Source organism: Lygodium microphyllum, chromosome 5, assembly GCF_053477565.2.
Source record: "Lygodium microphyllum isolate KBCC chromosome 5, Lygodium_microphyllum_v1.1.10, whole genome shotgun sequence".
Taxonomy (NCBI): domain Eukaryota; kingdom Viridiplantae; phylum Streptophyta; class Polypodiopsida; order Schizaeales; family Lygodiaceae; genus Lygodium; species Lygodium microphyllum.
The window spans coordinates 84167051-84239139 of record NC_141139.1 but is presented as its reverse complement, the minus strand read 5'-3'; positions in this window follow the sequence as shown (position 1 = coordinate 84239139).

The following is a 72089-nucleotide window of genomic DNA, read 5'->3' as shown; positions in this document are numbered from 1 at the left end:
CAATATGGCAGAGTATAAAGCCTTGATTATGGGACTGCATATTGCTAAACAAGGTGGTATTCATCAGTTGTTAGTAAAAGGGGATGCCCAGTTGATCCTGAATCAGCTAGATGGGACATACACAGTGCGGAATTCCATTCTCTGTATGTATCATCGAACTGCGATGACTCTACTTGAGGAGTTTGAGAGAGTGTCTTTTCAACTGATTCCACGTTACTGGAATCAATTTGCGGATTCACTAGCAAATCTTGCTTATGAAGAAAACCTCTTCTTTAACTGTGGTCCTAGTTTGGATATTGTGATCAATGATGAAACAGGACCCGGTCGCTTGTGGGGTATGTTATCAGAGCATGCAATATATGGCAAACGATGGTTGACATGGGTGATAGAAAGAGTAGCCGAGACCAATCTACCGTTATTATCCTGGACCCATAGGCTGATTAGAAAACATGTTATGCGTACGCCTCTTGCTATATATGCAGGAGGGATGGGTTATAACCTTATGCATTTAGTTTAGGGCTGGGAGCCCTGTGTTTTCCTCCTTGGGAATGAGCCTATTATTGTATATCTGGATTCCAGGGAAGGATGTGTAGATACTATTCTATTTGATCTAATTAGGCCAAGAGGGCCAGTTTTACGAGGTGTTATTGCTTTATTTCATTAGGCCAAGAGGGCCGATTAAGTTTTGTGGTGAAGTGCTTTATTTTGTTAGGCCAAGAGGGCCCATTTTCTGTTTAGTGCAGGTGTGGTTAATGGTTTCTTGTTTTAGTTATGTGCTAGACAGGTTCAGCAGAAGAGCTTGGAAGGAGCCTTTGGTTGCATGGAAGCTTCTCATGGCCCTATCCAGGTGATATCCCTCCTTTATAAGTATTGTATTTTATGCTATTTGTGTCTGTGTACTTGTTCAGGGGTTTTTCGTTTCTTGTTGGGGACCGGCGTCCAAGGCATGAAGTCCCAGGTTTAGGTTAGGTATGGCTGAAGGAGGTCTGAGTAGTCGTTGCCTCCTATGAAGACATTGTTAGGCATTGAAAGACCTGTTTTAGAAGGTAGTCCTGATGACCCTGTTCTGCTAGCCTGCTAGGCGGCCGTTCTAGGAGTTCTTGTTAGTTGTGAGGCCGTTAGAGAAGCCTGCTAGAAGAAAAATAATGATGATAGAAGGAAAAGAAACCTTGAATATCTTAAAAAAAATAAAAATATACATAGGTCTGTAAAAAGGGGTTCTAACCTCTCTCAAAATAAAGAGAAAAGAAAGGAAATTTTATAAGTAGTTGATCATCGCCTAGCGAAGGCCTGGTAGGTTCCTGGGGACGAGTCCGACCCAGGGCCGATGCCTTCTCTTCCTAGGGGTGGCATCTTGCTGGAAAAGAAGAAAGTAAGGAAGTTTGGAGCGAAAATAAAAGTGAGCGTCAGAAAAAGATTAACTCTCACCTTGCGAGGGCTTGGTAGGTTCTTGGGTACCGAGATAGGACTTGAGGCCGATGCCCTGTTCTCCTTGGGTCACTACGCTCAGCTCCCTCCTTTTTACATGCCCGAGTATGGAAACATAAAAACCCTAAAAGAAGAAATGTGCTGAAAGAAAATACTTCTTGATCAGGCTATAGGAGTCCTCGCCTAGTAGGAGCTCTTGGTTGTGTTGTCCTTAGTTAGGTAGGTAGTTCAGACTACCACTTAGGGCAACCTCTTTGATAGTTCTTTTTAGTTTGGCCATGTTGGAGCAGTCGGTTGGTGACTAGTTGTGGACCTTCTATCAGATTATGCTAGGCCTACTCCTTGTGGATGTCATGACTTGGTTTTGTCAGGGGGTAGGGTGAGCATTGTGCTGTGTTTAGTATGTATCTATTTTGTATCAACTTGATGCTTCCTTTGGTTGTTTTGTGCAGATCTATTGTGGGATTCGACGGGGGCTGAGTCGCCCTATCCTGTGGTCGCCAATGAGAGCGGAGTTTTGATACCAAGAAGTGCTTAAAAATAGCTAAAAATTAGGAATATCAAGGGAAAAATATTGAACGTCGAAGGCGGCGGTTCCAGCTAGGACGATTTTAAGCGTCAAGTGCTTAAAAGGCACCTGAGCAACCTACCTGATGGACATTGGGGCTTGATTCCCTCCTGTATGCTGATGCTATCGCCGCCCTTCACTCGCGCAATGATGGCCTGGATGAAGATTTCTGATTTTATTCTTTCTCTCTCCTCCCTCTCTCTCCCTTAAGGGGCTGTTCTTATGTGGAAGAAGACAATGAAGAATGGTGGAGGAAAGCTTGTCTAGATGAGACCGGATTGCTTCCGGTGTCGTAGATTTCATGTAAAGGCTGCAGAACACGAGGTTCAAGGTACATCAAGAAATAAAGACTATCAAGAAGATCTCGATAACACAATATTTGATGCCAAGTTCATTATATTGTTTGTCAAATATTTTACAAAAGAAGAGTCAAAAATAAATGACAAAGCATGTCAATCTGTCCTTTGTTTTTCAATAAGTGTATGAACTTGTTTTCAGGAGCACCAAATAAATCTCTCAGTTTCAAGACTTAATTATAAACAGCTTTACTGTTTCTGTCTAAGGGTACTTTAGGCCATTCATATCATTCAAAAATGAATGACTATTTGGATCTCTAAGTAGTTGAGATTACAAGGTTCCAAGTCAAGGCCATATCTCACAATGTAGGCATGCAATTTATTACCATCAGCAAGATTTGCCCACTTTCAGCTCTTTTCCTGTCAGTTCCCATATGACTTCTGTAAGGATATCTGAGTAATTAATCCAAGGAGCCTGGTTAGTGGCTTCAACATAGTCACAAAAGTCATCACCAGAATGAACGTCTAGATTAGGCGCATGCATTAAGGGAATATATACATTGGATGCGGATTATTAAAATGCATCACACAAACAATGAATCACACGTAGAAATTAACACAAATGCACAACAAAAGAAATGGAGGTGTATACGACTCGGATGCGCAGCAACACGACATCCACCCCCTCTAAACCTGCGCATCCTCCGGATGTGCCAACTATCCAGGATCATTCAAGTCCACAAACAGGTCAAGTCCATCTTCTGATTCTAGTAGACCTGTTTCTCCATCGGCTTCATCATCTATGTCTTCTGTCTCATCAGCTTGTCTTTCTCCTATCTGCTCTTCTTCTGTCAATGCTTCAAGTGCATATTCTTCATCTTCTCTTCTCTTGAAAATCTTGACTCGTTTTCCAGCAATAGGCACCCTCAATACTGTTCCATCTAATTCAGCCAGCTCATAGGTACCATTGTCAAAAACCTTTTTCACTTCATACGGTCCAAACCATCTTTGAACCATTTTTCTCATGCTACTATGCTGATTTTCTAGACTACTGTCATAGACTAGAACCCAATCTCCTTCTTTTATGGCTCTAGGCCTCAAGCGATGCCTTAAATCAAACTTGTCCTTATTTCTGAGACGGGCTGCTTTCAAACGGTCAACGGCTAGCTGCACATCTTCTGTCCTTCTCTCTAGTTGACGAATCCGAAGGGCTAACAGCTCTTCCCTTGATAAATTCTCATGCCACGGAAGAACACTCCAAGTGAGAGCACAAATTTCAGTAGGCATGACAGGTTTTTGCCCATACATCAACTCCGCAGGCATGTATCCAGTAGTCACACTATGTGTAGAGCGATCAGCCCACAATGCAAAAGGTAGTAATCTCGGCCAATCTCCAATCCGACCTCTACAAGCTTTTGCCAATGCTTTAACTATGGGCGGATGTCCTCTTTCACTTTTGCCATTTCCCTCTGGATTATAGGCAATAGTAAGAGCCAATTTAATCCCAAGCCGTGAGAAGAATTCTCTAGCTTCATCAGCATCTAGCTCTCCACGATCAGCTGTAATCTTGCCTATACATCCATACCTGCAAAATATTTCTTCCAACAAGAATTTACATACTGTAGTGGTGGTCTTCGTCCGCAACGGTCTCCCTTCAACATAGTTTGTAAGATCCTCCCTAGCCAAGACAAGATATCTCATCTGCCAAAGTCCCACTGGCAAAGTAACCAAGTCTACCACCCACTTGTAATGCATGCATAGTGGATAAGTCGGATGCAGCTCATCACGATGTCGCACTAAAGAGTAAAGCTGACAGTCCCTGCAAGTCTCCACAAAGTGAGAAACATCTTTATACATCCCTTTCCACCAGTATCTTTCTTTGATTTTCTCATAGGTAGCCCACACACCTCTATGTCCAGCCCATGAGCTCTCATGAAACTCTCGCATAATCTGTATTTGCATCGCTACATCAGAAACTACTCTCAAGGGCAAGCCTCCTCTCTTTCTTGGATGCTTCCAAAGAAAACCATCTTTCAAGAAATACCCATAAGCTTTCCTTCTGATTTTCTTGAATTCATCATCTGTCCAATCAGCTCTTCGAGTCAATGAACTTAGATATTGTCCAATTTGCAGCCATTCATCAACATAAAGTTCTTCAATAAAAGCTTCAACAGTAGATACATGACAATCATGAATAAGGACAGAAGCAGCAAACTCTGTCTCATCATCTTCTGCAAGCATTGACTCCTCATCCTCATATCTCGCTCTAGAAAGCATGTCAGCAACTGGGTTATCTTTCCCTGCTATGTGTCGAAATTCTGGATTCAATGATTTAATATAGGCAATCCACCGAAGCATCGCTATATCTGGAGTCGAGCAACTAGTAATCATGCCAAGCAAAGGTAAACAATCTGTTTCCACAACAACTGAAGCTCCAATAAAATATCCTTTGTCACACTTCAGTGCAGTGACTACTCCCCACAACTCTCTTTTGATCTGTGGATATCTCCTTTGTCGCTCATTAAGAACTTTAGCTCCAAAGTGGATAGCATACCTATTTCCATCAGCATCATCCTGTCCCACAGTCCAACCTATGCCAATAGGGCTAGTATCAACTGTCAACATAATCGGCCGTCCACACTGATAATCCGCCTTGCGAAGAGTAGGAGCTGATTGCAACAGCTTCTTGAGCTTACGCATGGCTTTTGAATGCTTCTCATCCCAATGAAATTTCTGCCCCTTTCGAAGCAGCTGATAGAGAACATCTGCAATATGAGCAAAATGAGGAATCCAAATCATGTAAAATACACAAGCTCCCACAAATCTCCGCACCTCTGAAGTAGTCGAGCAATACTCTGCAATCCTGTTTATGGCGTCCACCTTTGCAGGAGAAGGTTTTCTGCCATAATATCCAACCATATGCCCAACTATGATGACTTCATTAACAGCAAAGACAGATTTCAGCCCTAAAAGTGTCAAATTTACCTCCTCTAATCGTGTCAATATTTGCTCACAAGCAATCAAGTGGTCAACCACAAACTGTCTACATCCACGCAAATCAAGACTTTCATTATTTTCTTCTTCTGCACATCCCTTAATAGGCACATCATCTAGAAAAGGCATGGTATACTGCGGAATATAGTCTCGAAGAACTCTATGCATAGCATTCATCATATGAGCAACTGAGTTTGTAGCACCTTGAGGCAAGGTACACATCCTCACAAGACCAATAGGTGTTCGCATAGTAGTAATATCCCTGCTTTCCAAGGCAAGCTGAAACTGATCATAACCTGAATACAAGTCACCTAGTGAATAGATGGCTCGTCCTGCAAAAGCCTCAGCAAATTCATCCACAACTGGACCTGTTCCCACATTCCTGATTGTCACTTTGTTCACGGGCTGCATATCCTGAATAAATCTCAAAGTACCATTCTTCTTTGGTACAGTAAACCACCTGTTAGAATAGGGTGCAGAAGAGGGTTCCAAAATCCCCATTTTAATCTTCTCATTCAGCAACTCTATCAGCTTTGGCAAGTGTGCTTTGGGCACAGGTATAGGACGTATATTCCATGGTACATGAGGAACAGTGAAGATGACCATAGGTGCAACCAATTCGGGGCTAATGCAGCCAATTTCATGTGGAAAGAAAGCAAATGCCTTACCATGACGTCCAAGCATCTCTCTAAAACATTCTTTTTCCACTGGAAGCAAAAAATCATCATTTCCAATCTTCAATTCTGCAAGAGTTTCAGCTGTAAACTTATGTCCAATATTCGCAGGGTCTCTCAACATAGGCTGCTTCATAGCTTTTTCAATCTGTTCATCACTATCAGAAGGAAGCGGGCCTGCAACCGGCTTAACCTTCTTATCAACTGTTTTATATTTTGTGTCAACCTTGGCATCATTCAAGCACTCTTTCCTTTGCTGCAATTTCTGCAAATTTTCAGCATCTTTCAACTCTGTTGGCTGAAAAATTTCAGCTTTTAGCTCTTTGGACTGCATGGGTGCAGTCTGAAACTCTGTATGCAGAAATTTTTATGCATTCAACTCTATTGGCTGAAAATTTTCAGCTTTTAGCTCTTTGGACTGCATGGGTGCAGTCTGAAACTCTGTATGCAGAAATTTTTCTGCATTCAACTCTGTTGGCTGAATGAATTCAGCCCTCGGCTCTATGGACTGCATAGATGCATCCTGAAACTCTGTATGCAGAAATTTTTCTGCTTTCAACTCTGTTGGCTGAATGGATTCAGCCCTCTGCAATTCTATTAGCTGATCAAGATCAGCCATAAATTCAGTTTGCTGAGTTTTCTCAGCCTCTAACTCTGTTTGCAGCATAAAACCAGAAATTTCCTGAAACATATCCAAGGTTTGCAAAGGTATGAACTTTGAACCCTTGCATACATCAGTTTTCAGCATTGCTCTCATCTCAAACAATGTATCTGCATAAGACATCCCTTCATACATTCCATCCACATGCTCTTCTGCTTGCAAAATACCTGCATTCTTCAACTCTTTCTCCTTACGACCAATGTACTGCCTGGCAGCTCTAGGCAAATCTGAAATTTTCTGATAACTTACTGAACTATCTGAAGTAAATCCAACAAAGTTATTGGAGAAAGACTGGCTGCCAGGAGGCGAGATCTCCTCTTTTCTCCGCTCCGTACCACTGGTGTCTCGCAAGACAGCGGTACCTAATGAAAATCCAACTCCTTCGCAGGTAGTGGTGCCTCACGCAAGGAGTCCCTGTTTCTCGGATGATTTACCCCAACAGTCATAAACTGAACAGCTCACATACCATCTTTACTGCGTATCCGCGCATAAGCTGATCCGTCATCCATCACTTTTGTTTCCATTCTTGCTTTTGTAATGAAAGGCTGTCCAAGAATAATCGGATAGGAGCATGAATCCTGAACAAAGCAATGATAATCCTCTTCAACATTACCAATAGAAATTCTGATACTCGGACAAGCAGCATACATATCACCAGAAGTATTATTGGCGGCTCTCATGCGCCAGCCATGCTCTGCATCCATAGGCCACTTGCCACTCTCATAAACACCTCGAGCAATAAGATTAATTTCAGAACCATGATCAACTAAAGCAATCAAGGGAATTTGTTTCTCTCCAATCCTTACCACTGTCTCAGTGGTTTCTCTAGCCCAATGACTTCGTGAAAAATGGCTGCGAGGAATGAGAATAGGGGTCTCATCATCTTCATACTGCATAGGCTGCACTATTTTCTCCAATTGCGGATTAACAGAAGCATTCTCAACCATCACTGCATCATCATGCTCTTCTCCAAGAGCTCCATGCCACAATCCCTGTAAAGCAGGTCCTTCCATCGCATGTCGTTTCCTCCGCAAAAGATCCTGCATCTGATCCTGTATTTCTCTTCTAGCAATCCCAAGAGCCTCTCCAACAGTAAAAGTGGCTTCACTATTCAAAATTCTTTCATGAAAAATCTTACTCATATCCGTTTGCATATCAAGGTTTGACAAGAGCTTGAATCCTGGCTCTTTTCTTGGTTGCCTCTTTTCTTTTTGCTTATCTCCCATTGGTTGATCAGAACCTGTTTGAGTTGGAGAATTTGACATAGGTGGAGCTGTAACAGGTGGTGAAACAAAGTCACCCCCTCTAGTCTTTTTGGAGGAGCTAGGACCCTCCTCATCTCTTCTTCTCTTTTCTTCAACCATGGCATCTAATCCCTGCGTTTTAGCCATATAAGCAAAAATAGAATACCTGTCAACAGGAGAATCCCATCCTGTTTCTCCTCGGATGCTAGAGCCCACACAAGTCATAGTAGAAGTTTGAACTTTCCCTCTTCTCGCTATCTCCAAGGCAGAAAACCATAAAGCAGAGTCTCCATCAGATTTTTGCTCAAGCTGGACTCCAAAAGCTGAAGCATCTCCTCTAACACTCACATAAGCTGATCGCGCAGCCATATCATCAACAAGCTTCTTCATACCTCCCTTACCAAAGTTCGTGTCAAGAGGAGCGCCAGTCTCTGTCAGCCATATCTTCCCATCTTGTCCCCAGAACACTACATTCTTCTTACGTGCTTCCTGAAAAGCATCACAATCTCTGCAGTGTTGGTACTCTGTACTATCACACCAAATACACCGTCGCCCTTTTCTTTGACCAACTGGAAAAGCAGTCACTGGAGCAGGTGCTACAGCAGGTACTAACATAAGTTGCTCCTTTAACTTACCAACTTCAGCTTTGACTGCTTCAATCGTCAAATCCGCCAAGCCTTTAATAACATCATCTACAGATAAGGGCACTGGAGCAGGAGGAACTGGTGGATTCATAACTGGAGGAGTAGGCTTAGGCAAAGAAGCAGCAGGGGTAGAAGAAGAAGTCTCCAAGGATTTTTCAGGAACTGATCCTGTGTTTCGATGCAATCTGACTCTCCTGCGCTGCTTCTTGACAAGAGCATTCACAACATCAATGACATGTCTCCACTCAGTCTTTAAACCTGAATCACTAGCTTGATCTTCCAAAAGATCATCCAATTTTTCCTGTAAATCAGCATCTGCAGCTTGCAAAAATAACTCCACTTTCTGCATCTCCAAAGCTTGCTGTTCAGTCCCATCCAACTGATCATAACGGCTTTCAAACTCTCGCAGAAGAGCGGTAACAGAAAGTCCCTTATTAGGCATAGAGACCCATGCTAAAAAATTCCTGCGATTCATAAGACCTGTATCCTCCAGGAAATATTCATCTTTTAATGCCTTTTTAAATTCAGCCCAACCTGCATGTGCTTCTTGAATTTCTGCAATTCAACCTTCAAGAGCTCGCACCACGATCCGCAAGAAGTAGCGGCTCCAAACATCTTGAGAAACCCCAAAAAACTTCATCTTTTCTTCATACAAATGCATGTAAGTTGACACTTGCTGGCCATTAAACTGCTTCATCTCCTGTTGGACAGCTTTCAAAGCATCCATAGCATCACTGTCACGTTTTGCATGAGCTTGCTGCTGCATATACATGGTAAATGACTGAAACAGGTTCTTCATGACATTATCATCTGTCATCTCTTCTTGCGAGTCTCCCATCTTGCTGATGACGCAGCACTTTCACGTCGGGTTCACCAGAGATGTCGTAGATTTCATGTAAAGGCTGCAGAACACGGGGTTCAAGGTACAGCAAGAAATAAAGACTATCAAGAAGATCTCGATAACACAATATTTGATGCCAAGTTCATTATATTGTTTGTCAAATATTTTACAAAAGAAGAGTCAAAAATAAATGACAAAGCATGTCAATCTGTCCTCTGTTTTTCAATAAGTGTATGAACTTGTTTTCAGGAGCACCAAATAAATCTCTCAGTTTCAAGACTTAATCATAAACAGCTTTACTGTTTCTGTCTAAGGGTACTTTAGGCCATTCATATCATTCAAAAATGAATGACTGTTTGGATCTCTAAGTAGTTGAGATTACAAGGTTCCAAGTCAAGGCCATATCTCACAATGTAGGTATGCAATTTATTACCATCAGCAAGATCTGCCCACTTTCAGCTCTTTTCCTGTCAATTCCCATATGACTTCTGTAAGGATATCTGAGTAATTAATCCAAGGAGCCTGGTTAGTGGCTTCAACATAGTCACAAAAGTCATCACCAGAATGAACGTCTAGATTAGGCGCATGCATTAAGGGAATATATACATTGGATGCGGATTATTAAAATGCATCACACAAACAATGAATCACACGCAGAAATTAACACAAATGCACAACAAAAGAAATGGAGGTGTATACGACTCGGATGCGCAGCAACACGACACCGGATGGATGAAGACATGAAGAGTACTATTCTTGAAGGTGATAAGCATTAAATGCATGCTGGAAATCAGTCCCGTACTCAAGACCAAGAAATCGAGACCTGAAAATAAGCGGTAATGTTATTTTTACAAAGGAAAATGCTATTTTTATGCTATTTGCTTTATGAAACCTTGTTCATATGGGATGAAAGTTCATTATAATATTGTTTGCCACGATTTTCAACTATTTGCAACCTAAAAATCAGAAAATATAAGGCTACATGGCCGGAATTAGTGTCAAAATACATGAAAAACACGCGTTTTAAGGGTAAAATTGGGGTTTTTGCTATATAAATGAGAAATATGATATGTCACATCAACTAAATCTGAGTTTTTGCTGTCAATGAACCTAAGGGCAACATCCCACAATCCATTTTTATTTTTAGTCATTATTTATTAAAGAAAAATAGAGAAAAATGCCCAAAAAAGGGAAAAAAATGGATTTAAAATTAGGAAATGGACTGAGGAAAATTAGGGAAAATTATATCTATGTTTGTGCAATGTATAACGATGGCAAAGCATGAGGTTGGCCTCGGTTTTTCCCCGTTTCTATGTTTTGTGTGTATTTATCGTTCTTTTAAAAGGGAAAAATGCATAGAAACCCTATCTAACCGATCAATGATGCAAAATGCTAAGAGTTGGATAAAGAGGGGCTGAAACGCTGAAAGATAAAGAAAAGATTTGATTTATGTATTGTACTTGTCATATAGGAAAATTTTAAATAAAGAGGATGGTAGCATGAGCATATGGCTCGGTGCCTCCTTTCAACGCAGCACGCATTAGTAAAATTCATGGAAAGAATGTTTTATGCACTATGCACGATGTTGATCTTTCTTTTGTCTGAGTACATAGCCATACACGATTTGCATTAAGAATAATAATTAAAAGGTATCAGAAAAACCTCCTGGATGCATGGCACCTATCTTCCTTAGGTTGAGACCAACGATGAGCATGAGAGGATGTCCTAAGCTGTAGGTTAGTCATTGGGTCCTAAGGGAAAAATTGTAGTGAGGAATGGTACATCCTGGAACGTAAAATATTGGTACCTTGAGAGGAGTTTATGCTCATTTGTGTTATATGTTTAGCAGCGCATCAAAGGGCCAATCCCTACGATGTAGAAGAGCTGCAGTGGCGCTCCGACTATTAGCGGGTGGAGTGCCTCTATATGTGTGATCGTGGAATTGCCAATCTGTAAGGATTCTCCCTCTGAGGAGTTTAAGAGAAATGTTGGACTATAAACTATAAACGCATCAATTAAGCTTTAGGGCAGGTTGTCCTCTAGCATTTGATAGATGCTCCTGGTCCGCGAGGCCGTGAGGGTGTTTGTGTGTCATGAGCATGAGGTTCGCGGCTAGTGCTATAGCCAGTGCCGGCCCATTTCAGGTCCCATCATCAGGCCTGCCTAGCTGATTTGTTGACCCATAGATGCCCTCAAAATAAGAAAAAAGAAAAGGGAAAGGTAAAAGAGGAGACACCTCCTCTTGAGGAGCCGCCACGGGTGGAGAATGCCCATGCCCTCTACTTTAATGGGGCCTACAAGCGTATTAAAGACAGAGCAATAGCATGAATAGTGGTGTTCAATCCCAAAGGTGACAAGCTTTATGGAGAAGGTATCAGCTTGGAGGATGTCCATTCTAATAATGAGGTAGAATATCAAGCCTTGCTTTTAGGTTTGAGGTAGTGTCTCTCACATGGTGTCACTCGACTTAATGTTTTTGGGGATTCTATGCTAATTGTTAAGCAAATGAAAGGAATCTGGGCTTGTAAAAATAATAACTTAGTAGTGAAAATGAGAGAAGCTAAAAATCTCATGAGGAAGCTACAGAAAGCCCAAATCTATTTTGTGCCAAGACTCACAAATGGCGTTGAAGATGCTCTAGCAGCAGCTGAAACATTGAAAGAGGTAATGGTGGGCATCATTGCAGTAAATCTTCCCTTGTTTCAGGGTAAGTTTTAACTACAATATGTGCTTTATTTTCTTGAGCATGGTGAGGCACCTGCATATATGAGTAAAAGTTAGAAAAGGTGGCTGGCTACTAAGGCCACTAAATACTGCTTGATAAATGATGTGTTGTATTGTAAAGGAAAGGATGCAATGCTTAGAAGGATGCCAACAACAAAGGAGATTATGGATGTGATTAAGAGCTATCATGAGGGGGTTTAGGGTGGACATTTTGCTCAAGAAATAACCAGCAGAAAGATTCTCCAAGCTGGTTTTGTGTGGCCTAGTCTGCATTGAGATGTACAACATTGGTTGCGCACTTGTGATGATTGCCAAAAGGCCGGACCAAGGAAGCTAGTGCATGAGAAACAAAATCCCATAACTACATATGGCCTATTTGAGAAATGGGGGATTGATGCAATAGGGCCACCCCCATGAACTCAATCTGGCAAGGAATACATCATAATGAGTGTGGACTACATGAGGTGGGCAGAGGCTTTAGCAACTAGTAGGATCACAGCCCAAGAAGTGGAAAAATTTGTGTTTGAAAACATTTATTGTAGGTTTGGTACACCTTTGGAAATTATATCTGACCGGGGTCCTTGTTTTAGGGCCAATCTAGTAGGGGAGCTAATGGAAAGGCTAAAAATCAAGTGCAGGCATTCTACTCCCTACTACCCACAATGTAATGGTTTTGGTCGAAAAAGTGAATGGGCTGATTTGTAAGATAATTACCAAGAGAGTACACATGCACCCAAGCACTAGGATAAAAAATTAAGTGCAGCTCTTTGGGCCTATAGGACTTCATTCAGAACCTCACTTGGCTATACCCCATTTCACCTCCTCTATGGCTAAGAGGCTTTGCTTCCTATAGAGGTGGAACTGACCAGCTTACGTGTTCTAGTAGCCGGTCGAGAGAAGAATCAAGATGAGAAGATAGAGGAAAGGATCTTGGATCTAGATAGGCTGGAGTTAGATAGAGAAGTAGTAGTCCAACACTATTCCATGCAGGGTGAAGAGAGGAGAAAGACATTTAATAAGAAGCTTGCTAGCACAAACACATAAGGGAAGGATCACTTGTGTGACGCTATGATAACCGCTTTGATAACAGATTGGATGCTAAGCTTGTGTTCAAGTGGGAAGGGCCATTTATGGTCATAAGGAGATATCCAAATGGCAGCTATAAGCTAGGTGACATGGATGGGAGGGTTCACAAGACAAGGGTAAATGGATGGCAACTCAAGCCTTATTTTCAAAGAAATATGGACACTTTGGAGCAGTCATTCAACAAAGAGCCACCAATGAGGGGGTGCAGTCCTCCATGCTCTATTGAACCATCATTAGCAAGCTAGAGGCATGAATGCCTCTAGCATATAAGGGGAGGGCTAATGATCAGGGTTTTTTACAAATCAGATTTCTACCACAAAATTTGGCCAAAATCCCTATCAAGAGCCTTACCATATCACTTTGGGTTTACTCTTCAAGCACTAGGTATGCTACATTTCTTCTCGATTATGATAACTGTAGCAAATGGGGAAAACAAGTTCTTAGGAGGGATGTCAATGTAAAGGGTAAAAGGGATGGTTATCTTAGTGAAGATGGAAATTGATTACACCTAAGAGTTGAGTGAGTGTATAGTTTTTTCAAAGGACTAGCCTCCAACTACACGTGGGTTCCTCTTGCATCACTAAAATTTGGAATCTATCACCATCATTAGAGGACATCTCACCCTAGTACACAATTCAATATCCACATCATGGTGTCATTTGGATCTTAAACAAAAGCTTACAAGCATGGACCCCTTATGTCACATGCTTATATGTATTTATATATATATAATGAACTAAAGTTAAAGCAGCTTTTGGAAGCCATTTTTTATCATCTCAATAACTCCCAAGGAAACGCAAATTTTAAGAAAATTCTCGCATAGCTCGATCGGTTTTGACTTGGTCTACAAAGTTGTAGAATAAACTTTTTTCTATTAGAATATCAAGCTCCCATTACTCTCTTATCAGTATGTATGACCGACATTAGCTGTGTCTAGCTGTATGAGCAAGTGTGGGACATTAAATAAGTCAGTGGTTTTAGACCCAGTGTGAATGGTCCTATGGACCTTATTACTATTGTATACACTTATGTTATGTTAGTAGTCTATGAAATAATGGAAGATGATGAACGACCTGAAGGTTAGGTTGCTGCTCCATTACATTGTCTCTCTCCCTCTCTCTTCCAACATTTTCAAATTCTTCACCGATTTGAAGTTACGAAGGCGCAGACTGTTGGCTACATGCAATTTTCTTCTCTCTTTCACCACATCAACTTTCCATTCTATCCTTCTTGTAAATATATTATAATAATGTGCTTTGGGAACCCACCTCTTGTAATCTAGCTCCCTTTCTCTATTTTTTCTACCACCGCCCTTGGCTTCTTGCATGATGACCAAGGTGGGGACTTGTCCCATCCACTATTCTCCATATTTTCAAAGATGGCATACATCATCTAGGATTATGTTAATCAAGAAGATTAGATTAATCTAATCCCTCATGGAAGCTATATAAGGAGCCCATGGAGATGTAAAAAAGACAAGGACAATGACATGCACATGAGAGCACTCTAGAATACCCTCATGATGCTAGTCCATCTCTTTGAGATAAGCTATGAGTGAGTTCTTTTATTATGTAGCATAATGGCAAGCTTCCTCTACCTCTTCTCCTCTTGCCTCCCTCTCTTCTCATCTTCTCATTCCATGAGGTAGAATGATAAGCACAAGAGAGCACTCTAGAATACCCTCATGCTAGTCCATCTCTTTGAGGTAAGCTATGAGTGAGTTCTTTTATTATGTAGCATAATGGCAAGCTTCCTCTACCTCTTCTCCTCTTGTCTCCCTCTCTTCTCATCTTCTCATTCCATGAATACATAATGGCAAGCTTCCTCTATCTCTTCTCCTCTTGTCTCCCTCTCCTCTCCTCTCTCTCTCTCTCTCTCTCTCTCTCTCTCTCTCTCTCTCTCTCTCTCATTCTAATATGGTGTCTAGTACATATATTCTCTCTTGTGAAGTTGTGTCTTGGTTCTTTTGATTCTCTTTGAGAAAAGGGATGTCCTAGCCCATCCTCCCTTTGGCTTGGTGGTGCCCCTCTTTAGTTCTCTTAGTGAAGATTGGAGGTTGGATGGGTAAGAGGCAACCCATTTATCATTTCAGCCCTTAGTGGGCAAATTAGATTTTTCAAAAGAAGAGTAGGAAAAATACAACCTTTCGGTGGAAACACGGGCCTTTCACCAGTTTAAGCTCCGACATCTCTTCAACCTAGAAGATGTGGCCATTTAAGAACGGGTTGTGAGGAAGATCATCGAGCAGTGCAATTTACAGAAATACATGGAATAAGTGGTCTAAGGGGTAGACCACATCCATTGTGCAGAGTTCTTATGGACTCTTCAGGGGGAGCGCAGCACCGTAACCGTACGAGAGGAGGAAGAGACTCACCAAGTACAGAGTTTGCTAACCCAAGACCTGATAGAAAGGGCCCTGGGATTAGCCAACCAATAAGGTGGAACAAAGGCCAAAGAGAGATGTGTATGCCATGCTAGGAGTAGATAAGGTGAAGGTTCATACCAACAATGGCATTAGCTTTGGTGGATATCCTCGCAACCCTGAGATTCAACTCCAAGAAAAATGGTGCACACACTGTTCTCTAGTCAAAGGTACAACACCATCATGAGCTGCATTAATGTCCCTCTGCTAGAGAGCATCACAGCACAATCACTAGATGAGGTAAATCTCAATGGTTTTGTGAGAAAGACCATCAAGTCCTCGGCTTAGGCCCTAGCAATAGGAGGAGGGCCAGCAGGAGGAGAGTCCCCAAGTACTGCCAAAGCCAAAAGGAAAGCCTCATCTTCTAGGGCCTCAATCATCAAATTTGTTGGGTTCCTTACAACCATCATCAGAGAAGCCTTGGGGCAGCAAGGGTAGAGAGGAAGAGAAGAGGAAGGAGTTGGAGAGACACCACTAAGATCACCTCCTTAACAAGAGCAACAGACGCAAACAAGTGAAGAGATAGAGACCGATGATGAAGGGAAAGGAGAGCTATAGACTAGCTGACAGAGGCATGAGGAGCAAAGGAGGAAGGCTTTACAGGGAATGAAGAAGAAAGGAGAAAAAAATAAAATTTAGATTTGCAGAGGGCTCACAGGGAGTCCAAAAAGACCGAAGAAGAGAGAAAAAAGATAGTAGAAGAATAGGCAAAAAAGTTGAGAGAACAATCAATAAGGTCCGAGGAGGAGAGGAAAAGGAACCAGCTAAAGAAGAGACACAGCTGAAAAGAAAGGAGGATGAGGATATGGCTCTAGCTACACGCTGATCAATAGAGCAACATAGAGTAGGAGAGATGAGCTAAACACCACGAGCCTGCCAAGAGAGGAAAGGCCAAGCTCGAGCACCCATGTGCCCAAAATCACGCCTCCTCCTCCAAAAGAAGGCAAGGGTTGTTGAGAATAGAAAATGATGCTTGATGTGTATGTCCATAGAGGTTGGATGTGTACCTAGAAGAGGCACATATCCATAAGTGACTTTGTAAGCTCTAGAAAGAGATGTCCTAAGAATCCCATATGCACAGTAGTGAGGAGAGTGGAGCAACCCAACTTCTATAAAGCATTGTACTTGACTATCACTTTCATAATGATGAATGAAATATCATGGTGCTTTCCTCTTTTAGTTAGTGTCATTGTCATTGTCAATCCAATACCCAAGATTGTCTTTATGAGTCCAATCTTCCATCCTGGAACCTAATTCACTTGTGTAACAGTTGTCTGCTCATTGTCCATGTCAACATGAATTTAGTCTTCATCTTCCAACCTCCATAGCTCCTGCCATGCTCTAGATTCAACAATTTTATCATGGTATCAAAGCTCAGCTGAGCATGGTCAGCTCCTCACCCTGCTTCTCCAACTCCCTTTCACTTCTACCCAGCTTGGTATCAGCTCAAAACTTCATTTCCTACTCTAGCTTCACCTTCACCTTTAGTGGAGCTTTCATGGCTGCCATGGACAGTAGTACTTTGTCTGCTTGCAACACCTAGATCTCTCTCCACAGTCAATATCTCCACACAATTTCTTTTGGATATCTTCCCTCTGCTCAGGGCAAACCATCCTATCACATTACATTTTGACATTATTGATCATAGAGCTCAGCATTGTGTTTTTCCCTGGTCTTTTCCCGTTTTTATGCCACCTACAGTTTGTACATTGATTCTCTCCTTGCGTGGCATGATTCATTGTGCAAGCTTAGGGATTTGGAAGGCCTACACATGAGCTTCCTCCAGACAAAATTTCAGCCCAAATTCTTCACTATAGCTACTTAAATCAAGATAAAACCAATCGCCTGTCCTGAAACACTAAAAGGGAAGCCATAGCCAAGTTTTCTCAAGGTCATAGAACCTTTCATTTTCTTACTCCTGTTAGTCCATTGAAGACTCTATCACTTTGGTCTTACTGAACACTTAATTTCTAGCAAAACATCACACTAAATCAGCAAGCAAGTAGAAGATCAAGCATCAACATCTGACATTTAGCTCCAAGATATTTTTTAAAAAATACTCATGTAGTGTTGTTAAACACTAATCATCTTGTAACTCTTGACACATAGAAGTACAACTCTTTTGTTGGTTGATTTGCTGCTAGAAAAAAATGGCAAAGCTCAAACAAATAGCAAAGTTCAATGGAGAAGGCTTCCATGCTTGGAAGAAAAAGACCATGTACCACCTCATGAGGAAAGACCTCTAGATCTCTTTGAAGATGATGAAGGTGATGCAGATGGTAGGAAAGAAGATTCAAAAAGCGGCATCCTTGCAGTAGCTCCACCAAAAACCAAATAATGGAAGAAGTTGAATAACAAGGCACTAGGCATTATTACCTGGGGACTAAGTGATGATGTGCTACATCATATCTCTAGCATCAGAGATGCTAGAGCTACTTGGGAGGAACTTAACAGGATCTTTGGTACTCAAGCAAATAAATCAAAGGTAAAATTACTCATGCAATTTTATAAACTAGATATAATAGATAGTGCTTCCATGACCATACACATTAACAAGTTCAAGAGCCTAAAAACCAAGCTTACAACTCTTAAAAAGAATATTGATGAAGATGAAGTAATAGCTATACTGCTTGCAAGTGTAAATAAGGATCCATATGAGAATCTTGTATCCACCCTAAGTAATGCTCCAAGTCTCTCACTCAAAGATATTGAGCACTCACTACTTGATGGAGAAAGCAAAGTTAAAAAAGCATGAATGCAAAGGAACACACCATTAACAATAGTCTCTTGTACACCAAGGGCACGTATGGAGCAAAAGGCCGTGGTGGAGGACTCAACACCAACAACAAAAAGGATCACATTATATGTCATTAATGTGGCAAGATTGGCCATACAACCAGTGAATGTTTCCACAAGAAAAGAGCACATCAGATGCAGAATGATCATCACCAGAACCAGTTCATGAATGAAGAAGAAGAAGAAGAAGATGCTTTCACTACCATCAATAACTCTGGCCTTCTAAATAATTTTCATTGTATCTTTCGTATGTTTTTCCCATAATGGATCTCTATTTTTCCCTTAGTGGATTTTATTTGTAAAAGTCCTTGCCAAAGATATAAAGTTTGAAGCTTTAACTTGACTAGGTTGCCTATGAGCTAGTCTCCCATGCCATGTCACCATGTAGGGGGGGCAAAAGCCAACAAGTGTAGGGACTCATCATTTGAGGGGGGGTGTTGAGAATAGAAAATGATGCTTGATGTGTATGCCCATAGAGGCTAGATGTGTGCCTAAAATAGGCTGGCCCATAAGTGGCTTTGTATGCTCTAGGAAGAGATGTCCTAAGAATCCCATATGCATAGTGAGGAGAGTGGAAGAACCCAACTTCTATAAAGCATTGTACTTGACTATCACTTTCATAATGATGAATGAAATATCATGATGCTTTTCTCTTTCAATTAGTGTCATTGTTATTATCAATCCAATACACAAGATTGTCTTTATGAGTCCAAGCTTCCATCTTGGAACCTAATTCACTTGTGTAACAATTGCCTACTCATTGTAAATGTCAACATGAATTTAGTCTTCATCTTCCAACCTCCATAGCTCCTGCCATGCTCTAGATCCAACAATTTTATCAAGGGCAAGGAACCAATCATGCCCATTCCTACCCTCCTAGTGCCAACCATGCCCACAGTAACAACCACCTAGGTCTGCATGCCAAAAGTAGACCCCAACAATGTCTTAGCCCGGGTGCAATACCTTGTAAATAAGGAGATGACCCAAGGGACCAGAGAAGGTACCCCAGTGATAGGGTCCAAGAGACTAGCTTAGCTGATGCTGAGTCTAGGAAAGATCCAAAGAGGTAGAAGGTGGAAGCCTCTACCACCTTCCTACCATGACAGAGCTATCAGCTAAGGAGTATGATGAATATGTAAAACATCTATTGTCGTAGTTGGAAAAATCCAGGGAAGAAAAGAAAATAGCAACAATACAGCTCAAAGCTGAAAAGGAGGCCATGGCTACATTACAGTTGGAGAAAACATGTCAAATAGCCATGACCGAAAGGGAAATTAATGAGCTAAAGGAGCAGCTATGGGCTAAAGAGGAGATGGAAGCTGAATGGCAAGCAAGATTCGAAGAAGAAATCGAGGCCATATGGTGCCTGCGAAAATACAACGAGAGATCGTGGGGCTATATAAAGATTTGCAAGCTGAAATAGAAAAGATTACTAATGCCACAGAAGAACTGGAGGTGCTGAGGGAGGAAAGAGCACACATGTATGAAAAAGAGGTGGAAAAATTGACATAAGAGGAAGCCTCAGCACAGGAAGAGCAGCAGAATTTGAGAGGAGAAGTGGAAGATCAAGAGTGGAGGCTGACAGTGCTAACTCAAAGGCAGGGGGAAAGCTTCAAGGATATGAAGAGGAGTGCAGAAGAATGGGCCAATCAAAATGAAAGAAGAGTTAAAGCCTTGGTGCCCCATTTAGCTCAATTGGAGAAAGACAAAGTATTGGCTAAAAGTAGAGCAATGGCCATCCGCATGAGTTTCAAGGCCCAGCAATGCGCCTTCCTCAATACACTACTTGATCTCACTTAGAGAGAGGAAAGGGAGACCGTTTTTTTGAGACAATTAAGAAGAAGCTTAGAATTACACACATGGACCAGAAGATAGCCGTCACAACCAATGGGAGTCCACCTAAGCTCCAAAGAATAAAGAAAGTATATGTTGCAAGCAGGCTTGACCCCACAAGAGGTGGACACATTAGGGTTCATCGCTGAAGGGGCGCAGCAGGAAGCCCAACAAGAGAAAGAGGGTAGACTAAACTTTGAGTTGGGACCTCATGAAGAGAAATTAGTCCCACTATCTCCTTCTACACCCCTTGAAGACTAGCAAGCAAAAGTGTCAAGACCTAAAATGGGAGCCCAACACTAGCTCTCTAGCACTATCTAGACTTATAAGACACACAAGATACCCCACATGGCCTCACGGCCATGTCTAAGGCATATGCTACACTAAACTCTAATATTGATTTTGTGTTTGTAATAGGACACAATCCAATGTTTGCCTTCCCCTACTCCTCACAGCGAGATCCCACACACATTGGTATAATATACCACGTATCACATACATAGGAGGCAACCTCGTGGCTGAAACACCATGGCCTCACTGCAACTCTCCTACATCTCAAGGATTGGCCCCTTGATGCGCTGCCCCAGCATAAAGAACAAATGTACAAGCTCCACTCTTTTGTATATCAAACAATCTAGGAGTTGATATTTCCTCACTGAACTTATCCCAAGGAACTACTCGTCTATCGTGTAGCAAGGGCTTCCTCACACTCTCACTGTTGATCAATGTTTGGCATATAGGTGCTATGCATCAAGGGTTTTATACCATGTGGCATGAAAAATGAAAATGTGGATGCCTATTGTGCACAAAAATTTTATTCTAAAACAAATAAAAAAAGTGGAGTGTAAAAATCAGCCCTTCAATGATTTTCAATCTATTCGTTGTTGCTGCATTGCTAGAGACTAGTACCAAACTTAATCCTGCTACTAGTCTCTTTAGACTTAAGCTTTTATTGTCCTATATGACATGCACAAAAAAAAATCAGACTTTGCATCATTTTTAACACTTAAACACTTCCATAACACCTCTTTTCCCCCTACCGTTTATGTTTTGCAACGTTGCATAGATGTAGGGTTTTGTTATTTTGTCATTTTCAATGTATAAAGCAAAAAAAACGCACTAAAACATACAAACAAGGATGAGCTGAGGCTATACTTGATGCCTCAACCTTGCTAAACATTCACAAACAGTAATCGTATTTTTCCTTAAATTTTAAAGCACGAAAATCCATTTTTCTCTCATTTTCTCTATTTTTTTCTATCTATTTATTCATAAAATAGGGTATTTTTTATCTATGACTATGGAATGATTATGACAACTGAAAGATTTTTTTAATTATAATTTTATTCCATGTGAATTTTGTTCCCCCATCCAAAACCAAATCTTCATTTTCACTCTAAAAATGTGCTCTTCAGGTTGGAATTTAATTATTACAACTATGTATCATTACGGTTCTGCATTTCTTTTATACGCAGCCCTCAATCATGATGCAAAAAAAGATCCAAACAAATTTTCGTTCCATATGAATTTCATTTAGACCGTCAATCATTTAAAAAAAAGTAAATTTCCTTTATAAAAATGAGGCATACTGCTTATGCACATGTTGCAGGTTTTTTGATCATTAATATGGACTGCCAATAGACCAAGCAGTGATTATTCTTCAGTGGTGATCACCTTCCCTTAGCCTCCTCTTGATCTTGGAGCGATCCAATCACCGTTGGACAAGCATCCTTCAGCCCCTCTTCTTCTTGATCTCCTTCGTGTGAATCCCCATTTGGAAGAGAGAAAGGGAGGAGAGAGAAAGACTAAGTTTGAATCTCAGCAACCAGGCAACCATTGAACAAGCCAGAGGTGGTGATCGGGAGCGAGGAAAAACCAAAAGTCACTGATGTAGTCTGCCATATCTGTTGTTCTTCAGCTCCATTGACCCCTTCTTATCACACGCCGCCACAAATGGAGGGGGCGGCATGTACTGCAACCCACCATTTTGAAATAGCGCCCCCCCCTCCCCTCCCCCCCCCCTCGCTAAAATCATCTTTTTGAATCTCCCCCCTAAGGCCCCTTTTAAGGACTGCCTACCAATTCCATGCCCAAACCGACCCAACTACCTCTGCCACCTTCAACGCGATTTAATTTTCCCTTGAAATTTGGATTTTTTGGGAAATTGTAAACGCTTTCTTGGGGAAAAAATCCACCACTTGTTGGTGACCACTAGATAGGGTGACTCAGCCCGTTGAATTCCACAAACAAATTTGCACATCAACACAACCACAAAGAGCATCAAGCTGATACAAAAAATACACAATGAGACACATCAGAGCTCTCACCCTACCCCCAGTCAAAACCAATGCATGAAATCCATGAGGAGTAGGCCTAACATAACATGATGGAAAGCCCAAATCTAGTCACTAATCGACTACTCCAGCACAGCCAACAAGCTAAAAAGAAATATCAAAGAGGCTGTCTTAAGTGGTGATCTGAACTACCTACCTAACTAAGGACAACTCAACCAAGAGCTCCTTCTAGGCAAGGACTCCTATAGCCTGAGCAATAAATCTTTTTATTTAATACATTTTCCTCTAGCTTTAATTCTCCCATACTCAAGCGTATAAAAGGAGGGAGCTGAGCGTAGTGACCCAAGGAGAACAGGGCATTGGCCTCAAGTCTTGACTTGATACCCAAGAACCTACCAAGCCCTCGCAAGGCGACACTTAATCCTTTTCTGATGCTCACTTTTATTTTCCCTCCAACCTTCTCTTATTCTTATTTTTCCTAGCTAGATGCCACCCCTAGGAAGACAAGGCATCGGCCCCGGGTCTTGTCTTTCTTTTTTTTCTCATATTTTTATAGGGGTTAAAACCCCTTTTTACACAACTCTTTATATCTTTATCCTTCAACTATTTAGGATTTTACTTCTTTGCATATATTTGTTCTAGCAGGATTTTCAAACTGCCTCACAACTAACAAAAACTTCTAGAACAGCCACCTAGCAGGTCAACAGAACAGGGTCACTAGAACTACCTTCTAAAATAGGTCTTTTAGCGCCTGTCAATGCCTTTGCGGGAGGCAACAACTACTCAGACCTCCCACAGACATACCTAACCTAAACATGGGGTCTTGTAAATCATCTCGTTAAATTATTGTCACAATATTTTTTTAAGTACCAAAAACTAAAGGAAATTCGCTTATGTTGGGTAAGTTAGCCCTAAACGGGAAATTTGTATCTTGCTTAACAATGTTTAAAGATTTGTACTCAACACTTCTTTATGGGAAGATGAATCCTCGTTTAGAATGTAAGGTTACCGTGGGTTGAGGATCTACCTTGGCTATGTGAAGCTGTGAACTGCACGATGGTGTGATTGTCATTGTGTTTTGAAAGTATTGTTTGTGTTTTCTAGAATCTATATCTCTAATTAAAAGAATTAACAAACAAGATAAAAGGAAAGATCGCGCTAGGCTACCCCAAGCTAACTGCGAGACCCTACTCCAAGGGAGTCATAATTATCGCTTCGAGAGGCTTAGACTGGCTTTGTAGCGAAAAGGTCTATCTTCCGTAGGGATAGTCTCGAGTAGTAGAAAATGTGGATACCAAGGGGGGCTCTAGCCGTAAATTGTGCATTACTCCTAGAATCTAACGAGCCCCTTTCACGACCTAGGATGGGATCATGTAATCCTAATACTAATTAGAAGGGAGGAATCTTGGTGGACAGAATACCCTCGTGGAATTCTGTATATCTTATGCTGGTTCAAAAAGATGGAAATTATAATAAACTTTCAATATAATAAATTATTTTTAAAAAAATTCAAGGGTTGTTTGGATTATATACATGTTCATGAACTAGCTTACGTGAAGGAAGTTGTGATTTGACTGACTTATTAAGGAAGCTGGCTGTATAAGTTTTTGGATGGTAAATATAGCTTAGGACATGTTTTCTTCTCTTTGTTGATGTATGTTTTTGAATTATGGCAGAATAAGGAATCTTGGAAATGATTCTTGATCTTCCGAGTAATGTTTATGACAGCTATGCATTCATCCAATCTTGCCTAGAGAAATCAAATGATGCAAATACTAAATCAGCTGTACAACCCCTCACCTCTATATTGTGAAATATGGTGGATGATTAGCAGAGGATACTACTATATCGATGCAAGCTATCTAGCTTATCTTTAGAATAATTTGAATAGGGTAAATTGGATGGAAGATCTCAAAGTTGTCAAGATCTATCTATTTTGTGAAGCTAGTGTAAAATCAACCCTATATACTAAGGGCAAGAAGATCAAACTAAACCCATATATATAGGAGAAAGTTACAAAGATCCTTCCAACCCTGACAGAATAAAAGTTGCATGTCACTCTAGCCGCGGCAACTACAAAAAAGACGAATTTCCTAAACTCCCTAAAAAATATAGATTCCTAGATATCTACTCTCAGAATCCAAGTTACTTCATAAAGGATGTATTAGAGTGTCATGCTTAGATGAACCTATGAGCTATCTAAATAATGTATTTGTTTTCCCCTTTGACTACCTTGTACATCTGTTGTAATAAAGATTGATTGATACTTTATCAATTAGAGAAATAATGGAACCTTATTTTCCCTTGGAATCTTTGAAATTGCAATTTAACTTTGGCAATGGAAAAAGAGTTTTATTTGAAATTGTTTCAATAAATTAAGTGAGAGATAATTTGAGTATCAAACTCTAATATTAACACTATATAAATGTCATAAAGTTAAACGTGAAAATTGTTGAAAATTTCCCAAAGTTTTGCACCCACAATAATTCCACAACGAAGCCCAAGAGAAAATGAATCTTTTGAAGCAAATCAAACCTCCAAAATTTTATGGGAAAGGCAAGAATGTGAAAGGTGATATAGAAATTTGGATCAAATCCATGGAAGATTATTTTATTGCTACTGGAACTCTCCTAGCCAACCAAGCCATGATAGCTAAGCTAAAATTAATTGGCAAAGCTCAACTCTGGTGGAAGCAGTGGTGCCAAGATCAAGGTGTCCTTGAAAATACCATTACTTGGGATTTGCTGAAAGAAACTGTAAGAAAGGAAGATATTTACCTCTAGCTTATTACACCTAGAAGATGAATGAGTTTTTTAATTTGAAGAAAATGGGACTGACCCTAGAGCATATTGCTCCAAGTTTGTTTCACTTCTTAAATATGCACCCTCCACCATGGATACTACTCAACAAGTGTCCAAGTTCTACAACGGGCTAAATTCTCCTTTGAACACTCGTTTGAAATCAATGCGCCCAATCCGCCTCCAAGATGCTTTGATTTGAGCTACTCCTATTGCGTGGGAAGTACAATCAAAGACTAAAAATAATAATTTCTAGAGTTATACTAACCATAACAAAGGAGAATTTTAAGGTTAAGAAAAAAGAACCCAAGACCAATTTCACTAAGCTCAAAAGAAAAAGGCAAAATCCAATTACCCAAGTAAATAGGGATAGTCTTAGGTGCTTTCACTATAATAAGCAAGGAAATTTCAGGAGAGATTGTCCAAAGCTTGTTGGAAACCATTGCCAAGGCCAATTTTGAGGTCAAGGCGGCAGAGCTGCCCAAGGCCATGGTCAAGTAGCTATGGAAAGAGGAAGAACGTCAAATATTACCCTTAAAGTGATTAATAAGGAGGAAGACCCTACTATGGAAGAAGATATTGAAAAAGCAATTGTTCATACTGTATTCCACAAGAAGGGTCCAAATCGTCAATATTCGATAATACAGACACCAGCTAGTCATCGAGGTAAATCATTTAAAGTTTTGATTGACTGTGAAAGTACACACTCATTTATTTCTTCCAAGTGTGCTAAGAAGTTAGGAATAGATATAGTAAATTCATCAAAACTGCTTGTGGAATTAGCAAATGGAAAGGAAGTACTTCCTACAGAGAAAACTTCCAAGGTAGAGTTTAACCCAGGAGGAAACCTTTCAAGTATGAGATTCAGAGTAATGAACTTAAGAGCTTATGAATGTCTACTAGGAATGGATTGGCGGATTTCCAATTATGCTCATATCCATTGTGGAAAAGGTAAAGTCACATTTCAAGATTTGAACAGTAAAATAGCAACTACACAAGGTGAAATAGGGAAACCTAAAGTTCAATTAGCAAAAGCTTCTCAAATTGTGAAAGGCTTGAAGAAAGCATTACCAATTTACTTGATCAAGCTTAACAAGGTAAATCAAGATGTCCTGCCATCTTGGTTAAAAGAATGCGCTGATGTATTTTTTGAAGAGCTAACTGAGTTACCTTCAGAGAGAGAAGTCGATCATGAGATCAAACTTGTTCCAGGAGCCGCTCCAATGGTGGGAAAAAAGACCTATTCTTGAAGCCATCAAGCTAAAAGAACAACTCAAGCAACTACTAGAACAAGGGTATATTTAGACAAGTAGTTCACCATGGGGAGCCCCAATATTATTCCAAAAGAAGAAAGATGGAACTCTTCATCTTTGTATTAACTATCAAGGGCTAAACCAGGTGACAATGAAGAATAAGTACCCGGTCCCGAAAAGGATAGACGAGCTTCTTGATCATTTAAAAGGAGCAAGGATCTTTTCTAAGATCAATCTTCAGTCAGGATATTATTAGATCAGAATCCAGGATGAAGATATTCCTAAAACCGCCTTCAACACAAGATACAATCATTTCGAATTCATCGTGATGTCATTTGAGTTAACAAATGCCCCAGCTACCTTCAATAGGTTAATGTAGGACAATTTTAGGCCTTATCTTGATATTTTTATTATCGTATTCTTTGATGATGTCCTAACTTATTCTAAGGAGGAAGAAGAACATGAACCACATCTTTGCATTGTCTTGGAGATGATGAGAACACACAAATTGTATGCCAAGAAGAAGAAGTGTGCCTTCTTCAAAAGGAAGATTGAGCACTTGGGATTCATAGTGTCTACTAAAGGTATATCAGTAGATCCCGCCAAGTTCAAATATGTTCAAGATTGGCCACCCCTAACCACTATCAAGGAAGTGAGGAGTTTTCTAGGTCTAATAGGATGGTATAGGATATTCATCAGAAACTATGCCCAAATTGCAGCACCTCTTATAGACCTACTCAAAAAGCAAGTTGCCATTATCTGGATGCCAATTGAACAATCTATCTTTGAGAAATTAAAGTATCATTTAATAACTTCTCCTATCTTAGGGCTACCTAACTTAAGCAAGGATTTTAAAGTTGTCACACATGCCAAATCTCTACTAATGCAGGAAGCTCATCCTGTAGCTTACTCTTTGAGAAAATTGAAAGCCCATGAAAAGAGATATGCTACTCATGACTTGATGTTGTTAGATGTGAATCACACTCTCAAATTATGAAAACATTGCTTTCTTGGAAATAAGTTTTCCTTAGTCCACAGATCATAAAAGTCTTAAGTGGATTTTTACTCAGCCTGATCTTAATATGAGGCAATGCAGTGGATTGAAATTCTATAGGAGTATGACTTTGAAATTAAGTTCAGACGACATGGAAAAGAAAATATAGTAGCAGATGCCCTTAGTTGTAAAGCCTTCCTTAATGCTCTTATCTCACTGAAGAACCATCTAGGGCAGAAAGTCTAGCTACAATGGTATCAATGCCAACTAATCCTATCATTGAGTTGTCTGAGAATGAATCAAATAAGGACCCAAACTATCAATAATTGTTTTGGAAAGTTCAAAATAAGGAACAAGATCCCAAATTCAAGATTAAGTATCAAGAATTCTCTACAGATGAGGACGAAGGACTTGCTTATTTCAAAAAGAGACTATGCATTCCTTCAAGTGAGACTCTCAAGAGAAGAATACTTTGGGAAGCACATGACTCTCCTTTTTCAAGACACCCCAGTTATGCAAAGACTCTTAATGCTATTAGGAAAAGCTATTATTGGCAAAGACTCAAGGGTGATATACTTAAGTATGTCGCTAAATGTCTAAATTGCCAAAGGGTAAAATCTGAAGGTGTCAAGTTACCTGGAAAACTCTAGCCACTTGACATTCCTTAGATGAAATGGGAGTTTATTAGCATGGACTTTGTAGTTGGGTTACATTCTATGCAAGGAGGATATAACTCAATAATGGTAATAGTAGACATGCTAACAAAGGTTTCTCATCTTATTCCAACAAAAACCAATCACAAAGCTTCAGATAGTGCAATAATTTTTGTAAAATAGATTTTTAGGTTACATGGGTTACCTAAAAGGATCATCAGTGATTGCGATTCTCTTTTCACATCGCATTTCTAGAAGAGTTTATTTGAAGCCATTGGAACCCAACTTTGTTTTAGCACTACTTATCATTCAAAAACTGATGGGTAGACAGAATGAGTTAATCAAGTGATTGAGGATATTTTGCACGCATATTGCAGCAAGGAACCTAAAAGGTGGATTCAATATCTACCCTTAATGGAATTTGCTTATAATGCCTCCTATCATGGAAGTATTTAAATGACTCCATTTCAAGCACTATATGGTCAAGATTGTCATATGCCACTTAATTTTTTGATTCTACTCTAAGGGTAGAAGCTTCGAGAAAAATATTAAAAGAAATGGATGATCAAATGAAGATTATCAAACAAGATATTCAAGCTACCAAGGACCAACAAAAGGCGTATGATGATCTAAAAAGGCAAGAACAAATCTTCAAAGAAGAAGGAGACATGGTCTTCATTCATGTCCATCCAAAGAAGAGTTCTTTGTCTTTAGGAGAATTTAAGAAGCTAATTCCAAGATATTGTGGACCCTATAAGGTTCTCAAGAGCTTAGAACCAAGTGCTTACAAGATAGAACTCCCTGAGAATATTAAAATCCACAATGTATTTGATGGTAAATCCTAGTGGGTTTGGTTGGAACTCTTTTGTTGTGATGTAGACTTATTAGGGCCTTGGTGACAAACCCCGTGATACTCCAAGGGAGCGCCAGGGGCAGCGACATTTTGGAAAACCTACTGATGGACTACTAAAAGGTGCGCCTTGGATTGAGACTGGCGCACACCTCACATAATGACTATCACCAATAAACCGTATTAGTGAAGAGCTATTATAAAAAGGAGGAGTACTATTTTTAATAGGATCTTTGGGGTATAATCTTCCATTCAACCAAAGACCAAGATTTTTTTCCCCTTCAAAATTGAAACACATATTACATGGACTTTGAAACAAAGTTTAGCTTTGTTTTTTTTTTATTAGTTCACTCTCTATAGGGTGCATCACAATCTAAATACACAAGTTACTACACATAACTTGCTATTCTCAATAAAAAAAGTTCCTAGAGATAATCACAAATACATAGAGATACAAATTATATTATATAGTTCCTAGATTCAAGGCACCAATGGACTCATAGAGACAATGAAAGCTGCTAAATTATATTTTCATAATTTTTTGTTTTAAAAATAAATTGGAGGTTTTTGCTATAAGGGATAGGCTAGGATAGGCCCTAGGTCTACAAGAGGTTGCTATGTCTTTATAGTGTCAATACTACATTCTACTCTCAAAAGTTTTTCCAAATTAGCAAAGGATGGTCACAAATCATATCCTCTCCTAGCATGTGATCCATCACCGTTGACTCTATAAAGTGTATCACAATTAGAAGGTAGTATTTTATACAATGGAAGAAGGGATGAGATTATTATTGAACAAGCTATAGTTGCTTGATCACCTAGCAAAGTGGTTAATCATTTTGCAAGAATTTGATTTAGGAGATTAAGAGTATGCCACCAAGATTGTAAGACATCATGGAGTATTTTCTAGACTTTGGGGAACCGAATGAAGTATTGGCTAAAGTAAGTGACCTTGAAGGTCTATTTACAATAGGCATGGTCTTCATTCCATGTTTCTATGTTGCAATAAGGCATTATCTATCCAAAGAAGAGACTAGAGCCTCCTTGTCTAAGGATGAGAAAAGGAAAATTTAAGAGCAAGCCTTAAAGTTTGTCTTAATTGTAAGAACTCTATACCGACAAAGGGGTAGATGATGTTTATCATTGATATATTATACATGATGAAGTTCCATTTATCTTGGAAGGGTGTCATGACTCCGCCTGTGGAGGGCACTTTGTTAGATGATTGACTGTGCAAAAAGCCTTAAGAGTTAGTTATTGGTAGCCATCCATCTTCCAGGATGTATTTACATATGCAAATAGGTGCGATATATAATAGAGACATGACAGTAAAGAGAATCGGAAACACCCACCACTCACTTCTATTATTACCATTTGAGAAGTGGACTATTGACTTTCTAGGTCCAATTACCCCGTCATCCTCTACATAGAAGAGATATATCATAGTAGCGATTGGCTATTTTACAAAATGGTCAAGAGCACAAGCGATGAGGAAGGACTATGAAAAGGAGATTGCTAGCTTCCTTCTTGTACATATGATTTTTTAGTTTGATCTGCCAAAGAGTTGGTGTCAGACCATGATGAAACTCATTTCTTAAATAAGGTGATCAAAATCTTGATTGACAAAATAAGCATAATAAAATGACATCTTACAATCCACATGCAAATGAGAAAGTTGAAAGCACTAATAAGTATCTTGTGGGAATCCCATCAAAGAAAATTTCAAGAAAGAAACAAGATTGGGACAAGAAATTATATGTGGTTATACGGACGTACAACACGATCTTTAAAAGAGCTATTGGTCAAATTGTCGGGACAAAAAATGGCAGCTGACACTGGCTCTAGGCTCTAGTTTAGCCTCCTACACTCACTAAACAATCCTGTGGCCTCTTGCAGCCAAGAGCATATAGACACTATGAACTGATTTATCCAAAGAATGCATTTGTAGATAACATTTCTAAAACATAGTGCAATGTATTGCCCTTCTCAACTCGAAGCAATTAGAGTACCCAAACATAACTGTGTCTAGCATTTCGTAACACAAATGAAGGGAGCACCCCACCACCTTATTGTTGTGGCCTCACTATGACTCTCCTATACCCCATAGATTAGACCCAAGATACGTCGTTCCAACGTAAAGCACATACACAACATAGTCCTCTCTTATAACATTAGTTCCAGGAGATAAATTTAATCATTTTCACATGAGTCCCCCAAAGGAAACAATAAAGCTAAACCTATGGTGTAGGAAACCTCACACTCAACATCGGTCAAATATTCAAAAACAAGTGCTATGCATCCAGGAGATAATTCTCACGATACCACATATGTGGTTGCAAAGTGAATGCCATAGAGTGCACAAACAAGTAAACTTATAAATAAATCTGAGTGGATGTGCACAAACAATTGTTTTCATGACTTTACTCTAACATAGTGCGTCGTTGCCAAGACAGCACTATAATAATTTGTGCTACTACCCTTCTTTTAAAGACTTAAAATAATTGGATCCTACATGATAGAACATATATAAAATCAAAATTGGGATCATACTTAACTTCCACAATCCCTTTCCCTCTACCCTTTAAGGTTTTGCTTGCGATGGAAGGTGTAAATAGTGTTTTTTATATATTTTTCTTAAATAGAAAGTGATAAATACACACTATAACCTAAAGAATGGGGATACTCTGAGGGTAAACCTCATGCCCTAGGCCCACCATACATTCACAGACATATTCATAAATTTTAGTAATCTTTCATACATAAAATCTATTTTTTTCATTTTTTGATTTGTTATTTATCTTGTTATTTACTATTTTTTTATTTTCAAACATATAAAGCTTTTAATAATTAGGAACTAGTATTATATTCCATATGACCCCATATGAACACCATGAGAACCATGAAAACTCATAAAACTCTCAATTCTTTCAAAATCCCCCAAATACCACATTGCAAATTTTCTCGATTTTCATTTTAAATATATGAATTGCAAGAACCAAGTGATAATTCTAATTTTTTAAGCAATGGAAATCATATTCAATCATTTTAAACCATTTTGCATAATATGCATGAAATATTTCATGAAACACTAAAACTGAGCACTTATGCGATTAATTGCATACAAATAGACACATATTTCAAAGTCAAGAAGGCACCGACACTCTTCTATGGCTGCTGACATATCCTCAATCTTTTATCTATGCTCCATAACACTTTAGCATCATCATATGTCCAAAATCTTCCATCTTAGTTCAACCCTCTTTCACATAGAATAGACCAAGAGAACAAGGTGTAGATAAGAGAGAGAAAGAGAAGAAAGAAAGATTGAAATAAGAGAATTTTAATCATTGCATCGATTCCCACGTACATAGAGTCAAAATGGAGAGTCTTTTGTGTAGATTGAAGTCCCACCTTCCATATTTGATGATCTTGATCGGCACGGAGAGCCACAATGCTAGAATCGAAGGGGTGCAAAAAAATGCACACCCCTTCCTTCACGCTGGTTTTTGTGAATTTTTAAAGCCTCTTAAGGCTTGACCATTAACTTTTAAATTGATTGGTTCAATTTTTGTACGTTTTTTATAAGTGGTTTTGATCTCATTGGAGAGGTAAACGGGCTCCAAATTTTGATCCAACTGGACGGTTGGCTTCATGGCATCAAAATCTATCAATTTGGCCTTTGTCATGTAGTTTTTGGTTCTCGAATTTGATAACTGCTTCACAACGTCATAACTTGGGGGGAATAGACCATTAAATGAAGGGCCAAATGACCTCCGATTTGACAAACAGAGAGTTTTATTGGGTTTCTTGTGACGAATCCAAGGGTCTTTTTACACAATAAGTTAGCTTCAAAATTCCACTCTCATTGACGATCCACGAGATAGGGCAACTCAACCCGTCAAACCTAAGAGCTAATTGGCATATCAATAAACCATAAAGAGCATCAAGCTGCTTCAAAGAAGAATACACAATAAAGCATATAAAAAGCTCTCACCCTACCCCCTGACCAAATCAAGGCATGAAGATCTGCAAGGGATAGGTCAAATATAACGTGATAGAGATCTAGAGCTAATCACTAACCAACTGCTCCAACAAAGATTGGCTAAAAAGAACTATCAAAGAAGTCATCCTAAGTGGTGGTTTGACCTACCTACCAGACCTAGGGAAACTAGACCAAGAACTACCACTAGGCGAGGTCTCCTATAGCCTCGTCTTTTATGTTCAGATATTCTTGATTCATCACTTGTTTGGTACTTCAAGACTTGATACTCATGCATGTAAAAGGAGGTAGCTAATCATATTGTGACCCAAGTAGAAAAGGGCATTGGCCTCAGGTCCTATCTCAGTACACAAGAACCTATCAAGTACTCGCGAGGTAACACTAAATTCTTTTTCTTCCGCTCACTTTTATTTTTACCCCAACCATCCTTGTTTATTTTTCCGGCTAAGTGTCACCCCCAGGAAGACAAAGCATCAGCCTCTCAGGCATCCCTTGGAACCTACTAGGCCTTCGCAAGAGGTAATGATCATTTGCTCTTTGTATTTTTCTTTCATTTCCTTTCTTTTCCTTTTATTCACAAGGGTTAGAACCCCCTTTTACACACCTCTATGTTGTGGATAGGGTTTTTCAAGTATATTCATTGTTCCTTCTTTTTCTTTCATTTGGCAGGCTCCTCTATCGGCCTCACAACCAACAAAGCTCCAAGAAACAATTTCCTGGTAGGCTAGCAAGACATGCTCATTAAGGACTACCCTAAAAAACAACTCTTTAAATACATGACAATGCCTTTACAGGGGGCAGACAACTACTTAGACATCCTTAAAAACATATAACCTAATCATGGGACTTCATGCTTTGACTACCAGTTCCCAAAAGAAGAAAATTCTCCACATACACATATACATATATAGCATAAAGGGAAATAAATCATAAAGAAAGGACATCACCTAAACTTGGCCACAAGAAGCTTCTATGCAGTAAGGGGCTCGTTCCAAGTACTCCATCGAATCTGTTTAGTACAACACTAACGAGAGTGGATTTTAAAAGTTATTTTTGAAGAAGGGAGAGCCCAAAAAGCTGTAAAATACCAAATTTTCATGCAAAATGAAACGGCTATGGATTGATGAGCTAAAGTTTTCCTAGATGGAGATCGATTCTTGGAACCCAATGCAAGTCTCGGTTAGTCAATCGCAGTCTATTTGACCTCCCATTTAATCCCTGCAAGGTTTCGCATTATGAAGTAGCTATGTGATCTGGGAGCCAAAAGGTGTGTGACGGTAGCCATCTTTATATATGTCAATGTCATGAAGCCAACCATCCAGGCAGATCTAGATTCTGAGCGCATTTGCCTCCTCAAAAACAAAAAATCCACTTGGGAGGAAGTGTGAACATGTAAAAGTGATCTAGTTTTTTTAAAACTTTAGTTTAAGATTGTTGGGAATGAAGGGGCATGAAAAAAAACGTTCTTTCTGGGGGGATAGGGCATCGTTTTCTTGCGCCTTCTCCAATCATTAAAAAATATTTTTCTGAGCATACAACCTCATGGGGAACCCTCTTGGATGTGATCTCCACCTTTTTTTTGCTCCTCATCGCCCTGAAATCATCGGATTTGATGCATTAAACTTAGAGATTTGGTTTTAGACTTTCTCTCTCCTCCCTTCTCTCTTCTCTTGTAGACTGCTCTTATGGATCAATGTAAAAGAGAGGGACATGGGCTAAGATGGATGTGTTTTGTCAAACAATGGAGCGAGAGGAGTGGAGAAACATGTGAATTGGAGTTGGATGGATTGTCAGTGAGCATAGAAGAATGTCAACGAGTCTCCAATGTCAAAATTATACGCGCATCATAATGGTAATTTTATGAGAAAAATATAGATTTTACCATTTTATGACGAATTCTTATTTGAAATTGTTACTAATGCTTAGATTTGATTGGAAATTCTCTATTTGATCAGTCATGTTGAAAGAATCATAAAAAATCAATCGTATATTAATTGTATGAAAAACATGCAAAATCTGAGACTAGGTGATTTTAGGAAAAATATGTGGTTTTTGGGTTTTGGTGTGTATTTGCCATTCGCATGGAATGAAATAGCTTGGAAAATCATTTTTTATGAGAGTAATGAGTTTACAAATTTGAAAATTTGTAATTATTTGTACTTTTTATATATAAATAGAAATTTTAAAAAATGAAAAAAAGTAGGGTTTTCACATTATAAAAATAAGAAAAAATAAGATTAATGTATGTGATCGTATAATGGAGCTCAAGCATGAGGTTTAGCCTCAATTCAGCCCCATTTCTTTGTTAGAGTGTATTTTTACTGCTTTTAATAAAGAAAAATACATTAAAAACCATGCCTACACCCATCAATAGATGCAAAATCTTAAACGGTAGGGAGGTAGGGGTTGTTGAGGGTTGAAGCACATTAAATTCTTATATTTGATGTTGCGTATCATATAAAGTTTGCGGTTGTTTGAAATTAAAGGAATTTCTTTTCACACTTTCACATTGTTGCTTTTCGATGAATATTTGCTTGAAGACGATGGTCATATGCACTTTTGCATTGATGAACCTCATGGTATCGTATCCTAGATGCATAGCACCTCTTTGTATGAGTGATAACATGATGTTGAGAGCATGAGGAATCTTCAGCCATAGGGCTAGATATTTGGTTCCTTGGGAGTTATTTGGTGAGGTATATCTATCATCTCCTAGTTTGTTTTATCAAAAGAGTGGACTTTGTTTTGAAAGTGTTTTATGTTCACAGCAAATCTTGGGGCCAATCCTTGAGGTGTAGTAGAGCCATAGTGGAGCCGCGGGGATCAACCAAGGGGTGCTCCCTCTGTGTGCTATGTGGTGTATAACACCAATATGTTTAGGGACTCCCTTTGAGAAGTGGGGGAAAAAGTTGTTCATTGGACTATGAAAAACATGTAAACGCGAAGTTGTAGACGCTTCGTTGCGAGGCCTTGTGGGGTGGTTTTAGGTGAGTAGAGAGGTCGAAAGACTAGTGTCTTAGAGTTCGTGTCAGGCCCATTTTAGGTCCCGATAGATAGTTCATTTTTTAAGAGCCACTGATAAGTGGCAGTTTCCAAATCTTGGTTAATAGGGACTAGTTTCTTAGTCTATTCCAAAAGGCAGTGAGATAGATTCAAAAGACCGTCATGCCAAACTTCAAAATTAAGAAAGAGCTAAAAGGGCTAGACGGTGGACCGAAATCATTAGAAGATATTCTTCGCAAAGGAGTTGTCCAATATCCTTACAAGGGTGGGGTCTTAGTAACCCTTGCTCGACGATACATAGTCTGTTAGGAGGAGAAAGTTCTAGTACTTCCCCTCTTCCAATTAGTTTTTTCACTTTGAGTGCAGTAATAGTTCTAATCATTCAAACTCCTTTAGGCAATCCGGTTTTCACTATGGTGAAAAACCCATCCTAGTAGGAACGCCGGTTGTAATGATCCCCCCTTTTTCGTGTCCCATAGGACCCCCCCTAAAAAAATAATTCAATCATTTGAATTTTTTTTACTTACCCCCTGTCGACGCCGCTAGTTGGTGGAAGGGAGGGGAAGTAGAAGGAGTCAACAATGGCGATGATGACGATGGGGAGCAGGGGCACATGTGTGCCATCTCCCTTCCCCCCCCTCCCCCCACTATCTTTCCCCCCTAGGTCACGACGGTAGTTGCATGGCGGCGGGGTGTTTCTATCTACCCAGGTGGAGGTGGGGAGAAGGCCACCATACCCCTCTTCCTCCCTATAAACCCCCCTCGAACGAAGGGATACCACCTCCCCCCCCCCCTCCAGTGCCAAAACTACACAGCAAAGAGAGAGAGAGAGAGAGAGAGAGAGAGAGAGAGAGAGAGAGAGAGAGTGAGTGAGTGAGTGAGTGAGTGAGTGAGAGAGTGAGAGCGGAGTTTTGAACCCGAGATGTGCCTAAAATTTGCCAAAAAATCCTAAATTTAGGGAAAAAATATTTAACATCGAAGGCGGCGGTTGCAGCTAGGATGATTTTAAGTACCAAGTGAAAGACGGCTTTTAAAAGACGCCTGAGCGACACTTGTGGATTTTTGAAATTTTTTTTTACTACAGTGCAGGATGTCAGGAGCTGCCAATCAGTGCGGGATGTCAAGCTGCACGCGTAGGATTTTTCAGAGCTCGAAATGGAGTCCGGACGAGGAAGGGGCCACAAAATGGCCAAGATTTGAAAAGGTGGACCAAAACTTGGACCAAAGGGGGGGTGCTCTTTTGGGGATTATTAACCCCTCCCCCAAATTACATGAAACAAAAAGCATGAAGATGAAGAAAACATGGACAGCAATAGGTGTCGATTTTTGCGCCATGATTCCTTCACATCATGATTGCATGTTGAATGTAACCCATAGAATAGACATTGGGGCTCAACTTCTCCCTCTTGCATGATGATATCGCCAGTCTTCGCACGAGGAATGGCTGTCTAGATGAAGAGAACAGAATCTAGTATTTCTCTCTCCTCCCTCTCTCTTCCCTCTATGGGTTGTTCATGTGTACCATCTTGAAGGAGGAACCGGGGAGGGAGAATGAAGGAAATGGTGATGGAAATTGATGGAGATGCTAAAGATTGAGAGCAGCATTGGATTGAGAGCAATGGAGGCTCTGTCTGCTGGTTATGCAATCATTCAAGGCATCTCAGGTTACGTAAAAACATGGTATGATCATTTTTATGAAGAAAAATGAAGGATTTTTTATAGTTTATGATGATAATTATGTTCTTATTGGATGAAAATTTGTTTGTGTGCTATTTACATAATGAATAATTATTTTTTATAAAAAAATCTTGATTTTGCAATGATTTACATGCTCTATTTAATTCCTGTAAACCCGAAATGCGATTTTTTTAGCGGTAAAATGATAGTTTTTCCATTTCGGGTGGGTGAAAGCTATTCCCATGGGGGGAATATGGAAGATAAATTGAATGTTAGTATGTTGAAGTGATTGGAGTATGAAAAACCAAAAAATAGTATATTTTATTGTTAAATAAATCAAGAAAATGGAAAAAATAAGGGGAAAAATAGAAATACGTCTTGGAAAAATAAGGAAAAATATAATGATTGTTTGTGGATGTATGGTAGTGGCAAAGCATGAAGGTTTAGCCTCATTTTGCCCTATCTCCTTGTCAAAGTTTGTGATTTATCACTTTCTATACATCAAAGCATGACAAAATGAACCTCTACACCTATGCAATGAAAGCAATACCTAAACGTAGGGGGTTGGGATGTTTGAATGGTGTGATTCGCGTGCTGATTGTTGCTGATTTTCTGATGCACATCATGTCATAGACTTCATGGTATGCTAATTAAGAGGATAGTAGCACAAGTGTTGTCTCACTGCTATCCTTACATCGCCGCAACGAGTTAGTAAAAGCATTGGAAAGCCTGGTTGTGCACCACGTGTTTCTAATTTAAAATTATGTTTGAGCACTTTAGAATCATTCACCTTTGCATGTGCAAGTCGATCATGGTATCAGAATAAAAAACTTGGATACATAGCACCTGTTTTCAATGACAATGACCCACGCTTGAGTGTGGAAAGGCATTCTAAGCCGTAGGATAGACATTCATTTCTTGGGGGATTATTTGGTAAGGAAACATGGTATCTCCTAGAGACGTTTGAAATGAAAGAGTGGAGTTTGTTCGTTTGTTTTATATGTTGAGCAGCACATCAAGGGGCTAATCCCTGCCATGTACGAGAGCTGCAATGGGGCCGTGGTGTTTCCACCGAGAGGTTGCCTCCCATGTATGTGATTATTGTGGCATTTATGGCCAATGTGTATGGGTTCTCCCTTTGTGGAGTTTATAGAAAGGGAAATGTTGGACTACAAAACTACAAAACTATAAACACATAGACTAAGCTTTAGGACAGTTTGTCCTTTAGCAGTAGATAGACGCTGCTGGTCCGCGAGGCTGTGAGGGTGTGTTTGTCTGTTATGATTATGAGGTCCGCCTAGTGCCATAGCCAGTGCCGGCTCATGTGAGGTTCCATCAGTGGTGCGTCTGCCTGGAGCTGCCAACAAGTGGTGGTTCTCGAATCTAGGGTTTTTAGGGACCAAAAAGTTGGTTTATATCCTCTGACAAGGACCGTCAAGCTGAAATACAAAAAGCATAACGTGCTAAAAGGGCTAGACGGCGGTTGGAGATTGTAAGTTGCTATTCTCCTCAAAAGTTGCATAAAAGGCAGTGGTCTTAGTAACCCATTGCAATTCGTGCAGGGACTCCTATTGTCAATCTGATTATCGTCATGGCACAACCCATTGCAATTCCTGCAGGGATGCTAGATCTTCCAGCTTTAGGAGTGCCTTTGCCCATTTTTAATGGGTTAGCCGAAGAAGATGCGGTGTTTCACATTTGTGAGTTCCAAAGATTAATGTTTAATTACCACATTCAAGATGAGGGACATCTTATGATGTTCTTTAACATGACATTAAAAGGAAGGGCTGCAGTATGGTATCATAGCATAGAGACTGGAACCATAACCACAATCGACCAATTTTACGGAGCTTTCCAAGGAGAATATGCCCCTGAAAGAGGTGGCCAATACTGGTTGCGTGTTTTGAATGTAACACGCCAAGATCCCCATGAGAATGTGAAAGCGTATGCCAAGAAGCTTAAGGAAGTGTTTTGTAAGTTACAAACTTACATTCCTATTCCGTCGACTGCCCAATTGCAATACTTCTTGCATGGATTGGATTTCAATATTCAAGTACAATTGAGCAGTGTGGCTTTGGCTGATATAGACACCAAGCCATTGCGCGGGCAGAAGGATTAGAGTCACGATTACAAATGGCTTACTCCTCTTGAGTAAATCTTAGTCCGGGTCTAGTACCTGGAGGCAATTTACCATTGATAAATGGAAGTCAAGGGATGCCTATGAATAACCCTAATGGGAGAGGAAGCATGGTTCAAAATGTACCTTTGCTGCCAGCTCCTCCCAGTGTGACTATGCCTATGGCTAGTCAGTTGGCTCCACTAAATGTTGGAGGCCAAGTTTCGAATCCTAACGGTGTTCCTGTGAGTCAACAACCAATGTCCAATCAAATTGTTAGGCCAATGGAACGACGGATAGACGATCAAGGCTATGAGTCGAGTGCATCTAATATCCTTGGCAAAGTTAAGGATATGATGAAGCACTACAGTGACATGATTTCTGAACAATATCGGCAAATAGCTGTTGACATCAATTTGCTAAAGAAGCAGTAGAATCTGATAGGAAGTTGATGCCCTGAAGAGGGTAGTCCCTCAAGATTCGGTTGTAAGTGGTGTGGCGGACAACATTTCCCTAGAAACTGTCCAAATGTTAAATGTGATATTTGTGGGAAGTCGGGCCACTTAGTCGCTACCTTCTAGAGTAAGATTAGTTCCCTCCAACAAGGGAGTAAACAGCCGGGCCCAGTTAATCATAGAGCGCAAGGTAGTAACCTCCAGCAAAATGATGGACCAAGACAAATATTGCAAAGGGGAAAGACCACTATAGAAGAGTTGCCACAAGGCAATGGAGTTAGCCTTATCGAGGCTGTACGCATCAATGCCACTGAAACTCTAACCTACGAGCCATGACAAGAGGCCAAAAGGCTCAAGAGGGTGATAAAGATAATGCAAAACCGGTCGAGGAAAACCCTAAGCGAGGGGGTAAGGGGACGCAAGTCCTGAATCTTGGCGTGGAAGGGGGACCTCTAAGGCATGTTGACAAAAAAGTCGATCCTAAGAAGGATGAGGAAGTGCCAAGAAAGAAGGCAAGAGCTAAAAAAGAAGCACCAAAACCGGTCCCGAGACCAAAAGAAAGAATGGTATGGTGAGAAAAGAGAGCTTTGGCTACCTATCATGATTTTGATTTAGCAAGTTCTCTTTGCAAAGTCAAACCAGATGTAAACCTCTTACAGTTGATTAAATTATCTCCAGGAGTATGCAAAGAATTCAAGAAGATCCTGCGTATTGGGTATATTGTAGAACCTTTGGGCATAGCATGAGTAGGGGAAGATTGGTTTGATTATGCTGAAAAGAATTGCCCTAGAGTTCCAGCATACGTGGATGGAATATAAGTAGAGAATGCTATCATAGACACTGGGTCCTCCATCAATATCATGAGTTCAGAGTTGATGGAGAGGTTGGGTCTAGGCATCCAAAAAGATAGCTCCACCCTTCTTAGAATGGCTGATGATAGCCTAAGGCAACCAAAAGGTTGCGTTACTAAAGTCCATGTTACAGTTGCAAGTGTAGAATGCTTCTTGGACTTTAGGGTGATAAGATTTACAGGACGTTCGAGCTATCGAGTCTTGCTAGGCAGGTCTTGGATCTTACGAACAGACTATCAAGTCGATATACCCGCCGGTCGAGTGGTTCTAGGTAGAGGTGCTAATCGAGTAATAGTCGATGCTTACCCTGAGTCCCCTTAGAGTGAGAGAGTTCCTGTATTCTCTACTAAATTAGAAACAGTAGATGATCCATCTGGTAGTGAGACATCATCCAGTGATGAATCTAAAGAGGGGTCCACTATAGAGGATATTTATCAGATAACTCTAAATGAGCCGATAGAGCCTCAAGTTAGGATAAGAGACGCGGATGTGATTGAGTTGGACCTTGGCACGCCGAATGATTCACGACCAATTAAATTAGGTTCCATGCTCAGTTTAGTAGAAAGGGAGGACTATGTGTCCTTGATTCAAGAGTTCGGCAACATCTTTGCTTGGAGTTATGACGAGCGGAGAGGCATTCCTCCCAACTTGGCTGTTCATACTATTCCTGTAAAAGAAGGCAATCCTCTTGTGCGCCAGAAAGTAAAGCGTATGCCTTTTGAATTGAGGGACGGGCTATTTGAGGAGTTACAGAAGTTACGAAAAACTGGTTTAATTTTCCCTATACAGCACACAGAATGGTGTTCACCAGTTGTCATCAGGAAGAAGAAAAACAACTAAATCCGACTATGTGTAGATTTTAGAGAGTTGAATAAGCAAACGGTTAAAGATTACTACCTGTTACCATTTATTGACTAGATTTTGGATCAATTAGTGGGTAGGGAAATATATTCGTTTATTGATTGCTTTGTAGGATACAACTGGACGGAAATTGCAGAAGACGACAAGTTGAAAACGACTTTTATTACTGTCTTTGGTACTTTTGCGTACCATGTGATGGCCTTTGATTTGTGCAATGCACCTGGATCATGGCAAGGAACAGCAAACAAGACCTTTAGTGACATTTTCCCAAATGAGTTGAAAGTATTTATCGATGACTAGGGGCAGCCACTGTAAGGGAAAGGATGTTGATTATTTTAAGAAAGTGCTTTGAGCACTGCAGACAATTTTATATTGCTCTTAATCCATGAAAGTGTGTCTTTGGAGTGCCTTATGGGCTATTTCTAGGCCATGTGGTTAGTTCAATATAGGGATCACAACTGACCCTAAAAAGATCAAGTTTATAGTCGCTATGAGTCCATCACGCACTCCGAAAGAGGTACATAGCTTTATGTCATCGTTAGGGTACTATCGGAGGTTTATAAATGCCTTGGCAGAAAGGACGTCGACAAACTTATTATCCTTTAGCTATCTATTTGTATGGAGCAATCCTTGTAAGGTAGCTTTTGAGGATTTGAAACAGGAGCTAGTAAAAGCACCAATTTTAAAAGCACCTAAAAGAGGCGAGGTATTTTACATATTTTCAGCAGCCACCATGCATAGTATCAACTGTTGTTTAGCCCAACTCTAGGAGAAAAAGTGGTATCATCTGATAGCTTTTGCTAGTCAAAAAATTGGGCATTTCAAAAATTAACTACACCTATATGGAGAAGTTGTGCCTTGCAATGGTCTTTGCGACTAAAAAATTCAGGCACTACATTCTCTATGAGAAGGTAGTTTTCTATACGAAGGTGGAAGGGCTTAGATTGCTTATGAATAAGCTGCAACCGCCTGATCATCTAGCAAAGTGGTTAATCACTTTGCAGGAGTTCGATTATGAGATTAAGAGTAAGCCACCGAGGTTGCAGGGTATTGTGGAAGGCCTTGTGGATTTCAGGGAGCCGAAAGAGACTTTGGCTGAAGGAAGTGATATTGAAGAAATTTTTAAAATTGATACAGCTTCTATCCCATCTTGGTATGCTGCTATCACACATTATCTATCAACGGGAAAAACTGGAGCTGCTTTTTCAAAATCTAAAAAGAGGAAAATCAAACAACAGGCTTTGAAGTTTTCCTTGATCACAGGAACACTATATCGACAGGGTGTTGATGATATCTATCGTCGATGTGTGATGCCTGACGAGGTTCCTTTCATCTTGGAAGAGTGCCATGACTCTACATGTGGAGGGCACTTTGCTGGATGATTGACGGCACAGAGAAAGCTTTAAGAGATAGATACTGGTGGCCATCCATCTTCCAAGATTCCTTTGAGTATGTTAAGAGATGTGATACCTGTCAAAGACATGACAGCAGAGAGAATAGGAAACGCCCACTTACACCTATCATGGCTATCCTTCCATTTGAGAAGTGGGGCATTGACTTTGTGGGTCCTATCATCCTGTCGTCTACTAGTCAGAAGAGGTACATTATAGTAGCAACTGATTATTTTACAAAACGGTCAGAAGCGCGGACGATGAGGCAAGACAATGCAAAAGAGACTGCAAGTTTTCTTTTAGAGCAGATTATCTGCCGTTTCGGTCCACCGAAGGAACTAGTGTCGGACCGTGGAACCCACTTTTTGAACAAAGTGATCAAAAGCCTGACTAAAGCTTGGAAAATCAAGCACAATAAAATGACCCCCTATAATCTGCAAGCCAACGGTGTCGTATTGCTACGCATTCGAGGTGTGAAAACCACCCAAAACACAATATTAGTGAGTTTGGGAATCTTTCAATTCCCATTTTTTGAATACTAAAAGGGTGGCACCCGGATCACATGCCCATAAGTTCCTTAAAACCATATGATGTGACCTATCATTGGAAAGAGCTTGAAAAATGGAATCTATTGAGCTATAGAGTGCTCAATTTGGAGTTATAATGTTCAAGTTATGACCAATCTAAAGATTTGACCATGTGTTCCAAACTTATGGAAAATTCCCATATTTCCCAATATCGTGTTCCAAAAGTTGTGTGTGTGATTTGATACTTTGTACATACTTAGTTGTTGTGTTTACATTTATTTTCTGCGTATGAGTATAGTGAGGAGGAGTTGGAGGCATAGTGGTGAGCATGATGAGATGCTTTCAGCCTATGTTGAGCAAGGTCAAGTGGAAAGCAGTTTATCGTGCTACAAACAAATGCAAGAAGAAGGTTGTATTCCTTGCAAGGCAATATTTGTCATTAGCCTTCAGGCATGCATAGTAGTAATAGAGAAGATGACATTACTAGAAATTGGACAAGCAAAGGTGACATAAAAGGGAATTTACTACCAAAGAGGGTTTCCTAGAACCTTGAGAATATATGATTTGCAGGTTCAAAGCTGAGGCTTCAATGGACCATCAACCCATTGAAGGGAATAATGAAATGAATGTTCTGAAAACAGGGAATTCAGCAGAGCAGCAGAGCTTTTGGAAGGAGCCTTTATTTTCAGATTAGTGCTTGCAAAAAGGCGACTGAACATTGAAGGCTTTTCGTCTCGTGTTGCAGAGGGACCATCAGTATGGGGAAGGGCAAACCCAAGGGCTCTGGCAACCCGCCTCATGTCAACCCTTCTGATTTCACCATTCTCAAAGAAGGCCAGGCAGAGATATTGATGCACGGCAACGATGTCTTCTACAACAAAGCTCAGATTGTCAACAGAGACTTATCTATTGCAATAATGAAGACGTTTGCTAGCAAATGTAAAGAGGAACATTTGAGTAGGAAGGGGAAAAGAAAAATTCAATCAGCTTGCCTGAAGTCTACAAATGGACAAATTGAGAATTTAGCCTCAAGTAATGATGCTCTGATCAACACCAACAATTCAGAAGAGGGGAAGTCTAGTCTGCAGGAAGAACATACTGAAGATATGATCTCAGGCAATGATGTTTCATCTAATGCCAGCCATTTACAGGAGGGGGACTGTAGAACAAATAGTGTGCAAGTAGAACATATTGAAGCAGAAGCAAAAGCTACATCAGAGCATGTTGAATCAATGGAAGCAAATATTGTGGCAATGAAACCACTCCGTATCCTGGAGGCCTTGGCAGCTTCAGGCTTGCGAGCATTACGGTATGCACGGGAAGTTGAAAAGGTGGAGGCCGCTTTTCTGCGTGTGGTATGCTATGAAAAGGAAGAGTGGCTAAAAAGGGGCTGCTTTTCCTCGGAATTCTACGACTGGGACCATGGGTGCTTTTCTGGTTCTGGGAGGGAAGCCAATTTGGGGAGGAGGCGGAAGAAAACAGGGAGGATGACGGCAACGAGGGAGAATCAGGCGATGAGTGAGCAGTGAGCCAATTTTTGTGCATTGGTGCAAACCTGATGTGAAATCTGTTTCCATTATCGGTAAAGCAAGTCTAGGACAATGAGTTGGAGAACAGAGGATCGAAGGGAAGAGCATGGGAAAAAGCTTGCGTGAAAGAGACAGAAAGTTCTGAGAGACCCACAGAGGGAGTGAGAGAGATAGACAATTCTCAGAGATCCACAAAGAGAGAGAGAGAGAGAGAGAGAGAGAGTGGGTAGATGCTGAAGCTCTAAAGAGCAGAAATACGACTTTTGTTTCATATGGAAGGATGTTTCGGCGCTGGAGGACGTTTCGGTGATTGATCAGCTTCTCGGATAATGCCTGGAGTGATGGCAAAGACGGCAGAAGAAGAACGATAGTAGGAGACGAAGCATCAGAGCCGAGGCAGCGATGAAGCATTGATGACAAAGAAGGAAGCAGCGACGGCGACTGGCTTTGGCAAAAGCTCTTGCAATTCTGAAGACACAATCGTATTAAGGAGATCGGCTTGATTTTTCATGCACCTCTGCATAACAGCTGGGATGGAAGCATTAAACAGGACTATAGGTTTGTTACAACTATGGAAGGACACGCATCTTTAGTCTCAGCTTTGCTGGTATACAAAGAGATTCTGTACAGGGGTTGCTAAAAATATGGCGATATCATTTCTTGATGTTTTGGCTTACAACATTGAGACAATCGAAGAGCTACAAAGGGATGTTCGAGTTCACTGAGATAACGTTAAGCAGTCAATTGATGTGTTAAAGATTGGATTCACCAAGACTATACTGTGTGATTGGATTGAGGATGCAGAACGGGGAGAGAAAGCCTTCTGGACATAAAACATGCATGCTCACTGTTGTAGCAGCAAATGTAGCCTAGTCAAGCTTGGTACTAGCATCTTCATTGTCTTAATCAACATCAGCTTCTGCATTCTTGGAATCCACCACCATCCAGAGATTTTCTAGGATCATTTACCTGACTGGTGCAAACTAGGCAGATGGCGTATTAGTAAATCAGCGAGGAGAAAGACAGATGCTGAAATTGCAAAAAGCGAGTCTGAATCCATATTTGGAAGAGCTTCAGATCCAAGGCAGAGAAATTTGAATTCCACGCTGAAGTATCGTGTCTAATGGATATTATCATTAATTCTCTATACAACAACAAAGATATTTTTCTTCGTGAGCTTATTTTAAATGCATCTGATGGACTGGACAAAATTTGTTTCTTGGCTTTGACCATCATCAATCACGTGGAGGATCTAATTTGATTCAGTTTAAGCTAATGCCTGAAGGTTACTGGCCTGCATGTGCAAGAAATGATCAAAATCATATCTGATGCTACAGCTTGGAGTGGCAAAGTATTCAGGATTCATGTCTCAAGTGCATCTTAGAGTTGTAAAGTGTGGCATAGGTTGGTGTTGGATTCATCTTCTGAAAAATATTGTGGACAGGTCATTGGAGTCATAACATGTCTGCAAGTTGTAATTCTATTATAGAGATCAAAAGCTTGTTTTAAGCTTTGGCTGTTGAACTGTTTCATGCAATACAAGGTTCAATTGTACAGCTTAATCTGGGAACTTTAGAAAGTGGAGAACGTGTTGTGGAAGTTGCCACTGCAAGCTAATTTGACTTTCTATTCGTCTTCAGTTATTAGCAGAAATAAAAACAGAGACTTGACATCATTTTCTCATCTTGCTTATTCGCTTGAATTGATCTTCTATCTTGGAATTTCTCAAGGACCTCTGTGGTCGCGACTTTGCTTTCGAAAACGCTTCGACAACGGGCAAGTCGAAAGTACTAATAAGCAGCTTGTGGGTATCTTGTCTAAAATAGTCTCTAAGAAGAAACGAGACTGGGACAGGAAGTTGTATGTGGCAGTATGGGCATATAATACAACGTTCAAGCGAGCTACCAGCCATACTCCATTTAAATTAGTTTATGGGGAAGAGTGTGTGCTACCCCTCGAAATCGAGTTACCAACCATACGCTTTGCAATTAACCACTCTTTGGGAGATGAGGATGCACTCTTTGAACGTTTCACGACCATAGCCCACCTGGATGAGGTGAAATTGCAGACTTATTACACCAGGAGGTAGCTAAACGTCGGATGAAGCAATTGCATGACCTTAAAGCAAAGAAGCATACCTTTAAAAAAAGGCAACTAGTTCTGTAGTATGATGCACGTAGGGAGCTGTTTCCAGGGAAGCTAGAACCTAGATGGGATGGCCCCTACAAGATTGTCAGGATAGGAAAAATAGATCTACGTCTCCACTAGGTGATCTGCAGGGAGTGGAATTTAAAAATAAGGTTAATCTTAATAAGATTAAACCTTATTATTTCTAAGTATGCTAACAAGGAGAAGTGCATTGCAGGTCCATGCTGGGGTTGATTTGAGGCCTACAAAAGACCTTAAAGTTGGTTGATGGGGCGGTTAATTCTTTATTTGGAGCACCCATATCTAGAGCAGAGATACCATCAGGGGAAACTTATCTGGTGGAGCAAAGGATACAAAGTGATTGAGCAAGAAGACAGAACCTTTTTGTGGGAGATCAAAGTCTTCTGCCATCACTGCTTACGACTGTTGACAAGTATCCCTGTTGAGTTTAATGAAGAAGGTGGGATGGAGCTGTCAGTTCATCCTCTAAACATGCTAAATTTTGACTATCATAATTACGAACAGAGGAGTTCGTGATGGCAGGCTGTGTAAACCCATTGTGGACATACACATTATATTTTGATGGAGCGTCCAGGGGCCCTAATAAGCAAGGGAGTGTTGGAGTAGTAATTCGAGATCCCCGCCGTAGAGTTACGATGAAGTTAGCTGCTTATCTTGGGGTAAGATTCACTAACAACATGGCGGAGTATAAAGCCTTGATTATGGGATTGCATATTTCCAAACAAGGTGGTATTCAGCGTTGTTAGTAAAAGGGGATTCCCAGTTGATTTTGAATCAGCTAGATGGGACATACACCATGCGGAATCCCATCCTTTGTATGTATCATCAAACTGTGATGACCCTACTTGAGGAGTGAGAGAGTGTCTCTTCAGTTGATTCCACGTTACTAGAATCAGTTTACAGATTCACTGGCAAATCTTGCTTATGAAGAAGACCTTTTCTTCAACTGTGGTCCTAGTTTGGATATTGCTATCAATAATGAGATAGGACCTGGTCGCTTGCGGGGAATGTTATCAGAGCATGCAATATATGGCAGGCGATGGTTGATATGGGTGATGCAAAGAGTAGTCGAGACCAATCTACCGTTGTTATCCTGGACCCATAGGATGATTAGAAAACATGTTATACATATGCCTCTTGCTATATATGTAGGAGGGATGGGTCATAATCTTATGCATTTCGCTTAGGGCTGTGAGCCCTATTTTTCCTCCTTAGAAAGGAGCACATTATTGTATATCTGTACTATTTCGGGGAGGGATATGTAGGTGCTATTCTGTTTTATTTTGTTAGGCCAAGAAGGCCGATCAATTTTTGTAGTGAAATGCTTTATTTCATTAGGCCAAGAGGGCCAGTTGTTTGTTTAGTACAGGTGCGGTTAAAGGTTTCTTGTTTTAGTTCTATGCTAGATAGGTTCAAAGAAGAGCTTGGAAGGAGCTTGTGTCATGTGGAAGCTTCTCGTGGCCCTATCCAGGTGATATCTCTCCTTTAGGAGTAACGTGTTTTTATGCTATATGTGTCTGTGTACTTGTGGGGGATTTTCTTTTCTTGTTGGGGACCGGTGTCCAAGGCATGAAGTCCCAGGTTTAGGTTAGGCATGCTTGAGGGAGGTCTGAGTAGTCATTGCCTCCTGTAAAGACATTGTCAGGCATTGAAAGACATGTTTCAGAAGGTAGTTCTAGTGACCCTGTTATGCTAGCCTGCTAGGCAGTCCTTCTAGGAGTTCTTGTTAGTTGTGAGGCAGTTAGAGAAGCCTGCCAGAAGGCAAAATGATGATGATAGAGAGGAAAAAACCCTGAAGATCTTAAAGACAATAAATATATACAAAGGTGTGTAAAAAGGGATTCTAACCCCTATAAAAATAGAAAAGAAAAGAAAGGAAAACTTGAACCACTGAAACTCATGTTGTCTTGTTGGTCTTAGCTATAGGCGACACCATAAGGAAAGAAATCGTAGTAGACAGGGGAGTGGGAGTCAAGGTGCTGAGCCATATAGTGCTCCTAACCCGGGACAACCCACCAGTTGAGAGGGCCAGGTTTAATGTCACTCTGGATAATGGAATGAAAGTGAAGCCATTCGGCGTGTTAAAGAATTGGCTAGTAAAAATCACAGGAGTCCGATTCTCTGTTGATTTTATAGTCATAAAGGGAGTGGACTATGGCATCCTATTGGGCCAACCTTGGATGTGCAATGCGAGAGTCATAAGAAGACTGGGGCAACAGGTTAATCTTCCTAGGAAATCGAATGGAAGCCATAAGAGTAGATATGGGCACCTAGAAGACCACGACAGTCGACCTAGATGGCATCTCCTCTATGTTGAAGAGTGACAACCCCAATAGAAAATCTTACAGGCCACTAACTAGTATATCCCTTGTCCTGAGGACAAGTGAGACAGGATGTATGTCCTTGCTACAATTAATTTTCTGTTTGCAGACAATGAAGCATACGAACAAGCCGTCAAGGCAAGTGGCAAGGACATTGATGCACCCTTAGTGCCAATTTGTATGATGGCTGGAAGCTCATGTAGAGAACCCAATCCTTTCACATTCCAAGTACTGAACAATAAGTGAGAGCTCCATGTGATCTTAGAGTACCTAACCGACAAGTTAGTTGATAACTCATCAACAAATCCTAAACCACTCCAAGATCTCTTGAACAAACCTAAGTGGTGATGGACCAAAGTGCATGACTTAAACTTGAAGTACAATTGGGCCTTACTCACCAATGAGAAGAAGCCTCAGTATCAAGACTTAGAAGGTGATGGGCAGTCATATGAGGGCAATTCTAATGACGACGAGTATGAGGACTACTACCCCTTCAATGATGAGAGTGAAGGGGAGATTGAAACAATAGAATACGACATTGAGGGGCACATATTCAAGTAAATAAGAGCAGACTCCATACCATGCAATGGAAATGCCTTTAGAGTTGAGAAAGGAGTCCTTCACATGGATTCCAATTGACTTGTGTAATATTTCCGCTCAAAAATATTATTAAACTTGACTCCCTGCAAACCTGTGCAAGGTTATCTCCCGCATCGTAATTATTGGTAGATTAATCCGTACCCCGCATGCGGAAAAATGAGCCCTCTACATTGTGAAATCAAGGCCGGGGTTGAAGACCGTAAAAGCCGCGCGGAAACACCCTTTTTGAAGGGAAATTTGGATAAATGTAAGTCAAAATTTTTTAATTATTATCCCTTCCCCCAGGCAATGCATAGCTGGAGGAGAGGGATGTCAAGATTGTGGGAGAGAAGGAAGGAGTCTCACTTGTAGCTTTCTTGCTTGCACAATGGGGGAATACACACAGAGGTGGAGGCTGAAAATAGTTTTTCCTCTTCTTAGTTGTGTAAGCCAAAAAGAACTCGCATACAAAGAAATAGAAGAACCCTATATATGGGTCTCAAACCAAACTCAACTAACTAAGGTGGCATACTAACTGAGCCATGAACTAGAGTAGATAAGGATAGCTATCATGTAGCCATTATTCATGGGCAGTGTACCAACCGCATCTACAACTGACAAGTCGGTGACATAAATGCACAATGGTCACCCTGGCATATCACGAGTGGAGCTCAATATGTCAACACTCCCCCTCGAGCTCAATCCCAATTCCTGCACACCAAGAAGGTCTCTGAACTTGCACAGCTTCTCTGCGCCCAATGCCTTCGTAAATATGTCAGCTACCTGATCCTCTGTGCTAACATAAACTAGATCAATAAGACCTAGTAAAACCCTCTCCCGCACATAGTGATAATGCACCTCAATGTGCTTTGTTCTAGCATGATAGACTGGGTTATTTGCCAAGTGTATATTGCTCATGTTGTCACAATAAATGACAACTGGCCCTTCTGTAGGTTGATGCATATCATAAAGTAGCTTATGCAACCAAGCTACCTCACATGCCGCCATTGCTGCACCCCTGTACTCAGCCTCTGTGCTCAACAAGGCAACTGTAGGCTGTTTCTTGCTGCTCCAAGTGACTGCAACACTCCCAAAAGAGAACACTTATCCACTGGTAGATCGTCTATCAGAAATACTACCAGCCCAATCAGCATCAGTGTATCCATGCAACTGTATCTGAACCCCAGTCTCATAAAATAGTCCATACTGCAATGTGGACTTCACATACCTGAGTATGCGTCTAGCTGCATCCAAATGCGGTTTCCTTGGAGCCTGCATAAACTGACTTACCAATCCAACAACATAGCTCAAATTTGGCCTGGTAATAGTCATATAAATTAAACTTCCTACTATGCGTCTGTACATAGTAGGGTCTTCTAGAAGCTCACCTGCATCCATGCTCAGCTTCACATTCTGCTCCAAAGGAACTGAAATAGGCTTACAGCCTGTCATCCCATATTTGGACAGCATGTCCAATCCATACTGCCTCTGCAAGAGCTGTATCCCACTTGGTGATCTAATCACCTCAATGCCCAAGAAATAACGCAGCTCTCCCAAATCGTTCATCTCAAACTTCTGCTTCAATAGCATTTTCACATGAAGGATATCTTCATCACTGTCACCTGTCATAATCAAATCATCAACATAAATGACAAGTAGCATAATACCTTTCTCTGTTTTTCTCACATAAAGTGAGAAATCTGCCTTGGAAATCTAAAAGCCAATAGTGACAAGATACTGTCCTATCTTGTCAGACCATGCTCTAGGTGCTTGCTTCAAGCCATACAAGGCTTTCTTCAACCTGCAAACAAACTCAGGATGAACAACATGCACATAACCTGGTGGCTGCTCCATATAGACCTCTTCTTGCAAATCACCATGCAAGAAGGCATTCTTTACATCCATCTGATGTAAAGACCATCCCTTTGATGCAGCCATAGCAATGACTGCTCTTACGGTTGCCATCCTTGCAACCGGACTGAATGTTTCTTCATAGTCAATGCCATATGTTTGTGCATACCCCTTGACTACTAATCTTGCCTTGTATCTGTTCACAGAACCATCTGCATTGTGCTTCACCTTATAAACCCACTTACAACCAATTGCATTTTTACCTTTAGGCAAAGGTACCAATTCCCATGTAGCATTTGCTTCCAAGGCATCCATTTCTTCATCCATGGCTTTCTCCCATTTTTCTTTTCCCATGGCTTGCTCAAAAGAAGTGGGTTCTGGTTTCTGTATCACTTTAACCATATATGCATAGTGAATGGCTGTAAATCCATCATATTTCAGCCTATCCATAGGATACCTAACTCTGGTTGACCTGCGCAAAGTAGGTTCACTCCCAGGTGCTCTCAAAACATCCCTGGTCTTCCTTACTCCAGGTGTAACAATAGAAGGAATACCCAACTCATCATCAATGCTCTGTTCTGAGCCACTGGATTCACCATCCACATAAGAGTGACCTGCATTCACATCAAACATGGGCTGATCTACCTTCTCTTTTCCTTTTCGTGACACCTGCATACCACTATTTGCACTGCCTTGAGAAGATTCTCCTGATCTCAATTTGCCTGTTCATGGCAAAGAATGTGAACCACTGCTAAAGGACGCTCCAGGTCCACTAATATTTTGTGACTGCTGCTGTGAATTCTGTGCAGCATTACCATTTTGTGCATCTACATCATCTATCACATTTAGTGGTTTATACCAGCTACTCATCTCATCAAAAACAACATCTCTGCTCACTGTAAACTTACGAGTAGAAGGGTTATAGCATCTATACCCTTTTTGCTGCAGAGAGTAACCAATAAAGATGCACTTCTCAGCTTTTGGATCCAACTTGGATCTCAACTCATCTGGCACATGTACATAGGCAATGCAACCAAAAAATTTCAAATGAGAAATATCTGGTTTCCTACCAGTATACCTCTCCTTTGGAGTCATCCCATGTATTGCTGCAGTGGGAGTCCTGTTCATTATATAGACTGCTATAGCAACTGCTTCAGCCCAATAAAAATCTGGCAGGTCTTTTTCATTGAGCATGGCACGAGATACCTCTCCAATATGCCTGTTTTTCCTTTCTGCAACTCCATTTTGTTGTGGGGTATGACTGCATGAATATTGCTGCTTTATGCCATGCTCCTGCAGGAACCTTGCAAACTCATTTGAGAGGTAATCTCCCTCTCCATCTGACCTTAGGCATTTTATTTGCAGGCCTGTTTCTTTTTCAACCATAGCTTTAAGAGTTTTGAAATGCCCAAAAACTTCACTTTTCTTTTTCATAAATTACAACCAAACTTTTCTGCTATAGTCATCAATAAACTCTTGAACATGTCTAGGAAATGGTTTCCTTGCCTGTTTTTGAAACTGACAGGCTTCACATACCTTATGCATTTCTGCAACCTTGAATTTAGGCAATCCTGCAACAATATTTTGGGCCCGCATTGATTTAAGTCACTGTACATTAACATGACCAATGCGTTTATGCCAGATATCAATATCTGCAACTACATCGGTCCCATGTGCAAACATTGCTGCACTCAATTCAAACATGTCTACATCCAACGTAAACATTCTGCCCTTCTTCTTTCCTTTTGCTATCAAGCGACCTTTATTTTTCATATCCTCAACAAAGCATCCATGAGGATTAAATCTGACCTGCAAGCCCTGCTCAACCATTTGACCAACAGAAACCAGATTCTTGGTGATATTCGGGACATGAAATACATCAGACAGGTATTTCTTTTTCCCATCCTGCATAGACAAATGAATTTTTCCAATCTGCACAATAGGATGTGCAGTATCATCACCAGTCTCCACAAATCCTGGTTTTTCCATTTTCCTTGCATCCTCCATCCATTTTGCATGACCTGTCATGTGGTTTGATGCACCTGAGTCAACATACCATACATTGTTGCTTTCTTCTGCACTTGTCACAAAATTATTCATGTGCTGCACCATAAACAAATGCTCATTTCTATCATCACCCTGTCTACTAGAAGATGCATAATTCTCTTGTTGCAGTTTTCCATTCATGATGTCATTCTGCTTTTTATAGCAGTCTTTAGCCATATGACCCATTTTACCACAGTAGTAGCATTCAACATTACTGTTTGCATTTTGGCCTCTTTGCCATCCACCACGACCTCTTTGGCTCCCCCTGCCTCTAGAGTTACCACGTCCTCCTCCATAGGACTGGTTTTCTTGAGTTTGCTGCATATTCTGATTTCTACCACGACCTCCAAATCGGCCTCCTCTACCTCTGCCTGTACCTCTTCCAGCATTGGAGTAGAAGACAGTTTCTTTTGAAGTTCCTCCTGAAGAAGATGCACCACCATTTCTCTGCTCCTCAGAAATTAGAAGAGCAATCAACTCCTCAAAATCACGAAATCTTTCACGAACTGAAATGGATGCCGAAACTGCGCATAATCCTTTCCTAGACTATTCAAGGTCACAGAAACTAAGTCATCATCTTCCACTGGCGACCCAATGGAAGCAAGTGCATCTGCAATCTTCTTCACCTTCATGTGGTAGTCATTGATGCTCATATTTTCTCTTTGCACATTATGCAACTCTTGCTTGAGCTGCATTTTCCTGGCTTGCGTATTTGTGCTATACATTTTTGACAAAGTATCCCATGCCTCCTTTGGCGTACTTGCATCCTGAATATGCACAATCATAGAGTCTGAAATACTGATAGACAGCCAGTACATAACTTTCTTGGCTCTCTCATGCCATGCTTTAAATGCCTGCATTTGCTGTTGATTGGGAACATCAGGAAGAACTGATTCTTCTTCATTTCCTGCAACAAATTCCCAATATCCTTTTCCCATAAGGAAATTCGTCATTCTAAACTTCCATGCTTGGAAGTTGTTCTTGTCAAGCTTTTCAGTGACAATCTGTGAGAGAGAATCAGACGCCATTACAGAACACTGCAAAAAATTTTGTCACTGCAAAGAACACAGCTTCAGCCTCACAAAGGAAAATCTGCAAAACTGACGAAAGTGGTATTTGACCACACAGTCACTTCCTAGTGACGATTTTGCATCAACAGGCAACAGGGATGATTCTGTAACTCCCAATGTCTCTGCGCACAAGCATACGATGCAATTTCTATAGTAACTTTTCACCGACCTGTAGAACAGTGGCTGCACAGCATAAAACTGGGCCTTTTCCTGAGTGCGTGCAGAAAACTTCCGCCTCCAAAACAGGCCCCAAAATGGCCTCAAATCGAAAAAACAAGGTCGCCAAGGGCTAAAGCCCTTTCCTGCAGCATATACGCCCTCTTGCTTCACCGCAAAGGGAATCTCAACCTGAGACAATGCACTCTTGCAATTTCCGACTGTGCTACCTGCAGAGATCTGCTCCCAAAACAGAAAATGAAAGCAACACTGCTCCTCTTACCAAAACACCGCGAGCTTGGCTTGCTTTCTTGAGCTCCTTACCACGAACAAGGCTCTGATACCATGTCAAGATTGTGGGAGAGAAGGAAGGAGTCTCACTTGTAGCTTTCTTGCTTGCACAATGGGGGAATACACACAGAGGTGGAGGCTGAAAATAGTTTTTCCTCTTCTTAGTTGTGTAAGCCAAAAAGAACTTGCATACAAAGAAATAGAAGAACCCTATATATGGGTCTCAAACCAAACTCAACTAACTAAGGTGGCATACTAACTGAGCCACGAACTAGAGTAGATAAGGATAGCTATCATGTAGCTATTATTCATGGGCAGTGTACCAACCGCATCTACAACTGACAAGTCGGTGACATAAATGCATAACGGTCACCCTGGCATATCACGATTGGAGCTCGATATGTCAACAAGGGAGTGTGGGGAGGAATGGCCTAAGGTGGAGTCGTGTGTGGGAGCATGAGGAGGGAGGGGCATGCTTAAGCCTCGTGGTGGCTACCATATCCCCCCCTAAAGCTATAAGAACCCCCCCATGGTTAAGTGAGGGGATAGAGGAGAGTGGGGGGCTGCTGCGCTGGGGACAATCGAAGGGAGAGAAGGTTGGGCTAGCACCAGTGCCACGCTATCCGCCACCAAGCCACTATGAGGACTTCCCTGCCACGTCCAATTCGTCAGCCCGCCGCCATTCCATCATAAACCCCCCCTCCTGTCGTTGTTAATTTCCCATCCCCTCAATCATTACTTTAATCCCACGTCTTTTGAAAAAAATCAGAAGCTTCTTGGAAGCTTATTTAAGAAGCTTCTAAGGATAAGGGCTATAAGCCTTGTTCCTACGTGCCCTTCCCCGGTTTTAAAACCGGGTTCATAAAGCTCCTATTCCTACGCGAGGAGAAGGTATCAACCTATAGGCAGTCTCGGAGAGCGAGAGTAGAGGCTAGAAGGAATCCGTGGAGTTCAGGTCATCAATCATGGCTCCCAAGACGCAAGGTGCACCCGCGGGAGGTTCTTCCCCGAACTTACACGTGGACATCACCGCGGATCCACAAACCCAGGTTCCACGAATTTATTTCCACATAAAGAAATGCTTTAAGCATGCTTAATTCCATAGGGAGAATGCATTTTACGCTTATTGTTAATTCATGTAGTAGTGATAAAAGTACATTTGAGAAAGTATCTCTGCAAACGATGGATAAGGATTGGTGCATATCATGCAATTGGATCGTTTGTATCTCCAAAGTTATGAATGTCCTTGCTAGTTAGGCAAAACATAAGCTTCTTGGCAAATCAACCCAAGAAAGGTGATGTAGCAGGATGACTACTCATCCTCTTGCAAGTTAGACTTGCGCTAGAACCTGCCAACCTCATTCCAAGGAATGGAAAATCTATATTGTGATTAAACCACAAGGCCATGCAACATTGCAACTTGTTGCACAAGTGTTGCATTTAACTCATGGGATCATTTCACCCATTAAACGGCATTTCCTGGTCAAGGAATTTTGTTTAGACAAGATGCAGGGTTTAGGGTGTCTTCTTTACCCAACCCAACCCTAATTGTACTAGGCCGACAATGTCCTAGGGTTTCCAACTCAATCCGAGTTTTAACATTAGGTCAAACGATCCCTAGGGTAGAAACCCTAGATCATTGTTTGCATGAGTGTCCAATTGACCCAAACATTCTGTGAATGTGGGTAGGACCTTTGGGTTTCAGGGTTTTGACTTGGCATTCCAAGTGTGATATTAGGCAGCACTTCCAACATGCCAAACCCTAGCTAGTACTTGAGGTATTTATCGTATCGACCAATTATGTCTATACGAATCCCTTGAGGGTTAGATGATTTAGCTAAATTGGACTACTTGTCTTGCAACAAGGGTGATCCTTTCCTAGAGATGCTGACCTTGTTCTAAAGGTGTAAATAGATGCTAGATACCACGTTTCGTGCTAGTATACAATTTGTTATGTTCTATAAGGTATGCAATAACCTTTTACTAAAGTCACAACGAATGATAACTTTCATGAAACCTACTAGGGTTTACATCAAAGAATCATGCATACAACCCTTTTGTCTATGTTTTATAATTTCATGCTTTGATAAGCAATGCAATCTTTTCCAAATACAACTCGATGAAATGAAATTTACGCATGAAAAATATGTAACATGTGACCCTTAGATACAACATCGTTAATGAAGTTCATGTGACATGCAATCTTCAATCCGTTCGACAAACATTTTTGCATGCAATGCGCAATGTCCATAGTTCCATTTTCATACTGTGCAACGGAAGTTAACAATTTCCTCATGCGAGTCATAACAAAGGAAGTTATTGACTAAATGCAAGATACTCTGTTCCTTCACAGTCAATGCACTTAACCTTTGTGATTGCCTACATGTTGGATGGTGGCATGGGATGATTTTAAAATGCTTTCTCTCCCTATCAAAAAGGCATGATTTTTGCCTATTTTTTCAAAAACGTCTTTTTTTCATCAAAACGACTTCATCTCATAGTTTTTGGCCAAGTTACCTCATGACTTATCTAGTTTATAAAGTCATGCTATACTCTTTGATACTTAAGTTACTCAATATCATGCTTGTTCTTGCACGTTCTTTGTCTACCGATTAAGGCTTTTGCGATTTGTCTTGCCATTGCAAAATCAATGCGCTCCTTGATGCATTAAATGGAATCAGGAATGCTAAATCAAATATAATGCGGAAAATATTATGATCAAGCCATCGTAATATTATTTAGGAGGCGTATTTGCTTTTTTGTTGGTTGGGTTCATTGAGGCGTTTTCTCGTGTTGGATTGCGGAATTGATTTAATGCAAAATTTGATATTACATGCGGTCACTTATGTGATAACTCAACGAGTCATTTTTAAAACATTTCAAGCCGGAATTTGTTTTATGAAGTATTATGGCAGGAATATTACATCCTCTCCTCCTTAGAGGAATCGAGATGTCCTCATCTCAAAAAGAACTGGGGGAATTGTTTTTCTAGAGCTGTCTCTTCTATCCAAGTAGCATCCTCCTCAGGATAGTCTTTCCCACTGGATAAGATACTCTCTAATGGTTTTGTTTCTAAGAGGCTTCTCTTTTAGATTTAGGATCTTATCAGGTTGGAGTTCAAGGGCTCATTGACTAGGCATTACAATTTGCTGGTCATCAAGAATATGATCTTGATTTGCCACATAAGCTTTTAGAAGACTATTGTGAAATACATTGTGGCCTTTCACATGATTAGGAAGTTGCAATTTGTATGCATTAGCTCCTAGGCATTTGAGAACCTTGTATGGTCCACAATACCTTAGACTCAACTTTTTGAACTTTCCCAATGATAGAGAACTCTTCTTTGGGCATACACGGATGAAAACCATATCTCCCTCTTGGAAGATGTGCTCTTGCCGTCCTGGATCAGCATAAGCTTTCTAGCGATCTTTGGTAGCTTGGATGTCTTGTCTGATAGTTTTGACTTGATCGTCCATGTCTTCTAGCATTTTCTTAGAAGCCTCAGCCTTTAGGGTTGGATATAAGAGAAATTCAATGGCATCAAACAATCTTGTCCATACAACGCTTGAAATGGAGTCATTTGAATACTCTGGTGATATGATGCATTGTAGGAAAATTCTACTAAGGGAAAATACTGTATCCACTTTTTTGACTCTTTGGAACAGTAAGCTCTCAGTATATCTTCAATGACCTAATTAACCTGCTCTGTTTGACCATCAGTTTGGAGACGGTAAGCTATGCTAAAGAAAAGTTGGGTTCTAATTGCTTCAAATAAGCTTTTCCAGAAATGTGATGTAAACAGAGAATTGCGGTCGCTAACGATCCATTTAGGCAATCCATGAAGCCTAAATATTTCTTTCACAAACAATCATGCAATATCTAAAGCTTTGTAGTTGGTTTTGATAGGGATAAGATGAGTGACCTTCGTCAGCATATCCATAATCACCATGATTGATTTATACCCTCCTTTAACAGAAGGTAAGCCAACTACAAAATCCATACTGATGAACTCCAATTTCATCTGTGGAATGTCAAGTGGTTGGAGCTTACCTGGCATTTTGACATGCTCAGCTTTCACCCGCTGGAAACTTAGGCATTCAGTAACATATCTGAGTACATCATGCTTCAGTCTTTCCCAATAGTAACTTTTCCTAACTGCATTGAGAGTTTTTGCATAGCCAGGGTGTCCTGAGAACGGGGAGTCATGGGCTTTCCATAATATCTTCTCTTTCAAGATCTATTTGAGACTTTTGTGGTGAGTGACCAAAGTAAACTTGCTTCCAAGCAGATAGTGTCGCCACAATTTGAGAGCATGGATCACAGCTAATAGCTCGAGATCATGGGTCGCGTAATTCCTCTCATGGATTTTTAGTTTCCTTGAGGAGTAGGCTATTGGATGACTTTGCTACATAAGCACACAACCTAGTGCAAGAGAACTTGCGTTTGTTATGACTTCAAACTCTTGACTTAGGTCAGGTAGCTTTAAGATGGGTGTTGTTACCTAACTTTTCTTAAGCTGCTCAAAACTGGTTTGCTCAATGGGCATCCACACAATAGCACTTTTCTTTTTTAGCAAAACAGTGAGAGGTGTAGCTATTAGGGTGTAATTTTTTTATGAAAATTCTATACCATCCAGTTAGTCCTAAGAAGCTTGTCACTTCCTTAACTGTCGTTGCCACTCTTGAACATCTCTAAATTTGGCTGGATCTATAGAGATTCCTTCAGCAGATACCATGAATCTGAGATATTCCATCTATCTTTTGAAAAAGGCACACTTCTTTTTCTTCGCATAGAGCTTGTGCATCCTCATGGTGTCCAACAAAATGTGCAATTGCATCTCATGCTCTTCGTCTCTCTTGGAGTAAGTTAGGATGTCATCAAAGAATACTAGGAAAAACTCATCAAGATAAATTCATGCATTAATCTATTAAATGTAGCAGGGGCATTAGTTAGACCAAAAGACATTACAATAAACTCAAAATGACCATATCTGTTATTGAAGGCAGTTTTGGGGATATCTTCTTCCTTGATCCTTATTTGGTAGTAACCAGATTGGAGATCAAACTTGGAAAAGATTCTCGCCCCTTGCAACCTATCAAATAGCTCGTCTATTCTTGGGATTGGATATGTATTATTGATTGTTACCTAGTTTAGACCTCGGTAATCAATGCAAAGGCGGAGAGTTCCGTCCTTTTTCTTTTGAAACAGTACTAGGGCTCCCCATGGCGAATTACTGGGTCTAATGTATCCTTGATCTAGTAACTACTTGAGTTGCTCTTTCAGCTCAATTGCTTTAGGGATAGACATTTTATATGGACTCTTAGTAATTGGAGCGGCTCCTGGTTCAAGTTTGATCTCATGATTGATTTCTCTTCAAGGTGGTAATTCAGTTAGCTCTTCTGGGAAGATGTCATCATATTCCTTTAGCCAATATGGCTCTCCCTTGTCTTGTTTATTCTACTCAACCTTATTTAATTTTATGAGATACACTGGTAGTCCTTTTCTTAACCTTTGTATTATGTGAGATGATTTGGCTAGTTGAACCTTGGGTTTTCCTGCCTCACCTTGGGTCATCAATGTTTTCCCCTTTAGGTTTTGAAAAGTCAAATGGCCTTTTTTGCACTGAATATGTGCATCATTGGGGATTAACCGGTCCATACCCAATAGAAATTCGTAGGCCCCTAAATTCATGATCCTAAATCCCATTTCAGAGAGATTGCTTCCTAGGCTAAATGTCACTTTGCAAGTTTGCTGAGTAGACATGATTTCTTTTCCATTAGTAAGTTCCATAAGTAACCTAGATGTAGGTATTGTGTCTATACCTAATTTCTTGGCACACTTTGGTGACATGAAAGAGTGTGTGCTTCCACCCAGTCAATCAGAATTTTAAAGGATGTACCCTCATATTCTGATGGTGTTTGAATCACTAAAAATTGGCGATTTGGCCCTTTCTTATGGAGGGTGGCGTTAACTAATGCCCCCTCTCCATATCGGATTCCATAGTTGGGTTTCCCTCTTCTTCAAGATCTTTAAGAATTATAGCAGATGCTTTTCCTTTTGCAATTAAAGCTTGGTTCTGACCTCTGTACTATCCTTAGCGAGGAATTTGGCCAAGCTTTGGGCACTGTCTTTTAAAGTGACCTGGCTCATTACAATGGAAACACCTAGATACTCCTGAATTACTTCCCGTAGGTATGAAGTTCCCAACTACATTTGTTTTGGCCCTCTTTCCTTGACCAAGTGGACGTTGACCTTGGGATCGCTTAACATAGCCACATGAAATCTCTTTGTTTTGATTCCAGAGCTTATTATTCCTTGGCTTTGATTGAATCTCCTGAATAAGAGGTGTTGTGCGAATCAAAGCATTTTGTAGATCAGTTGGGCGCATAGATTCAAGGTGTGTGTTCAGAGGAGAATTCTATCTGTGACAAAACTTAGACACCTTGAGCAATACTCATGGAAGGCGCATATTTAAGCAGTGAGATAAAATTTGAGTAATATGCCTCCAGGTTCATTCTAGCAGTCCTAAGTTAAAGAACTCATTCATTTTTAATGTGTGATAAGCTGGTGGCAAATATCGGCCATGCACAACTTTTTTCAAATTTTCCTAGGTGATAGCTTTCTTAGCAAGTCCTTGGTCTTTACAGCACTAATTCCACCATAGGCATGCCTCACCGATCAATTTCAACTTGGCGATCATAGCCTGATTAGCAGGGCTAGTTCCCGCGGCAGTAAAGTAGTCCTCCATGGTCTCAATCCAAATCTCTGCCTCGGCTTCAACATCTTTGCCCTTGCCATCGAATTCGGGTGGCTTAACCTGCTTAAGGAGATACTTTTTCTCCTAAATTTCAGTCGGACTAGCGATAGTCATATTATTGGGTTATCATAAGTTTCACAAATTAGTTTAGTACTTTAAACTTTTCAGCTTCGTTTCCACATTAACATATCTTACTAGTTTTGTAAAACAATGATGGGCCAAAGAGCACAATATTTTCACAAAATCTAGTCACTGTTATCTTTTATAATCAGTAGCCATATGTTATGATTTTTATAAGTAAGGAATATTTACAAATGGTAGATGTTTACAAGTAGATATACATTAGCATCGATAGGATAGGCTAGATGCTATGTACAATTTCCAAAATAGGATATCATTATATCTTTCTTTTTCAGGGATGGATATCAATTACATTCATGTAGAAGAAAGTAGGCCAATTGCCGTCTATGTCCAGAAACCTATACTGTGGAAATGGCAGATCTGGAAAGCCAAGGATATGGTAATCTCGATACTTGTGATGTCCTTGGATTATAATCCTGTCCGGCTGGGATTACCTTCAGTACCTTATCATAGACATAACGGTCTAGACGTATCTGTTGACCACTCGTAATCATAAGTGGATTCCTTTTGGACAAACAAAAGATAAATGCCTCGACTACTTTTAAATTTTCCATCCATTCAAGGCATTTCAGATTAGTTTGCATGTCGAAGAATCGATCGGCCTCGATGTAACAATAACGTTCATCCTAGAACCATATTCTTTTGCGATTCATGGGGGATGGATCATATAGGTGATCAAGTATCCTCATCATTTCTTTTCTCCACTCGTCATCCGTGGAGTTCAGCGTAGATGTGTACATTGCTCGAAAAACAAGGAACTCGTTCCAAGCTTCATTATTTTGCCAAAGTTTATCCCTTAACATTCACACACTCATTATTACTTAGAACAGTTAGTCTTAAAAACCATAGATACTTTAATTTCAATTATGCTCTAATACCACGTGTCACGTGCCTACCTAACAGTTCCCTAGTAGTACATTTTAGTGGTCCATTGGGAAACTATCCTAGATGGCTTCTCCCGGCACTCATGAAAATGCACAGGGTCTATCATCTAGGTTTCCCAAAGTCCACCCTGTAACACAAGGTACCGGCCGTCCCCACAAGGATCAACCTACAAGCTTGGGGTCCTAATTTGACAACTCAGGTCTTGATGCATTAGCTAGCTCCATCGGAGGTGTCCCACAAGGGCTTCTTGTCTGATTGGAGCGATTGTAGTTACCCTTGGTTCATGGAGTGCAACGCTTTTTTCCAACAACTAGTTAGGATTCAGGGAACCTTAACGGAGTTCTCGCACAGCCGATGCACCTTTCCCCTAAGATAATTATTGATCAAGGTTTTAAGATCCGACCCTAGGTAAGTCAATGCTCGACTCTACCTAATTTCTCCTAATTAACGTTTCATTCAATCTCTTGAAAGAAGCTCCCAGCTTACCGGGACCACCGATCCATAGTATGAATCCGTTAAGGATGTCACCCACCCGCTTCCCACAAATGGTTTTCTATAGTTTTCTAATTACCTATCACATTAAGTTATGACATATAAATGCAGCTTCATTAATTAACCCATTATTATAGGTTCCTTTGCGTAATTTTACGACACAACACAAAGACAGAGAAAAATAATCTTTTGGCAAAACATATTTATTTATTACTTTGCAAAAGTTATTTACAATGCTTTTCCCCTTCTGCCTAGTATGTAGAAGATAAAACCTCTGTTCATAAAAAAATCCCTTCTATCTGTGCAGAAGAAAGCAAACCCTCCAAAATTTCCGTCCCTTCACTACTACCGGGACTCTAGGATCCCATCCTCATTCACGTGAGGGTCAGGCAGTTCCTAGGAGCGATCGAGAGATTTACGGCTAGAGCTCCTTGGCACTCCCGCCTCCTCGTGCCTAATAGATTCCACTGAGTAACCTCTTGCCATCGCGGCCGGTCCAAAGCTCCTCGTGGCGGTACAAAACAATCCCCCTTGGAGTAGGGTTCCACATCTAGCCGTGGGGGACGCATAGCATGATCTTTCCTCTTATTATCCTGATTATATATTTACAATTAGATCTAACTGCTACAAGCACAATTAATCATTCTTGTGCAACCAACAATACATGCACAAATTAAAAAAAGAAACGGAAGCAAGTGTTTTTAGCATAGGAAGCAGCCCCAGCCAATTCTAGGGATTCTCCTTTAAGGTCCCACCTCATTCTTAGGGTTTGGCTTCCTACTTGCAACTTTTTTTTTCCAGATCTGCAAGTTATTTCGCAAATCTCAAGTCTATTTTATCCATATGAAAATTTGGTATATTCGCCCTAAAAGATAATATGGGCATTTATACCTATGACAAGCAATTCATGCACTGCCCTACCCTAACCCACACTTAGCAGGATTTCAAATGCTTTTCCAATTTTGTTTAGACATTAGAATTTGTATGGACAAATTCTTATCAATGTCCAATAAGTCTTAAAGACATTCAATATTTATTTAATTTTTTGATACTGATAGTTTTTGGATTGTCAAGTATTTCATAGTTATTTTTGCTTCAACATTCTCAATATTTTAGGTAAGGTTTTCTCATTGGTTCATATATGGGTCGACTCATGATATTGAGGCTCTCGCTAATATAACCATTAATATTAACATTGTGTGTATTTTCAGCAAGAAAATAATTTTTATTTTATTCTACTCATATTCTATGGTTTAATCGACGATGTTTGACCTTTGTCGAACTTTCAACATTATCTAGGAAGATCAATTTTCATTTAGCTATGTCATACATGCAATGCTAATTGTTTTTCTAAAAAAATTATTCTAAGCAATGCAAAAATCATAAGTGTAATTTTTCTTTTATCTTTCAGACTCGAATTGTATTACTACGCACCTAATTTATGCGTGTCTAGTATATATTTTCCTATACAATTTTCTCTTGATTTAATGCATTGATTATTTCATGATATTATCTAAATTATTTTCTATAAATTATTATAAGAATCATATGTGTCTGTTTATCATTAGCAAAATGAAATAGAGATAGTCACTTTCAGGAAAATTTTATAAAATATTTCCTTCCCTAATACAATCTACATTTTTTAGTTATTATAATCACACGCGTCATTAACGAAATCACAATAAATATCACGAAATAAACCATAATTACGATATTTTCTTCATGATATGCATATAATCGTTTTTCAAGTGAAAGAGCCTTTTCACTAAATAGTTTATTAGTATATTACTTAGGCAATTTTTCTAAGCGGCAGTTCATATATATTTTCTTCAAAATGCGTTTATAATCATTTAAAGCCAAATATAGCGATAAGCTTATAAAACATTATTTTTTTCCAAACCGACGAGATGTTACCTCTATCAGGTTTGTAGTAACGGGGGTTGCGGTGCTAGGGCATAGATAGAGAAATGTAGAGCAAGAAAGAATAGCAATTTTTTCATGGCTCTCAGTGTGGCTATTGCACACCCAGGATGTACATGTCATGTATGCTTGGCTGAATAGTGTTCAGTTTGACACTTGAAATACAGCCACTTGCACTCTGAATTTGAGTCTGGTGTTTGTTGCTTGTAAAAACTATATCTGCAACAGTTTTTGATCAATAGGTGTATGTATGGTGAAATCAATAATTTGGAGTAAAGCACTCATGGTCATGTCAATAATTCTGTGACAGAATATCATGGTGTCTTAGTGAGTAGTTGAAGAATTTTCTGAGGGTCTATTTCCTGCATGTATTTGATCTTATGTAGTCATCATATCAAATTGGAATGCAAAGTTCTTGGAGGTAGTGTAACTGTAGTTAAATGGGAACAAAAGACATGCATTGTCTGAAAATGCAATAGTGATTATTGCTATAGTTTTATAGTAAAAACTAGTTGCACTACAGGTCACTAAAGTATATTGTATGCTGGCATTTTAAGAAATTGATTGGTTTTGCAAAGCTGAAAACCTTGAAATGGCCAACATAGGAGAGGACACTATCACTCAGATAGTTGCTGAGAAGCTGGACTACAATAATTTTGTTCTATGGAAATTTAGGATGCCTAATTTCTTAATTGGAAGAGGCTATTGGGACCTAGTTACAGGTCTTGAAGATGAGCCCAAGCTACTGGAGGATAGACCTCCAACACAGGATTAGTTAAAGGCACACAGGACTTGGTTGGAAAAGGCCAGCAAGATCTTGCATTGGTTGTCATTATGTGTATCAGACAGAAAAGCTATGCAAATTGCAAACTATACTTCCCCAAAAGTTGCTTGGGACTTATTGATGAAGAATTATGGGTATGTCACTCATGCGAGAAAGACACAACTGAAGCAAAAATTCAGCCACATATCTAGGAGTGAAAGGTCTATTGAAGATTATGTTAGTAAGATTAGATCCATCGTAGAACAACTAGGCTCAATTGGAGCTGAAGAAGAGGATGATGCGCTTCTATTTATGAGGCATATTTCACGGTGGATTCCATGAGGTTTTATGGTGGATTCCGCAAACTTTTATTATCAAGGCTCATACACAAAGTGGATTCTTTGTGCGAGAAGTTGATGTGGACGCCTATCCTTTTTGGGCGTTTTGTTAATTTAGCGTATACATGGGTGATTCCATAGCGGGTGATTTTGCAAAATACATATTAAATTAATAAATGTTTATGAGTTTAGAGTGCGCACTCGTGATAAATTAAGGTTAGGATTGATTTCTAACCAATTGATTTATTTATGTAGCTAAAGACTGCTAGGTATTCACTTTTGTCGGTTTAATTGTATTATTTTACTAACGATTGTGAATGCTTCAGTTGATGTGTAGAGATAACAGCAGTCGCGGAGGAAAGCATTGGAGGATAGCGTGTATTCAAGTTATCACCTATATTTTGTCGCGCCTATTTATTAAGGCATTGGATATTTATTTATTATTTTTGTATGCGCATGGGCGCACGATTATGATATTTGTATTTGGACATTGTATTGGATATGCCTGACTTCTTGGGCACCCGCCCATTAGCTTTATTTCTATTTGGCACTAAAGCAAACTCAAAAGCCAAAAGCATGCTATTTTGTAATTTGGACTATTATTTGAGCTTGAAGATGATTAATACATAAAATACATGCTTTGTGGAGCGCTCACACAAGGCATGGGGGGATATTGCACCCAATTGGTCTCTTGTTCATGTCATGAATGCTTTCTACCTTGAGTTTTGTGCAAAAAATATAGTTCTTTTGTTCTTGGGGACCTTCTGACGCTCACTACACGCGCTTACGGCATCCAATCTGTGCACCAGTGGTATCAGAGCAAAGCTGAGATCGAGAGCTTCCAATCGCTACCCATCTTACGCAAAGGTGGAGCTCCTAGAATGATCGAGCTCTACAGTCAGTTTCATCGTGAACGGTCGATACGGGTGGATTCCTGGCGGTCAAGAACCTCTGTCTACAGCCTCTGATCGCGAAGGACCGGCCTGAGGAGGCGGAGGACCACTCCTACATCTCTCACTACAAGTCGTTTTTCCACAGTCAACAATAGATAAGTTCCCATAACTTTCAAAATTTTAAGCTTAATTCAAAATCCTAAGTAAGCTTAAAAAGCTTATTTAAGATCTTAAGCCCATAAACTTCGACGTCTGCTAACTCGGCATCTTCTAAACGGATTCGGCGGCGGAAAAAACGGGCCCCCCTCAAAAATCGTCGACTCATCAGTTTTAAGCTTAATCAACTAAGCCACAAGTCATTAATCTCCCTAGTCTGCAAGTTTTGCAAGTTCAAATTTACCTACTCTGCAAGTCCTGCAAGTCCACAGAGATCAAAACTAACTTACCTCAATAACTCCCATAAGGACTGTTCCTGTGCAGAAGCACAGATACAAAATTGTTCCCTGGAAGACTCTGTTCGCATACGCAGATTTTTTGAACCAGTTTCAGCACACGCAGAAGGTCATATACAGATTTTACGAAGACTACGAATCCCGCAACCGCAAAGGACGAAGACCGTGAAAACCAAACAAAAATCTATAAGCCTTGTATACCCGACTTTGAGCTATAATCATCCCACTAATCAGATTTTGAGAGAGTGAGGTCTTTTGGATTTTTACAGGATGACGGAACAAAATATGGATGATTTAATGGATGAAGGCAATCTTCCTGAACCTACGATGGAACAAAAGTTGGATTTAATTATGATCCAGCTTGATGAAGAACAAAGAGCCCGACAAGCTTTGCAAGTTCAATTGGCCAATTTGCAACGATCTACCACCGACAAAGATGGACCACAACCCGAAGATCTTATCCGACGTACCATCGATGCGACGCTCGAAGCTCAATCCATCTGCAAAGAAACAAAGATAAGTAAAAGAAATTTCAAATTTCGTACTTTCAATGGAAGTTGAGATGGAAAGAATGTCCTTGCATTTATCAATCAGTTTGATGATTACTTTCATGAAGAGACATACGCTAAAAAAGACAAAATTAAATGTGTCACTAATCATTTAGTCAATCAAGCATCTCTTTGGTGGACTGTGGTTCGCAAGAGCATTGATTGTCCCACTACCTGGGAGAGTTTCAAAAAGAAGTTTCTGGAGAATTTCCTTCCTCCTCAATTCCATGAAAAAGCCATAAAGCAATGGGACCTTCTATAGCAAAGAGATCGTGAGCCTATTTCCCACTACACTGAACGCTTTTGGAATGCCCTACTCCAACTCAAAATGCTTAAAGACGTACCTGAAGCGACTCACAAATGCAAATTTATGTCTGGATTACTTGGGCATTACTACGCTGAAGTCAATATGTTCAAGCCTACAACCCTTGAAGATGTAATTTCTTTAGCTCATGACATTGAAGACAAGATTCGAGGAAGAGACAAGCGTCCACAACAATTTCAAGCAAATGGTAACTATGGTTCTAAGCAATTCAATTCAAATTTTAGAAGATTCAATCAAAGTCATTTTCCTTCATCATTTTTCCATAAGTCTTGGACAAAACCACCTGCTTTGCCATCAAATACCAATCCAAACCCTAAGCCATCCTCACAGCCCAATCCTAATATTCCTAGACTTCTTGCGATTGCCAACAATATATCTAAAGCCAAACCTATAGTTTGTTACAAATGCCATCAACCTGGACATCTAGTAGCCAATTGCCAATTGAAGAAACCACTTGTCCGTATCAATTATCTTGGAGCAATGGAAGATGAAGAATGTGAGGAAATGCCTGACTTTATGGAAGATGAGGACAACATTGCTACTCCTTTGGATACTTTTCCAGGTATGCCAACTTCACATTCTTTGTTGACAATGAAATGTTTAGTACATGGAAAAGAAAAGATTATTTTTCATGATGATGGTAGTACACATGATTTTATTTCTACAAAGTTAGTGAAAGAATTGAAATTACAAATTTTTTCTACGCACTATCGCATTAAAGCAGCATTCTTAGGCACAAGATATAATGGAACACAAGAGGTGCATGACTTAGAAATTAAAATTGGTGAATACACTGAACGAAGGAATTTTCTAGTTGTACCTTTATAGTCTAGTGATATTATCCTAGGTATGCCTTGGCGTCATCAGCATAATCCTGACATAGATTATTCCACGCATTCAATTAAAATTTATTTTCAGGGAAAACAAATTACATTGCATGGTATGCACACATCTAATAATTTTCCACTGCTTACTCATACTCAAGCTAAACGTGCATTGCATAAAAGTAGTAACTCTTATTTAATTTGGGTCAATGAACTTCAAGCAAAAGAAAAACATATGTACCCTAGGCATAAAGAATTCCTTGCACAATTTAAAGATTCCTTTGCTGAAGATTTACCACTTGGACTATCTCCTTCACGTCCTGAAGATCACAAAATAGATTTAATTCCTGGTACACAACCACCATGTAAAGCACCATATAGACATAACTAGATTGGACAGAAAGAAATTCAAAATCAAGTAGAAGAATTGCTTAATAGAGGATTAATTAGACCTAGTAGTTCTCCATTTGGCGCACCTGTTTTATTGGTAAAGAAGAAGAATAATACTTATTGCATGTGCATTGATTATTGTGCCCTGAATAAAATTACTATGAAGAATAGATATCCAATTCCTAGGGTAGATGATCTTATGGATAAACTACAAGGTTCTGCCATATTCAGTAAGATAGATCTTAAATTTGGTTATCATAAAGTGAGATTAGATAAATCTGATATATTCAAAACTACATTTAGAACACAACTTGGACATTATGAATTTCTCGTGATGCCTTTTGGATTGACTAATGCACCTACTACATTTAGTCGAATGATGAATCACATATTTTTGAAATATCAGTATTGTGTTATAGTATTCTTTGATGATATATTAGTATTCAGTAAAAATGAGAAAGAGCATTATGAACATCTGTCTTTGGTTTTCAAGTTGTTGAAAGATAATCAATTGTATGCTAATCCAGAAAAGAGTGAGTTCTTTCAAATAAAAATTGAATATCTAGGTCATATTGTGTCATCAGAAGGTATTAAGGTTGACCCTAAGAAGATAGAAGCAATATTAAACTGGCCCATACCTAAAAATGTGCATGAGTTACGTTCTTTTCTAGGTCTTGCTAGTTTTTACAAGAAGTTTGTGCAAAATTTTTCATTACTTGCTTTGCCTCTGACTAAACTTTTAAAGAAATGTATTGTTTATCATTAGTCTGATAATCAACAAAAATCTTTTGATTTATTGAAACATGCATTAACCCATGCTCCTGTATTACAACTACCTGATTTCAATAGACCATTCTTTTTAGTAGTTACTGATGCTAGCGGATCTGGAATAGGAGTTGTACTTATGTAAGATAATCATCCCATAGCCTATTCTAGCTGTAAACTGAAACCATCCGAACTTAAATATTCTACTTATGATAAAGAATTGTTAGCTGTAGTACAAGACTTAAGACAATGGAAACATTACTTAATGGGTTCTGAGTTTATGATTAAGACTGACCAACAAAGTATTAGACATCTCCTTAGTCAACCCCAAATATCCGAGTGACATATCAAATGGGCAGCTTTGATTCAGAGTTTTCATCCCCTTATCCAATATCAACCAGGAAAAGAAAATGTAATAGCCGATGCTTTAAGTAGAAGACCGACCATTCATAATATCTCCGTCATATCATTTGATTCCCTTATCCCTATGAAAGATACTTATCATCAGGACATTACTTTTCAAGCTGATTGGAATAAATTAGTTGGAAATAACTGGATTCCTATTGATTCACTGTCTTACAATGATGGATTAATGTTTTATGAAAAGAGATTATGTGTTATAGTTCCATTTAGATCATTTGTTTTGAATG